Genomic DNA, 71,444 nt, shown 5'->3' with positions numbered 1-71,444 from the left:
CAGAAGGTACATCACTTCAGCCATGTGTGGTGGAACCGTAAGTCATTGTCTAGATGTTTCAACTGCCTTAAGGCCAATTCAGGCCCTGTAGTCTCGCTCTCCTACCAAACCCCACCAAGCAGGCTTTTATAGGAAATGCAGTTGGATTAATTACTATGGTTTGACAACTTGTAGGTCATCAACATGGATTGAGAGACAAACCACTACTAAAGGTACTAGCTTACTGCTAGTGGGGTGTCCCAAAGGTCAGAGAGTGATCAAAGAAGTCACTTTACTGGGAAGATTTGACCAGATGTAGCAAGGTTGTTGGAGATAAAGTGGCCTCTCTATTGACCTCGAGCATCTGGTCCGGTTGAAAGGATGAATAGAACTTTTTGAAGACCAGACTGAAAGCTTTACATGTTATACTTTTGTAATATCAGAGCCTTGACCAACAGGAATAATCGGCAGTCGCTGAGAGTATTATGGGTCATCGAGTGTCACTCCCTAGGACTATTGACTTGAAAGCTGCAGCCATGCATGTTATTTCTGGTAATCTACTGCAATGTTGCCGGACTTTATCTGAAGTCATTGCGGCCACTCAAACAGGTGTTGGATGCATGGAAAGAACCGACTAAGGAAGGCCTATTGTCCCTGGTCAGGAGGAGGCTCTGCGATGTTTAGGTCACAGGGGTTAACCTCCACAGGGGTTAACCTCCCCTTTGCAGCAAGTGCTCCGACACCCCAAGAGGCCAGGACCCGTGTTAGGTCGGAAAAGGTGTCCATGACAATGGGTAAAACCATAAGTTTACAAAAAGGCATAGAACGCTGTTTGCGTATTCGGAATAGGAAGCTGCCACTGCATCATGTACTGTGGTATACTGTGAAAGTTGACGATACCATAACTTCTTGCTTCATCAAAATGTAACTGACCCATGAACATCCATATAAATCTACCTGGTATAATGGAATTCCCCTTTCTGTGCTGCCTTCATGCTTGGTTAAACTCAATATGGCCTGAGTTTATGGGAACAAGGCTTATCCATCACTCCCAGTTGATTCATGTGTGGCTTGTTACATGGCTGTAGTCATGACCTCTATTACAGTCCATACTGATCCATGGGTCATATTACAATGTCATGGAACTCTTGCATTGTGTGAAGAGAGATCTTGGCATTACCAGATCAGATAAACATGGAATGGTCACGTTATAAAAGACCCTCGGTCCTGTATTGTGGAGCCTGGAGGATGGGGAATTTCCATTAGGAGGCATCGTGGATGCCCTACAGCAAATATTAGTTGGCTTATGCCACACAGGAACTAGCTAATGAGACTAGTAAAGATCTCTGCTTAGTGAAGGATGATCTCTACAGGACGTGGTGCTGGAAAATAGAAGGGTCTTAGACTTTCTGACCAAAAGGGAGTTGTATGTTCTCAATACTTTCTGCTACCTTCTATGCTCTAGATAATTACTAAAACATTGATAAATACATTGCACACTCTCGTGGAATTATTCCAAACCCTGCTCCAGAAGGACCTCATAAGATCTTCAACTGGGTTAGTAACAACTTTGGAGATTTGTTTTCTGGGATCTTGCAGCTATTGCTCCAATACATATTTATTTTTGCCTCATTTCTCTGGTGCTCATTGACTAAACTACACTGGCGTAGTCATTCCTTATGAATATAACAGTTCATTTCCTCAGTTTCCTGTACATGGACTAAAGGGAAAGAGGCCCATCTTTAGGACCTGCAGAAAGAGGGAAATGGTGGTCATATTGCTCTAAGAGGATAGGATAGATTAAGTGAAAACATACATTTTTATAATTTAGAACCATTTTTCCAACTGTTATTGGACCAATTCAACCCATCCGTGCAGTGAAACACCCACATGCATGCACACTTGGCCAGAGCGGTGGGCAGCCCTATCCACGGCACCTGGGGAGCAATTGAGGGTTAGGTGTCTCTCAAGGGCACTTCAGTCATGGACTGTCAGCCAAGGGGATTGAAGCGGCAACCTTCCGGTCACAGGTCTGGTTCCCTAACCTCCAGCCCAAGGAATCTATTGCTGTGTATTGTTTAGTGCTATGTGATGTTTTTTTCTTATTTATTTATCCCTACATAGTCATGTTGGTCACGCCCATCGTGTATGACCTGGGCCTGTCAGTCTGTTTAATGGGCTTGCTTTGTCTGGTAATGGAGCACAATTAATGACCTTCAATACTCCAGACATGTGACTGCTCCCTCTTTAGCTTGAAAATAGCCAACCAAAACAGACACAGCTCTAGCCACCAGAATCTTTAATGCCCTGATCATTTATTAGTCCAGCTTTCCATAGGAGTTTAAATATGAATATACTCTTGTTTTTAGTTTTTCTACCAGGTTATAAGAATATGATCTAGCACTTTCAAGAGCCTCATGGTAATTTGCTAGAGACTATGCTATTCCCACTGATGGTTGAGGGTGCAGAGGAGTGAACAGCTCTAATCGTACAGAAGCTCTGTATGAACTACAGCATGCAGAAATCACTGAGCTGCTGGAACCCTAAAGGTCATAGTTTCCACAGTGCTCTGCTCCTGTGTGGTGGACGCGTGGACATCTTCCGTCTTGTTCAACTCACTCGTAGGTGTGGTGACATTGAAAAACCTAGGTGGCTCAGTGCTCTGCTGCTGTGTAAGAGATGCCAGGACATCTTCCTCCATGCAAAATTTACCTTCAGGTGTTGTAACTCAAACACATGAATAGCACAGTAGCTGCTGATTTTAGCTTCTTTTTTCCTCATCTGATTATTCAGCAGAAGATTTTAACTAATACAGACAAATGTTTTACTATATAATAAAACACAAACCCAGAAACACTGTATGGACACAAGTACTGGGACACCTACTCATTACACCTACAGGAGATGAGAATGACCTCCCATTCTAAATCCATAGGTGGATGTTGGAGTTGGTCCACCTTAGAAGCTGTAACAGCTTCCACTCTTCTGGGGGGGCTTTCAACAAGATTGTGTCTCATCCAGGGGAGCATTTGTGAGGTCAGTCACTGACATTGGATGAGAGGGCCTGGCTCACAATCTCTGTTCTAGTTTATCCCAAAGGTGTTGGATGGGGTTGAGACCAGAGCTCTGTGAGGGCCAGTCAAGTTCTTCCACACCAAACTCACGCAGCCATGACTTTATGGAGCTGCATTGTGCACTGGGGCTCAGTCATGCTGGAACAGGAAAGATTCTTCCCCAAACTGTTTCCATGAAGATGGAGCACACAATTGTCCAGAATGTCTTGGTCTGCTGAAGCATTAAGATGTCTCTTCACTGGAACCAAGGGGTCTTGGCCCTGAAAAACAACCCCATATCATCCCTCCTCAGCCAAACTTTACAGTTGGCACAGTGAAGTATAGCAGGTAACGTTCTCCTAGACTCGTCCTTCAGACTGACAGATATGTGCGATTAATCACTCAACAGAATGTTTCCACTGCTCCAGAATCCAGTGGTGGCTGCTTTTACTCCACTTGATCTGACGCTTTGCATTGCTTCTGGTGATGTGAGACTTGTATGCAGCTGCTAAGCCATGGAAACCCATACCATGAAGCTCCTGGTGCATAGATTTTGTGCTGATAATGTTAGAGAAGGTTTGGAAGTCCAGTTACCAAGTCAACAGAGCACTGGTGAATATTATGCATTTAATAAATGCTTGTCAAGGCAATCTGCACTGAAGTCTGTCTTTTCTATTGCCAAGGAAGAGCGCAGGAAAGTCTGTTTGCAGAAAAAGGTTTATTGGAAGAGCACTGTGTACATCTTCTACAAACCCATTATAAAAAACAGCAGCTTTATTCTTTTATTTGTCATTCTTTTGTCCTCTCCTCTCCCAATGCTCTAGTTTCAATCATAAAAGGCCAAAGACAGTGTTCTTATAGAATCATATCCTGACCTAAAACAAGAAGAGCTGGCTTTCTTGGGTGTTTGGATCCTGTTGTAAACACTTTTTAGTGTTGTACTCTGTACTCTGCATGTTCTGTCCCATCCATCCAGTTGCGGGGGCAGCATCCTAAGCAATGAGGCCCAGACCTCCCTTTCCCCAGCCACTTCCACTAGCTCTCCAAGGGACATTCCGAGGCACTCCCAGGCCAGCTGGGCAATATAGTCACGCCAGCCTGTCCTGGGTCTTCCCTGGGGTCTCCTCCCAGGTGGACTTGCCTGTGACACCTCCCGAGGGAGGCGTCCAGGAGGCATCCTAACCAGATGCCCGAACCACCTCAGCTGGCTCCTCTCGACGTGAAGAAGCAGCGGCTCCACTCCGAGTCCCTCCCGGATGACCGAACTTCTCACCCTATCTCTAAGGGAGAGTCCAGACACCCTGCGGAGGAAACTCATTTCGGCCGCTTGTATTTGCGATCTTATTCTTTCGGTCATTACCCAAAGCTCATGACCATAGGTGAGGGTGGGAACGTAGATCGACCGGTAAATCGAGAGCCTTGCCTTATGGCTCAGCTCTTTCTTTCCCACAACAGACCGGTAAAGAGCCTGCATCACTGCTGACCCAGCACCAATCCGCCTGTCAATCTCCCGCTCCCTTGTACCATCACTCGTGAACAAGACCGAAGATACTTGAACTCCTCCACTTGAGGCAAGAGCCTATCCCCGACTCAGAGAGGGCTCTCCACCCTTTTCTGCCTGAGAACCATGGTCTCGGATTTAGAGGTACTGACTCTCATCCCGGCCGCTTCACACTCGGCTGCAAACCTGATGTCCCTAATAGGACCACATCATCTGCAAACAGCAGCGATGTGACCCTGAGGTCACCAAACCGGACACCCTCCGTCCCCTGACTACGTCTATCCATAAAAATTATTAATAGAATCGGTGACAAAGGGCAGCCCTGACGTCCAACTATCACTGGGAACAAGTCTGACTTACTGCTGGTTATGCAAACCAAACCTCATAGCAAAGGGCTATATACAAAGAGCAATGTTGAAAAGGCGTGTCAGCCAAGATGGCCCAACATCCAGAGCCTTGAGGAACTTCTTAACTACCTTAGCAACTTCAGCCTCAGTAATGGACAAGCCTATTCCCATGTCTCCAGACTCTGCCTCCTTACTGGAGAACATGTCGGTGGGATTGAGAAGGTCCTCAAAGTATTCCTTCCACTGCCCAATGATGTCTTCAATCAAAGTCAGCAGCACACCATCTCCACTATATACAGTGCTAGTGGCAGACTGCTTTCCCCTTCTGAGTCGCCTGACGGTTTGCCAGAATCTTTTCGGAGCCGACTTGGTCACTTTCCAAGGCCTCACCAAACTCCTCCCATACACAGGTTTTTGCCTTGGCGACGACTGAAGCCGCAGATTGCTTGGCCTGTCGATACTGGCCAGCTGCCTCTGGTGTCCCACAGGCCAACCATGCCCAGTAGGACTCCTTCAGCTTGACGGCATTTCTCACCTGGGGTGTCCACCACCGGGTTTGAGGATTGCCGCCCCGACAGGCACCAACTACCTTACGGCCACAGCTAGTCAGCTGCTTCAACAATGGAGGAACAGAACATGGCCCATTTTGAGTCAATGTCCCTCACCTCCCCCGATATCTGGTCAAAGTTCTGACGGAGGTGTGAGTTGAAGATCAATCTGACAGGTTCTTCTGCCAGACGTTCCCAGCAAACCCTCACTATATGTTTGGGCTTGCCTGGTCTGACCGGCATCTTCCCCCACCACCTGATCCAACTCACCACCAGGTGGTGTTCAGTTGACAGCTCAGCTCCTCTCTTTACCCGACTGTCCAAAACACATGGCCGCAAGTCCAATGACACGACTACAAAGTCAATCGTTGAAGTGTGGCCTAGGGTGTCCTGGTGCCATGTGCACTTATGGACATCCTTGTGTTCAAACATGGTGTTCGTAATGGACAAACTGTGGTTTGCACAGAAGTCCAAAAACTGAACACCACTCGGGTTCAGATCAGAGAGGCCATTCCTCCCAATCACACCCCTCCAGGTCTCACTGTCATTCCCCATGTGAGCGTTAGTCCCCCCGTAGGACAATAGTCTCCAGGAGGAGCACTTTCAAACACCCTTCCCAAGGCTGGGTACTCTGAACTGCTGTTCGGTGCATAAGCACAGACAACAGTCAGGACCCATTCCCCAACCTGAAGGCGTAGGGAAGCTACCCTCTCGTCCACCGGAGAAAACCCCAACATACAGGTACCGAGTCGAGGGGCTATGAGAGAGCCCACACCTGCCCGCTGCCTCTCACCATGGGCAACTCCAGAAAAGAATAAAGTCCAGCCCCTCTCAAGGAGATTGGGCCCAGAGCCCAAGCTGTGTGTTGAGGTGAGGCTTACTATATCTAGCCGGTATCTCTCAACCTCGCGCACCAACTCAGGCTCCTTCCCCGCCAGTGAGGTAACGTTCCAAGTTCCAAAAGCCAATTTCAGCAACCGAGGATCAGGTAACCCAGTTCCGGGCAGGGTACACAAGTCCTGCTTTTGTCTTTTCATAGGGGTTATTATGGATCAAACTTTGTCTGACCTGTCACCTAGGACCAGTTTGCCATGGGAGACCCTTGGAGCGACACAGTAACATATTTAAAATAAAAAATACAAGATAATACATGAATATTATGTCCCAGATCTTATGACTTGGTATATAATTTTATATTGATCAGAGCGGTTTTCCTGTTTTGTCTTGACTTTTTTTTTTTATCTGTTGTCTTTATTTGATTACTTCTTTTTAATACCATATAATGCAAGATTAATAGAAAGTAATCAGCTTATGTTGCTTCAGTACAGTGATCACTTGAGTACACGTCATATTCCAGATTAAGAGTTGGTCAGTAATCTGTACTGGTGTACGTGTTTTAAAGTAACCCTCCCAACCCTGAACACAGAGCTGTATTTAACCTGTTGCTGTACAGGGTTAGAACTGACCTCATTCTTCTTGGTCACTAGTCTCATCTACTAATATTCAGTTACAATTTAGATCTAATAAACAGACAGAGGTGTTTATCACAATAAAGCAGTAATTCATATACATCTTGTGATGAGGCAGATGCGTTGCCCATCACCAGAGATTGTGTGTGTGTGTGCAATACTTACCTGAACACCTACCTGTGATACTCACCTGTTGACAGTTACCTTGCAGAGGCAGCAAAAGGGAGGCTAAGCAGATAGAGCTCACTCATGAATGTGCCGAAGGGCCCACGGCTAGCTCATGAGAGGGGTGATGTTTGTAGCCTATGCCACAGAAAGTGGAGTAAGACAGCATAGCAGCTAGACACTTTTATCGGTAATGGGATCTTGAGGCCTTGTAATATCGGTTGTGCTTTTATTTATCCTTGTTTTTAATCCACACTTGTGGGACAGCAACACCCCTGCTGAGGAGAATGGAAGAGCTCAGGTAATGCAGGGGCAGGGCTAACCCTATAAGAAGTGAGGGAAAGTATCTGAGCTAGCCTTCCTCCCAGAATCTCACCTCAGATTGTGAGGAGATTGAGGAGTAGAGCAAAGCTAGACAATTTAGTCTTATGGCCTTGCGGCCTAAGACTACTTATACTTACCTGTGCTGCTATTGAGTCAGGTCAACATTTTAACCATCGTTTATTTTGTGTTTGTACAGTTTTCTTTTGTGTTTTCACTTTTGTAAATAAATCACGCCAGTGTTTGCAAAGAATCATTCCGAGTCGGTCCATCTTCAGCCTGCATCTGCATTCCTTATACCCATTCAGCTACAACCTACCCGGTGACTTCGTGTCTCCTCACGGAGTTCGGCGAAGCATCGTCACACATCTTTTTAAAGTTAGATACTCACATGTAGCCGAGCTCTCGCTAGAGAAAATGTGTTTTTACAATTTTTATGATGTATTCTTCTGTAATTTGAAGATATTTTAAAGTCGAAACAGCACTGATCAGGGCAAGGGCTAAAGGCTGCGGAAGAGAAGAGAATATGTTTAGTTCATGTTCATTACTGAAAAACCAACGCACCTTCATCGGCTCCACTACGGCCGCACCTGAACACAAAGCACATGATAAATACAGACTGTTCAGATGATGGTGCCCAAACATCAGCTACAACACATTTTACAAATTAGTACAAACTAACTACTAATAATGACAATAGTCATACTAGGCTATTAATAGATCAAAGGAAATATTAGCTATTATTAGTTAATACGAGTAATTGGATATTTTTATTTGTAGTATATTCTACAGACATATGCAGATTTTTGAACTCTCGTGTCAAAGAACATGTGTTGCTCATGTTCTAGTTTTTCTAAAGAAAATACACTTCAGCACGTTTTAATAAACAATTAGTATTTATATGAAAAAACAATTATACATATGATCACACACACATATAAGCATATTGCTGTAGTCAGAAGAACACCTCTTCTCTCAAATGATCATTTTAAAAGAAAAGTAGGTTTTTGCCTTCTCCTCTAATGTAAGTCAAAGGAACCAGACTTTTTTTCCAAGGTCATTTTGGGCCATTCTTTGTGAAACTCGCACACAACATAAAGAGCAACAGGCAACTTTAAAACCTGTCAAACTGAAAAATGACAAAGGACATACGAGGTTTCCTTCTGACAGCAGCGATATGTTATGATGCATGACGGCATGGTATCAATTTTTAAAAACAGAAAAATGTCCAACTCACTGCAAGCATCCGAGGAGACGGTCATCAGCAGGACCAGCCCCAGCACCAAATGCACACAGCTCATCTCCATCTTCTCTGCAGGCGTCTGAAGCTCTGAATGATTCTCTTATCTAGAGTCTCTGTTATATAAAAATTCATGTAATTTTCTGTCCTTTATTTAAGGCTCTGCCCCCCTACGGCCTCTTCCGTTCACCACATCTTCCTCTCAGAGCCCAGAGCAGAAGCTCTAGTATGAAGATCATTGATAGCAGCTCTGATGTATCTGATAAGCTCAGTGCACTAAACACCAGACAGTGGCTGAAAACCTGTGACGAGTTGACAGAAATGAGACACTTGTGGGTGTAAGGACAATGGCGGTTTAATAACTAACAGCAAACCAGAATCAAAAGGGCAGAGCAAAAGTCGTCATCGTTAAACAGGCCAAAGGATTCAAACACAGGTCAGTCAGGAGAGGCACAAGTACAAAAAGGATGAAGCAACAGGTCAGAAACGGGATAAACAAAGCAGGGGTCAAAAACACGGAACATGGGCAATCAGAATAACACCGCTCGGTAGGTTTCACTAAATTAAACTCACTGCTAAATAAGAATCTTTCAAATGAAATTAGATGCATATTTGAAAACATTTGTAGAAAATTACGCAAAATGCTTTTTAAACTAGTATTTGGATTGTGTTTCTGTAAAAACTGCAGTTCAAAAAATATGAGTCTACAGAGTCTACAGAGACAATGTGACTCCTAACAATCACCTGGAAAAGCTGGTCGACCCCGAAACTGCCCCCCGTCAGATATGCCGCACTTAAAGCTTTCCTCTTTAAGAGAGAGGAGAAAATCAAGCTGCTTTAGATCTGAAAACATCCACAGGTGTTTGTCCATCCGTCCACTGGGAGAAGACGACTCAGCCTCAGAAAGAAGATAAAAACTAAAGAATAAGAGCAAAAATCTACTGTGTTCAGCCTCAAACTGCAGCTAAAGTGCATCAGATTACACAGATGGGCTTTCATCACCATGAAAACACACGCGTCATCTAAACCGCTTATCCTCCTGGGTCGCCGTGTGGTGCTGGAGCCTATCCCAGCTGTCATTGGGCAGAAGACAGGATATACCCTGGATAGGTCTCCAGTCCATCACAGGGTAGACAGACCGACGTACACATTCACACCAAGGGGCAGTTTAGCAGGTCCAGTTGACCTGACTGCATGTCTTTGGACTGTGGGAGGAAACCAGAGAACCTGAAGGAAACATGGGGAGAACAAACTCCACACAGAAATGATGCCATGAAAACAGAATAACGGACACGCTTAATGTCTACGTTCATCATAAATCATGATTCTTGGTCAAAAGCATACTGAGATCCATGTGCAGAAATCCAAAGCGTTTATTTACTATTGTATGTACTGATCTGTCATTATGAACAATGAGTGTCTGTACAGAGTGAAATGTTAAGACAGGCAGATTATGTGGGCAGCACAGCTCTGATATGCACTAAGAAAAATGTGCTCTTATGTTCTCATTTGATTTGGACCACACAGGGTTCAATAGAAGTCAACTGAGAGCCACAATTTATGCCAGTCTGGTTTAGCTGTTTGGTGAATACAAGGACAGTGTTCACAAGTCAAAGCAGACTGAACTACAGAAAAAATTAGTTAGTGTATCACAGTCAAAGCATTTTGACTGGATTAGAGAGCTGCAGCTCCTCTCACTGGACATGTTTCATCATGACTAGACTTAAACTTCACTTCTGATTGATTAGATTAAGAGACCCTTATTAGTCCCACAACAGGGAAATTTTCACCTCCACGAAGTGAAACACCACATACACTCAAGTAAGCACACACGCACACTAGAGGGCAGTGAGCACACTTGCCCGGAGCGGTGGGCAGCTCAATCCGCAGCGCCCGGGAGGAGTTGGGGGTTAGGTGTCTTGCTCAAGGACACCTCAGTCATGTGCTGTTGGCTCTGGGGATCAAACCGGCAACCTTCCGGTCACAAGGCTGGTTCCTCACTCATGCTCCTGTAAGCTCCTGGTTAGCTATCTGACATCATATCTGCACTAGAGAGGTTCGTGGTCCTGGCATTGCGTAAAAAACTATTTGTAATTATGACATTTGGCAGACTTAGTTTGATCATTTTACACAGGTAGGCGAAGGTGGTGTTGGGAGTCTTGCCCAAGGACTCTTATTGGTACAGTGGCGGCTGCTGACCCAAGTGGGGATTAAACCCCAGTCTACAGTGTAGAAGGTAGGTGTTACCCACTACACTAACCAACCACTCACTAGTATTAGGTCCCATGTTGGCTCACTAATCGACTTCTTTTTCTGTAAGATCAAGAAGTCTATGGTCTATGGTCAAATTGAAATGAGCATATCAGATTTCGGTCAATGAGAGGCTTATTCAGCTTTCTAAAGAACTAGTACATAATCTTGATGCACTGAGGGGCTCTGATCGGAGTTATCAGTTGTCAAAGCATTTACTAAATCAGCAGTGTATCACCATAAAAACATTAATGAGATCAGAGACTTTCTGACTGAAGCTGGAGAGCTTGAGAAACTCACCCAGGCCTTTTTTTCTAGCAGGATTGATCACCGTAATGGTCTCCTAACTGGACTCCCAAAAAAGACAAACAGCTTCAGCTGATGCAGAAGTCTCCAGAGTCTCACTAGGAGTAAAAGAAGGAACACCCCTACCTCCCAGTCTTAAATCCTTAAACTAGCTACTGGTCTGTTACAGAATAGAGTGTAAAGATCCATTACAGGTCCATAAATGGATCTTTTAAAAGAGAGATAATAAGTGAACTTAAAGGATAATTCCACAAAAGTTTCAACTTTTCTGCATAATTCAGTGTCTGGCATGTAAACAGAGTGGTTTGGTGTGAAATAGTTTATTTGTAGAGACTCTTTACAGTGGTGGTGATGGGAACCAAGAGTTCCCTAAGAGCAAAGGGAGGCCCAGCTCAGTATTAGTTTAGTGTTCCTAATAAAGTGCTCCATGGTTGGCTGTAAATATGGCCCATATGTGGGCCAATACAGCTCATCCCTGCAACTACAGGTCCTCATCATGATCTTGCCATCTCATTCAAGAACTCTCTAATTGTTCCATCTGCAGAGGCAAGAAGTTTTATTGTGACTCAGGAGCGATAACTGGCCATCCAGACTCACATCGCGAACCTGACTCGGTCATGCAGGTTCCTCCTGTACAACATCCGTAGGATCCGACCCCTTTCTTACGCGAGAGGCCGCCCAGGTGCTGGTGCAGTCTCTGGTCATCTCAAGGCTTGACTACTGCAACTTGCTCTTGGGTGGTCTTCCCATGCCAGGCCATCAAGCCTCGTTTTGATTGCGGCAGATTGCGGCAGCATGGCTCGTGTTCAACCTCCCCAAGTTCAGCCACGTCACCCCACTGCTGCGCTCCCTTCACTGGCTTCCTGTAGCTGCATGAATCAGATTTAAAACCCTAATGCTGGCCTACACAGCCAAAAATAGACCAGTCCCTTCCTGCTTGATGGCAATGGTGAAATCTCGAACTGTACCACAAGCTTTGAGTACAGCTCGACTTGACCCGCCATCCTTCAAGGTGCATGGAAGACAAGCGTTGACAATGTTCTCTGTGCTGGAGCCCAGGTGGGGGAACGAACTCCCACTGGCTGTCCGGACAGCAGAGTCTCTCACTGTCTTCAAACGCAGACTGAAGACCGTCTCTTAATTCAGTGCTGATTTAAGTGCTGATTGTCATGTATTGTACCTTCTCTAGCTAGACAAATCACTTCTTGTAAGTGTCCCTGGATAAGAGCGTCTGCTAAATGCTGTAAAAGTGGTGGTTTTGGTGTTGGTGCTCGTATGTAAGCATTTTAGAAGCCTAGTCCTTAACCTTATGACCCCTAGGTTAGACACACACAGCTTTACACTCACCATTTGCACTCATGTTTCACTGAAACCTTTCTAAAACAGCTTCTTTCATGTGTTAGACGCTTATATGTAACTACATTTTACATACAAGCACATTGTCCACTCCACTCAGGTGACCAGTTTGCCCTCTTGTGGACAGTGGCTGCTACTGCACTCCTGTCCCAGCGCATGTCTGTTAGATGTTAATGATGAAGAGGATAATAATGTTCCTCTGATAACTAATGGAAATGGGCATCATCATCATCGATTTGTGTCTGCTGAGGTCAGAACAGGTTTGCTTTCAAACGCCACTGCTGTTTTTCATTCACACTCATTTGGTTATGGTTATGTCACTCATTCTTCCATGAGGGGATGCTGAAATAAAGAGCAGGGGCGGATGTGGCCACCTACGCCAGAAGTAGTCAAAAGGGTATTCCACAGATTTTTCTAACATTTTCTACATATGTAAATCACTGAGGTGTAAACAGTGTTTCCGACTGGTTTTGTTATAGAGGAACCTGCCAATTCAGGCTTTCTTTACAGTGGTAAATGAGTCAGTGGTGATAGGAACCAGGGGACTTTAAGGGGATTTAACACAAATATAGCCATTTTATTTACTATGTGAGTGTTTCACTTTAATGGGGTCATAGATAACATCTGAGATCCGCTCCATGTAACACGTTTCTGTACAGCTCCAGCTGGTCTGACTACACTGTAATAAACCCTTGCTGGATCATATGTATTCAGATAATATTGTCCCTATAATACAGTGTTAATAAGCCGGTGGCCTGAGTGTCAAAATGTACTCAATGATAAATGATGACTGATGTGGATGGTTGTGTTGACAGTAATGTAGATACTTATGTGACGGCTCAATTTGCCCTATTTCAGTTGCAGAACGCCACCAACCGAAAGGGCAGTTTTGTTTTTGGGTTTTTTTTTTTTCCTTTGTTTGTGGAGTGATGAAATTGATCTCCCCCTACTCCCCCATGACCCTCACTGCTGTGGGCAGGGCTTCTTCTCCAGGTTCTTCTCATGTGAAAGGTGCCAGTTATGACCTACAACCTACCTTGTACAGACATTGGCCGTTTTATCAGAAACACCATATTTTGTAAGTATCTGCACTAAAAAATGTGACTTCTTAAATTTACTTGATTCAAACATTTAAATCAAATAAATGCAGTGCAGCAGTTTTTCAGTGCAGTTACTGACAGTAGCCCATGTGTTGCTATACACACCCTACACGGCCGTAGTGTGGTACGAGTGTATCGAGCGCAGCAGTGTTACTGTTATCGATAAAAGCTGCATACAAGTTTGCAGAGGATCTGATCCTGGATCAGTCTGTGTGACTGCCTTTAAATCAGTATAAGGAGCTGAAGTCCATCCTGCTCTTTGAAAGCTCAATGTCCAAATACAGGAATGCTGCACTTTAGTAACTCGCCATGTCCTACATGTGGACAATTAAGCTCCTTTTGTTTCTATGAGGCTCACTAATAGGATCTAAGGCTAGACTATAACAGGCCAGAGAGAACACACTGAGCAACACATACAAAACCACTAACCTCAGCTCTTCACCTGCGTTTGAGAAAATAAATCATCAGCATGGTTTTCTACACATCTGTGACCTTCGTAAGTAAAAGTGACATACCTGAAAACACACACACTCGTCCGCGATGCGAGTTCAAACACTCGTTCTTCTGATTCTCCTGATGCTCACACAGTTTCTGCTCTGAACTCGTAAGCTGTGAAGAAGCTATCAGTAACACAGGACTCGAGTCAGCTTATCACTAATTCTTATCTAAACTTCTTCCTCTACCATTTCCAAACCTCTCCCTAAACATTCCCTAACCGTACTGTAGCATTTCCCTAACTCTTCTCTATTCCAGTGTTTCTCAACCTGGTCCTCAGACAGGCCACATTTTCCTTCATCCCTAAGTGTTGCAAGCTTGGTTGGAGCAAAAACCCTTCCCTGGTTGGGAAACACTGGTCTAACCAAAACTGTTTTTTAAACATTCCCAGACCCAAGACCTCTCCTTTCCCCAAACATTCCCAAACCTCTCTTTAGCCACTTCCAAACTTTCCCCTAACTATATCCAGAACTTTAACAATTCATGAACCTCTCACCTTCTTCGTAACACTACAGCCCAAAACCATTTCACTGTGTTGATTTTTCTTCGTTATTATTGTCTGTTCTGTCTACCTAACTGTACATTATTACTATTAAAGATGAAACGGTTATGCTACACACAACATTGTGCATCATCCTTATCTCAGATCTACACATGGCTTCTGTGGTTCTGCTGATGTGTGTGCTCACCGTAATCAGCGGCTGCAGCGCTGCTGTCTTACTCGTAATAATGAGACGATGGAAACGGTTCACTTGCATCATTTTATTCTGTTATTTGGATCCACAGCAGTAAAAAGCATCGATAGTATAATTCACAATATGGTGAATATAGGAGCAAATCAACTTTTCATGCACTTTAGATGTTGCATTTGGGTTACATAGAAGCTGCAGTGCTGGAATATAGTCTTCAAATGGTCAATTCCTTTATGTCATGCTTGCAGAACTTGTTCTTGACCGTAGTAACACTGAAAAACACAGATAACAGTCAGTCGCAGCTATAGTGATTTAGAACTGACCTCATTTAGTTTAAAGTCAAGACAATCTTATCTGCCGAACTTCTTCTGAAGGTAGGTACTCACATGTAGCCTGGCTTTGGGCAGTCAAAATATATTTTTTCCACTTTTATGATTCGTTTGGGGGGAATTTTAATATCGCTGAAGCTGAAACAGCACTCAACAGGATGGCCATCACCATGAGCTGAGAAGGAAGGTCAGAAAACTGAGTTTGTTTTTAGTTACTGAAATGAAACCTGCTTTCATCAACTCAGCAGAACCTGAAGGTCCTGTCAAATAGAAACTATTCAGGGTGAAATGACCCACATTGTCTGCACACTCTGATTACTAATAATACTTATTGAAGTGAATACAACTCAATCACGACTACAACCAAATAATAATACAGTGAGTCAAAAGTCACAGGACAGGTATTATTTATTATTTTTAATTTTATTATCCACTTTTATCTCTGGGGTCATCTCAAATTGTGTATGCTGAGAAAATCCACAACAAACGCCACCTTCAGCCCCGCACGGCGGAGGCTTGTGACAGCATAAAAAATAAAATAAAATAAATCTGCGTCCTGTGAGTCTGGACTCGGCCTGTAGATGATTTTGTACTTGTTACTATTGATAATGATCAGTAGAATAGTTACTGTTATTCCAATACATATCAGGTTCTGTTCCTGCGTCTGCCTGTAAGAAGAAGAAAGTGTCTTAATGTTGTAAACTCACGTTCACTGTCTGAGGAGACGGTCATCAGCAGGACCAGCCCCAGGACCAAGCACACACAGCGCATCTTCATCTCCATCTTCTCCGCAAGTTCCTCTCCTCTCTCTGGGGGTATCTCGAGTTTGATCTGGTGATGCTCACACACTTATTAAATTCGCTTTAAATCTAGATGTGTATTTAAGGGTAGGTGGCTCTGCTCTGCCCCCACCCCCCTGCCGCCACTGCCTGTCCATCCTCCGCCCCATTCACCCACTTCCTCTTAGAGCAGAGTTGAAACAGTAGTGTGAAGATGACCCATGACAAGTCATCTGATGTGTGAAATGCAGTGATCAGTTACTAGAAATCGGAGAACCAGTCTATTCTTCTAAAAAAAAATGAATTGATTAATGCATTGTTCTCTAAAGTCAGGAAATTAAACCATATTATTCAGCTAATGAACCCCATCAAAACTAATTCCAAGCATGGGCCTTAAGAGCTTTCTTTAAACCACTAACTTTACCCAGAGAGAGAAAGAAAAACTAACCATTCTAAAACTTTACAGTCGGCCTTCAGTAGCTTATAACATCGCTAAACAGGAAGACAACAGAAATGCTGAATCGATTCATTTGCAGTGTACTGTTGCTTTGGTTGCTACCTCAGTGACTGCTAAGCTCATATCTGCCAATACGTCATAGTGTGTTTCATCCTGCATTGCATGTATTCTTAGTTCTGTATTTGTATTTGTGGTAAGTCTATTTTATTGCAGTGCTTTGTACTTGTGTTTCTGTGAACACCTTCAGTGTTTTGTGCTTCTGATCATTTTAATAGACGTCAGCGTCACTAATTAATGACGTTCTATTAAAAGACTGGTTTACCAAGAGAGACGCTGGAGGACTTTCACCTGAAATGAGTTCATGAAGCCAGTCTGGTTATAAAAATGATAACAGGACATCAGAGCCAGAATTACTCTTTTAGTACTTTTACTTTATACTTAAGTACATTTGAAGGTAAATACTTTAGTACTTTTACTCAAGTGGAGGTCTAAAGGGAGGAACTTCTACTTTTACTGGAGGAAGATTTTACCTTGGGTGTCTTTACTTTAACACAAAGCACAAAACACTGAAGGTAAACAGTTTCCATCAGGGAGAACCGAGTGGCTCTGAAATCACTTTTTACACACAAGCAAAGTTTCAGTTTCAGATTTATTTACAACTTAGTTCCAAGTTTAAGTTGAATAAAAACTGGCTTTAAACTCAGGATCACAGATGAGCTCCTTTACTGTGTTGATCTGTAGGTGTCTGTTCATAAACAAAAACCAGCCCAAACTAATTTACTATAAAATGAAATGGTGTTTGACGCGGCTTTTTTCTGAATTTCTACAGTCCCGACCAGTGGCGCAAAAAAGGGGGTATGCGGTGCATATGGGCGCTGCACTACAGGGGCGCCAAAATGATGCCGGAAAATTATTTCTAGTCTGTATTTTCTGTAAGAGCTGTTTGTTCAAGTCTGATAATACACATCAAAAAACAGCACAGCACTAATCAGGCGCCCATCCACTCCGTCCCCACCCTCCTGTCATTTGCTCCCAAACACAGGCGCTTGAGAACGCGCCCCATTGGGAACGGAAGAGGGAGAGAGAAAAAGATGTTGTAGGGATGAAGAAAAGCTTCTCAAAGTGGTTGAAAGACAGCAGGTTGGTCAGTTTATACGCTTTATTCACCTACGTCACCTTTGTCTACCCAAACGAGACTGTAGGGTACGAAAGTAGCGCTGGACCACTGGGTTCTAGCAAAGCTGCCTCACTGCTGCGTTCCCAAATGCACTTATTCAAAAATAAACGAATCTAATAGAGGTCAAACCTTCCATAGTTTCCCCAAAGATCCCGAACTTCACCGGGAATAGATTCACACAATCAGAAGAGGTCGCCTGTTCAGTTTAAGATGTATGTTACTGTGCTAGCTAAGGCTAGCCATATTACCCAGCCAGCCAGATGAATGATAGCAGTGAGGCAGCAAGCTAACGTTAAAGCTAAACTTGGTTCTCCATCTACGACCTGATTAACCCTGAACTGGTTATTTTCTCGGTTTAACTTCAAAACGAGTGACATTAGTCAAGCCACAGCTCTTTATAGTAGCCTGTTTAGCTAGCTAACCTAGCTAGTCAACACTCTAGCTAATATGCTAACCGTGGCGGCCTGGTCTAAAGCTCAGCTCGCTGGTGGCACTAAATCATCTTAAACTCTTAGTTTCTAGCCACATTCAGACACATTCAGCCTGTAACTGCTTTAGTTGAGTTTTCCTTTACATTTTTATTTATTTTGTCCTTTCATTTATTAAATTTTCTGTTTTACCTTTTTATTTATTTTATTCCATACTTTCTGCCTTTTACCTTTTTATTTCATTTATTTCTTCCTTTTATTTATTCTGTCTTGTTTTACTGTTTATTTTATTTCCATAATTTACTTTTTTATATAAACTTGGCGTTTTAACCCTCTTTCTTTGTGCTTATATTTTATTATTCTAATTATTAATCTCTATTTTATTGCATTACATTTTAGCCTGTCCACTTATCAGTTTATTCTGAATTATTTTATTTCTTCTTAATTAAATCCTCATTGCTTGTTTTTTGCTCTTACCATTTAATTTTTATTCTGTTTATAAAGTTCCTTATTTTAGCTTGCCTGCTTAAATATTTGATTTTAATTTTAACTTTTTTCAGTCACTTTAAGTTAAGGGGCGGGGTTTTGGGGGGGGGGGGCGCCGATAATATGTTTGCATCCACCTCAGAAAGTATGTAGTTGCACCCCTGGTCACGACTGCATATGTGGACATATTTCTATATTGTGCTCTATTTACACAAAGTTAGGTTAGTTCATCATTTATGTTGAACAGACTCTCCCAAAGTTTTACGCTCCCAAAGTTTTAGGCCTTTCTGTCAACGTTGGTGCTTCTTGGTCATTAAATGATAAAATGAACTACCACTCAATAAATTGTGGTTCACCAAAGGATGAGAGTTTTGGTGTGGAATACTTTGCAGTCAGAGTCATGACTTGTATCAGTTCTGCTTTTTGGGGATAACAGGAAAGGCCTTTTTATTTATGTAAGCAATTCTAACTGTCAAAACATGGTTCGCTCTCTAAATGCTACTTCAGAGACTTCTGTTATCCAATCAGTTATTAGGACAGGCTTAGGACTGTACTGGGGTGTCATGGAGTATACAACCCCACTCCCACTGATCTGAGAGTGACATCACTGACACCAAGGAGTCTGTCCTGGGCTTGTGATCGAGACACTTTGAATAAAAATTCATTTGAGCAAAAGACGCTACTCTCTTATATAATATCCATGTAACGCTATGACCGTTTAAATGATTCGTTTAAAATGTTTGCAATGCTTTATTTTATTTGAATTCATACAGTAGCATAAAAATGAGCATTAATAATACAGAAAAAGAAGCAAGATCAGCATATTTTTGCTGTCGGAACAAAACCTTGTATCTCAATTTTTGTCGTTTTCTAGTTTTTTACATAATTTGAAAATGTATTTTGTCCTTTATGTTGTGTCAAACTTTCATGATGAATGGACCAAAAGAAACTGCCTAAAATTGCTTAGAAATATGTCTGGTTCCATTGACCAGCATTCAAAGTAAAGTAGGTTTTTTCCTTCTCCTGTAAAGTTCCCACTTTGGAGATACGAGGTTTTGTTCCAACAGTAGCGATATACTGTATAGTGTATATTGCATAGAGGATAGACTGAATACTGAAATAATAATACTGAAAAAGCAAAGTGCTGATCAATAAATCATGCGATGATTAGAGGTTTGTTAAAAGCTTTTAGCTGCTCTGTTTGCTGCGTCTGGGCTGTGTTGAAGCTGCAGATCTGGAGTCTAGATTTACTGCAGGATTATTTCCTCCTCGCAGAAACGGCCCCTCTGCGTTTTAATCTGGAAAAAATGCAAATCAACTTTAAAATGGAAACAAATGTGTTTATCTGACATAATCAAACATTTTTTATTTCTTTTTTAATTTTTCTCTCAGAACAAAATCTTTGTATCTTTGTTTATTTTAACATAATTTGAAAACAGCTGCAGTTGTTGTGACAAAATGACTTAAATTACTGAGAGATCCAGTTTAATACAGCGATAAATCTGATGAGGTCACAGATGATGTCGTATTCCAGATTATTAAGAGCTGCTCAGTAATCTGTGCTGGTGTACGTGTTTAAAGTATCCCTCCCAACCCTGAACACAGTGAGCTGCTGCTGCACAGGGTTAGAACTGACCTCATTCTTCTTACAGTCATTAGAGTCTCATCTGCTGATGTTCAATAACACAGTAAAACAGTAACCCGCATATATAAATATCCTCTAAAGTTAGATACTCACATATAGGCTGACTTTGGGCACTTTTGAACTTTTATGATATTTTTGGGTGAAATTTTAAAACAGACAAAGTCAAAACAACACAGAACAGGATGGCCAGTGGTTCGAGCTGATGAAGAGGAGAACCAAACATTCTTAGTTTTATAAGGGTTCAGCTGGCCTCGCCTGTGGCCAGCAGAGGGCGATGACGGCAGGGTGTCCAGCCTGCACCGCCAGCTGCCAGCAGAGGACGACGGCAACACGGGGTCATAACTTCAGGGAACTCCAATTCCCAGAAGCCCCCGGGCTGATTAGGCCCAACTTGACACACCTGCAGACTCCTCTACTTAAGGCTGTGGCAAACAGCGGCATTTGTCACACCTTTGTAGAGGGGTGACTGGTATGGTACTTAGTGTCAGAAAAGAAAAGAAAAGAGTGGGCTGAGAAAAGAAAGTGGCCCAAAAGAAAAGCAGGCTAGAGGCAGCTACTCAAAGTCCATCTTCCCTTCTTTTTAATAGGGGAGGTGTGTTTTGTTTTCAGTCTCTTACTTCATCTTTCTAGTTCAGCCTTTGTTTGAGAACGCTGGTTTCAGGATTTTATTTATTTATTTATTTATTTCTCCCCCGTTTGTCATTCCCTCCCTCTTCATTTTCATTTCTTTGGGGTGCCTTAGCCATTGGCACATGGGTAACTGCCGGTCAGTACGCGGTGGTTCGGCCTGGTTCCAGGTCACCTCAATCACAGCCTTCCAAACATGCGCTCCATTGCCGCAGTGAATTTATTTGGTTCTCTTCACTGGTTTTTCAGTTCTGCACTTGGGTCCGCCTCCCCGCCGTCCCGTAACAAGTTTGTTTTTAATAACTCTAAAAGCCAACATTCCTTCATCAGCTCCACTACAGCTACACCTGAACACAAAGCACATGTTAAACATGGCCTGTTCAGGGTTAAATAACTCTGTATATAAACAATCAAAATCCACTACAACTAAATTTACTAGATAGATGGATGATCCCGAAGGAAATTTAGGCATCCAGCAGCAACAATACAGCAAGAAACATATTCAACATCTATTAAACACAGAAGAATAGAAAATATATAAGGGTATAAAAACTTTCTGTACAAGGTAAAGAACTATCTAGATGGAGCAGTGCAGTAGATTTTGCTAACAGCCAATAAATTAACAGGGCAAGGTGCAAATGACATTGGTTATAAGAGTGACTGTGCCATAGAATTATTAATATGTGCATGTAAAAAATATAGTTCTGTAAAGTGAATATATGAATGCCCCACCATGAGTAAATGTACTTGAGTGTAAGAGAGGTTGGGGAAGTGTAATTGTGAGTAAATTATTAAGCGGTTGAGTAGTTGAATAAAGTCCATGTAGCGTGACTGGGTTAAACTCAGTCAGCAGCAGCATCCCGTCCCCGATGAGAGGAATTGAAGAGTCTGATGGCTCTCGGAATGAATGATCTTCTAAGTCTGTCTGTTGTGCAGCTCTGTGACAGCAGCCTGCCACTGAACACACTCCTCTGCTTCATGATGATGGTGTGAAGTGGGTGACTATCATTGTTCATGATAGAAAGCAGTTTATCCAAAGTCCTCCTATCTGCTATTGTAACCAGAGAGTCCAGCTCCACTCCCACCACTGCCCCGGCCCTCCTGACCAGCTTGTCCAGCCTTGATGCATCTCTTCTCTTCATGTTGCCTCCCCAGCAAACCACGGCATAGAAGAGAATGCTGGCCACGATTGAGTGGTAGAACATCTGCAGAAGCTTCTTACAGATGTTAGAGGACCGCAGTCTCCTCAGGAAATAGAGCCGACTCTCATTTCCTGTACAGGGTGTCCATGTTTGTTGACCAGTCCAGTTTGTTGTCCAGATGCAGACCAAGGTACTTGTAGGTCTTGAACGTCTCCACATCGACCGTCTCCACATCGACCACCTCAATGGAGACTGGCTGCAGGGGTAGTCCAGACCTACGGAAGTCCACCACCAACTCCTTGGTCTTGGATATGTTCAACTGCAGTTGGTTCAGTCGACACCAAGCAACAAATTCTTCCACCTGTCTCCTGTACTCCTCCTCCTGACCACCCTTGACACATCCAACAATGGCAGTGTCATCTGAGAATTTCTGCAGATGGCACATCTCAGAGTTGTACTGGAAGTCTGATGTGTAGAGAGTGAAGAGGAAGGGGGAGAGCACAGTCCCCTGTGGTGAGTCTCAGATATACCGTCAGTCAGCCTCACGTACTGTGGTCTGCAGGTGAGATCCAATGCACCAAGTGAGGATCCACCTGCATCTTCACCAGCTTGTCTCTGAGAAGTGAGGGCTGGATGGTATTAAAAACACTGGAGAAATCAAAAAACATGATTTCTCACAGCACTATTCCCCTTGTCCAGATGAGAGTAGGTTCGGTGGAGGAGGTAGGTGATGGCGTCCTTGACACCAATCCTCTCCCGATAGGCAAACTGGAGAGGGTCCAGTGCATGCTGTACCTGGGGTCTGAGAAGGGGGAGAAGCAGTCGCTCCATGGTCTTCATAATGTGGGATGTCAACGCAACTGGCCTGTAGTCGTTGAGCTCACTGGGGTCAGGTTTCTTGGGAACAGGTACCAGGCATGAGGTTTTCCACAGCATGGGAACCCTTCCCAGCTGCAGGCTCATGTTGAAGATGTTCGACAAGGGTAACCCAAGTTCAGAGGCGCAAGCCTTAAGAAGGCTCACCTTGTCAGGTCCAGCTTTCTTCCTAGAGCGGAGTCTCCTCAGCACCCCTGTGACCTGGTCTGCAGAGAAGTGAGGAGGAGGGGGGGGGGGGGGTGGACTGGGTGTGCTGACAGTCTGTGGGAGGGAGATCTGTGCAGCACTGAGAAGAGGGAGTGAGGTGTCTGGAGGGGCAGAGGCTGAGGTTGCTGTGATGGCAGGGCAGACAGAAGCAGATGAGGATGAAACAGGACAATCAAACCAGTTATAGAAGAGATTGAGTTCATTCGCTCTCTCCACACCTCCAGCTGTTACACTGTCACTCCTTGGCTTGCATCCTGTGATTGTCCTCATACTGTCCCAGACCTCCTTCATGTTGTTATCGTGTAACTTCTGCTCAACCTTCTTTCTGTAGGTCTCCTTGGCCTCCTTTAAGCAGGACTTGAGTTCCCGCTGAATGTTCCTCAGCTCCTCCTGGTTCTTGTCTTTAAAGGCCCTCTTCTTTTTGTTTAAGAGGTCCTTTGTCACTTGTAATCCAGGGCTTGTTATTAGGAAAGCAGCGAACAGTTCTTACAGGAACCACAGTGTCCATGCAGAAGTTGATAGTCAGTTGTGCAGTCTGTTACCCCCTCAATCAAATCAAATTTATTTGTATAGCGCTTTTTACAACGGATGTCACAAAGCAGCTTTACAGAATTTCAGAAAAGAAAGTTTCAAGAGAACTGTAAGAATGTACAGAAACTCCCCAGTGGGCAAGCCAGGGGCAACAGTGGCAAGGAAAAACTCCCTCAGAACTGAGGAAGAAACCTTGGGAGGAACCAGGCTCACCAGGGGGGACCATCCTCCTCTGGTCAAACTACCTACAAGTGATTATATTACTAATATTAACAGCAGTAATATTGGTATTAGGAATAACTAGGAGTCTATGAGAACATCAGCGTAGGGTGGGCAGCTCATCCAAGGTAGGTGGTTGGGGCGTGGGCAGCTGGTCTGAAGTGGGTAGCAGGAGGGCTCGGCAGTCAGTCGTCCTTCAGTGTCCAGCTGGACATATGGGTGATTGTATACTCGGAAAAAAAGCAGGTAAAGGGAATTAGTTTTGTTCTATCCGTTTGTACATAAACGGGGAATGTAAACATTTACAGAGTGTGGCTAATGACTCCGGCAGATCTGACTGACAGCTTAACTAAAAGGAGAGAACCAGAAGGACACACAGACACGGCAGCACTCTGAGACAGTTTGGCATCCCTCCGCTCCACCGTCCACAAACTTGAGTGACCGCGTGCGAGCAGCGGGACGACAGCACCAGCGTCTCAGTTTACTATAATTCCCTGTGTCCATGGACCCCTGGATCTGCTGCCTTTATCTAAGGGGGAACATTAGCTACCAAAAGCTAAACTGAACAAGTGAGTTTTCAGTCTAGTCTTAAAGATTGAGACTGTGTCTGTCTGAATCCCGAACAGTTTCTGGAAGATCATTCCAGAATTTGGGGGCGTTATAAGAAAAAGCTCTTCCCCCAGCTGAAACCTTCTGAATTCTGTGGACTATTAATAAGCCAGCGCTCTGGGATCTGAGTGGTCGTGATGGCTCATAATGAGAAATAAGGTCTTGCAGGTATTCAGGAGCAAGACCGTGTAGGGCTTTGTAAGTCAATAAAAGGATTTTATAATCAATACGGAATTTAATAGGTAGCCAATGTAGTGATGATGGCACTGGACTAATGCTCAAATTTTCTAGTTTTAGTGAGGACCCTGGCTGCGGCGTTTTGGACTAGTTGGAGTTTGTTTAAATTCCTGCTCGTGCATCCTGACAGTAGCATGTTACGGTAGTCTAGCCTGGAAGTAATAAAGGCTGTACTAGTGTTTGTGCATCACGCAGGGACAGGGCATTTCTGATCTTGGCAATGTTGCGAAGATGTAGAAAAGCTGTCCTAGTGATGCTGCCTATGTGTTGATCGAATGATAAATCTGAATCTATTATAACGCCAAGATTTTTTGCTGCTGAGCCAGGTGTGGCTGGAAATTCGGCGAGATTTAAGATTAAATCTGGTGATTTACTTCTTGCTAATTTTGGACCGAGAAGGAGAACCTCTGTTTTGTTACTGTTTAATAGGAGGAAGTTGCGTGACATCCAGCCTTTCACGTCTTTTACACAGTCGTCCATTTTCTTTAACCTGTATTGGTCATCAGGTTTGGCTGATGTGTACAGTTGAGTATCGTCTGCATAACAATGAAAGTCAACCAACCAACCTTTTGACTCAGAAGTACATTGAGGGCAACCCCCATTTTCAATGTAGCCGAGCATTTACAAAAACAGGGATTGACATGACATAGAAAATAGTAACTACATTTAATCATTTTAAATTAAAAGAATTTTAAATAACAGTGGATAAAAGTAGATAAAAATAGAACTTGAGATTTTAAATGGTAAGAAATTAATAAATAAATAGAGATAAAAAACTAAGGAGAACTAATACAAAAATAAGTTACGAATAAATATAATTAAGTAAAACAGGTACAGGCTGTCTGTAGGTGGTTTGATATTAAAAGTTTAAAATGACTGAGCGACACCAGTGAGCTGAGTTTTAATGTTTCCTGTAGTGAATTCCAGCTCACTGGTGCACTGTGACTAAAAGCAGATTTTCCCAGTTCTGTAAAAACTCTTGGTACCTGGCAGCTGATCCAATTACTAGAGCGAGTCTGATAATTACTGTTATTTGTATTCATCAGTGAAGTGATGTACTCTGGCAAATGACCGGAAAGTGTCTTATAAATAAAAATCAACCAATGTGTTTCCCTTCGTACTGTTAAAGAGGGCCACCCAACTTTTGCATACAGCTCACAGTGGTGAGTTCTGTATGGATCTCCAGTGATGAACCTCAGGGAAGAGTGATACACTGGGTCCAGTAATTTTGAGAGAGCTGGAGGGAGCATATTTATAAATAACGTCACCATAATCCAGCACTGATAGTAAAGTTGCTTCAACTAGTCTTTTTCTGGCGTGCATGGGGAAACAGGACTTATGTCTATAAAAATAACTCAGCTTCTGTCGGCATTTACTGACTAATTTATTTATGTGTGGTTTAAAACTGAGTTTATCATCCAGCCATATGCCAAGGTATTTATATTCTGTGACTCTCTCAATGGTGGATCCTGCCAGGGTAGTAATATTTACAGTACTAAAATCAGTATTAAAAGATCTGGAAAACAGCATGAACTTAGTTTTCGTGGCATTTAAAACTAGTTTGTGCTTATATAATGCCACCTGCAGAGCATTAAATGAGCTCTGTAATTTTCGTGTTGCAGCATGAATAGAATCAGCTGAGCAATATAAAATTGTATCATCTGCATAAAGGTGAATCTTGCAGTCTGAGGTTGAAGCAGAGGTAGCAATATCATTTATGTAGATATTAAATAAGACTGGACCCAAAATTGAACCTTGTGGTACACCTTTAGATACAGATACCAACTCTGATTTATAATTATTCAATGCCATACATTGATTTCTGTCAGTGAGAGAGTTTTGGGTCCAGTCCAGCGCAGTTGCATCAAAGCCAATCTTTTCTAAGTTCCGTAAAAGAAGAGTGTGATCAACTGTGTCGAATGCTTTTGTTAAGTCAATAAAAATAGCTGCACAATGTTTCCTCTTGTCTGTCTGAATAAAGATTGTTTAAAACCAGTGTCGTAGCAGAGATAGTGCTGTGACCTTCTCTGAAACCAGACTGATATTTAGATAAAACAGAATTTTCATGAAGAAATGATTTCAATTGCTGGTTTACTAGAGATTCTAACATTTTTTGCTAAACACGACAGTTTTGAGATTGGCCTATAATTATTCAGATCTGTTGTCTCACCACCTTTATGCAGAGGAATTACATGAGCTGTTTTCCAGACCCTGGGAATTCTGCAAGATAAAACTGAAAGATTAAAGATGTTTAAAATGTATTCTAAAATAATCGGGGCTGCGAGATGCAATAAAAAGGGGTCCAGCCCGTCTTCTCCAGTGGCTTTTCGTGGATTAATTTTAGCCAGGGCATTAGCAACTAAATATGGAGAAAATGGCTGGAGTGAGAAAAGACCATGCGTTCTAGAAACAGTAGAGCTGAGATCAGTTTTATTCAATGGGTTTGTGTTATTCTTATCAAAGATGTGGCCGGCTGCAGCAAAATGAGAGTTAAAGGCTTGACATATTTCCTTCTGGACAGAAATCAGCTGATCGTCAACTAAAACGCTTGTTGGAAAAAGGGGGGAATTATTTTTTAGAGAATTTACTATTTTCCAGAAGTTCTGAGGGTTTCTAGTGCTGGTGATTTAAGCTAAAGTAATATTCTGATTTAGTTTTTCTAACAGCAGAGGTACATTTTATTTCTCAGCTGTCTAAAGGTAAGCCAATGGTCTCTCTCCCCTGAGCGTCTAGCAGTTGACCAAGCTTTATTTCTGGCCTTAAACAATGAGAATCTCACCCGTAAACCAGGGACTTGATCTGTCTCTGATTCTTGACTTTTTGAATGGGGCATGTTTGTTTACCACTGTTAGGAAAGTTTTACTGAAGTGGTTTAGTGCCCCATCAACATTTGAGATTTCTAGTGTAAGGTGGATTTCACTCATTGCTAAGTCAGAAAGGAAAGCTTGCTCATTAAAATGATTAAAATTTCTTCTAACCACCAACCGAGAGCCTGTTTTGTTTGTGCAACTGTTTCTAATGCATCCGATGGGACAATGATCACTTATGCCAAGTTCAAAAACTCCTGAGGCAGTAATTTTGTCAGCTTTATTGGAGAGTATTAGATCTATCAGGGTTGACTTGGTGGGTTCTTTCAGATTTGGGCGAGTCGGTTCACTGATTAACTGTGTTAGGTTAAGATTGCAACATATTTCCTTTAACTGATCGTATGCATTAGAAACCCAGTTGAGGTTAAAATCACCAAGGACCAGCAATTCAGAAGCACTAAATTTCACTAAAAGATCCGCTAATTCCTCGACTGCAGAGTGTGGGGCAGAGGGAGGCCTGTATATCCCAATTAAAACACGAGTTATTTTTTCCGAGTAAAACCTGGAGGGCTATTTTTTCTTTGGATACTGCACATAAAACATTAGCTTGTAAATTTACTCTGGTATAAATAGCAACTCCCCCTCCCCTTGAAACTCTGTCTTTTCTATGGAGGATAAAATCATTTAAAGCTATATCTTCATCAGTGGTACAGTGTCTAAGCCAGGTCTCTGTTAAAACGATTATATCAGGATCAGACTGTGCAGCCAGGATTTTAAGATGATCCATTCTATCTTTTTGTAGTAGGCTTCTAATATTCAGATGGATTATACCTAAACCTTTTTCTTTTCTTAAAACTCTCAAGACTACTCATTGGGTTATCAGTACAGTTTTCTTGGGGGTTTATGGAAATTAGAGAAGGCTTAATGCTGATTAAGATTATCGCGATTAATAAAAACATTAAAATTATGTGGATTCTTGGTATTTCTTGTAAAAATGCTGGTCCTAGGTCTCCTACTATTAGTGACTACTGGTATGATTGAACTTGCATTGTAGGTCTTGAGTTGTCATTTCAAATTAAAAACAGAGTAAAACATATGTCCTAAAATCTGAGCACCCAGCCTATTAGGATGAATCCCATCAGATCTATAGAAGGAGGGGCGGTTCCAGAAGAGGTTAAAATTGTCTATAAAAGTCAAACCTTTGGAAAGGCAGGTATTCTGAAGCCAGGTATGAAGGTTTAAAAGTCTACTAAAATGACCTGAGCCTCTTCCTAGTGAAGGAATTGGTCCAGAAATAAAAACAGATTTACCACAGTCTTGTATGGAGGACAGCAGGCATGTGAAGTCCTTTTTTTAACAGTTCTGTGCTCTGGTTTCTGATGTCGTTACATCCCACGTGGATTATTATCCTCTCCGCTGAATGGTGTTTTCTTAAAAGACTGGGAAGCTGCAGCGTAATGTCAGAGACCTTTGCACCAGAGACTGAGTGGACAGCAGCTGAGCGATGCTGAATGTTCCTGACGATTGAGTCGCCAACTATGAGGGTGGTTTGTTGAGGCCTGCGGGTCTGTCGCGGGGGTAAACGATGAGGTCGCGGCTCGGTGATCAGTGGTGTTTGATCGGCAGTTTCTTGTGGGGGTTCAGGCTGATCGCTCAGGGTGTGGGTCTGGGAGGGAGCTTGGCCGGATGGTCTTCTGGAGGTGGGGATGTCCCTCGGAGCTAAACCACAGTTCTGCAGGTCAGGTGCAGCCTGATGGCTGGAGAGCTCACTGATGGGTGTTGTTGGAGTGGCATCATCCAGCTCTTCCAGTACGGAGAATCTGTTGTTTATACAGATCTTCCTAGTTGTCGGGTGGCGGGCGGAGTGCCTACCATCCCGCGAGCGTCCACCTGCAACAGACCATGGCTCGGCCTGGCTCGGCGTGGAGCAGTACACCTTAGGCTTAGCTCCGAGTCGAGGCCAATGCTCCTCATCCCCCGCAGCCGAAGCAGCCGCTTGAAGTAGACTGCCGTCTAATCCAGCGCTGATCGGCTGAGATGTTGCCATCATGGAGTCAAGGAGATCCTCATCGTCTTTAATCTGGTGGAGCACCGAGATTCTTCCCTCGAGTTCCACGACCTTCTGGCTCAGCCACAGACAGCTACTACAACCAGCTGGAGAGCTGAGTGGGGCCATGTCTTTAGACAGTCCGGTAGGTTAAAAATAAATAAATAAATAAATAACAAGTTAAAGATAAATAACTAAAATTAAAATAAATAAAATGTGTTTAAAAGTTAACAGGCTAGTCAGCCTCGTACTCTCTCGGTCGCTCGCTCGTTTACGCCATGGTTACTTGGTTACAATAACTGTGCCTAACGGTAACATGTATAGTGTAAATAGTAATGGTCCTAATATAGACCCCTGCAGAATTCCAAATCTCACTTTTGAATAATTGGAAGATAAATTGTTTACCCTAACAAACTGATAACGTTCTGATGGGTAAGATCTGAACCATGATGGGGCCGTCCCTGTGACTCCAACCATGTTTTCTAAGCTTTCTAGGAGAATATTGTGGTCTATTGTATCAAAAGCCGCGCTAAGGTCAAGTAGCACTAAGAGAGATATGTAGCCTTGATCAGAGGCAAGAAGATCATTTAGTTATCTTAACTAGAGCCGTTTCAGTGCTGTGGTGTGGCCTGAATCCAGACTGAAATTTTTCATATATGTGGTTCTTGTGTAGATATGAACTAAGTTGTTGGGCCACAGCTTTTTCTAAGATCTTAGATATAAACGGTAAGTTAGAAACAGGCCTGTAATTAGACAAAACGGTGACATCAAGATTTGGTTTCTTGATCAGAGGTTTGATAACTGCTAGTTTAAAAGCTTTGGGAACATGGCCCAGACTAAGGGACGAGTTTACAATAGTTGAGAGAGGGTTTATAATAACTGGCAGTACTTTGAGTAATTTTGATGGAATTGCATCGTGTGTGCAGGTTGTGCAATTTGCAGAAGAGAGAATCTTCTCTAGCTCTAGCTGTGGGGGGGGGGGGTAAAAGGTTTCCAGACTCTTTTCTACAGCTGTGTTTCGTTCTATATCAGCCAAGTCAGATGACAGCCAAGCTGGATTTGAATTTGATCCTGTGGGTTGAATTTGTTGTCTAATATTATCAATTTTATTATTAAAGAAGTCCATAAAAACTTCACTGGTGAGTTGCTGGGATTTCTGGTTCATTACCTGCCTGATTTTGTGTGATTTGGGAAATCACATTAAACAGAATTCTAGGATTATACTTATTATTCTCGATCAGCGAGGCCAGATATGCTGAGCGAGCTTCTGTGAGAGCATTTCTATATTCTATAAGGCTGTCCTTCCAGGCAGTGTGGAACACTTCTAGTTTGGTATGACGCCATTTCCGCTCTAATTTCCGAGCCGTTTGTTTTAAGGTCCGGGTTTTATCGTTGTACCACGGGGTGAGCTTTTTCTGCCTTATTCTTTTTATTTTAAGTGGGGCCACATTTTTCTAAAGTGGATCGTAAGGTATTTTCTAAATAATCGGTTAGTAAATCTAGTTCCATTGGATCTGATGGAGTGGAGACTGGGGTTGATAGCTCTGGGAGATTTTCTATAAATTGTAGGGCGGTAGAAGGTTTTATAGTGTACGCTTTGTTGAATAACGAGGGGACGTATATATGTTATGGCTAAATTGTAGCTCATATGAAATTAAGTAATGGTCGGAGAGCGCTGTGGTTTGAGGTAGGATATTAAGCTTGTCTATGTTAAGACCTAGTGTCAAAACTAAATCTAACGTATGACTACAGTAGTGTGTCGGCCCTATTACATTTTGGGAAATACCAACAGAGTCTAGGATTGAAGTAAATGCCTTTTTTAGTGGGTCATCTGCCTTCCCAAAGTGAATATTAAAATCTCCTACAATTATTACTTTATCGTTGCACACAGCCAGGTTTGCAGCGAAGTCACTAAATTCTTTTATAAATTCAGAGTCGGGCCCTGGTGGTCTGTAAATGTTAAATAATGAGAACGCCTTCTTTTTTGTGACGTGAATAGAGAGGACCTCAAAGGAAGTAAGTGTCGCTTTGTTTCTGACTAATATCGAGAGTATTTTGGTATATTACACAGACTCCACCTCCCTTGCCTGATAGTCTTGGCCTATGTGCATAATTATAGCCTACAGGCGTGGCTTCATTTAAAGCTAAATATTCATCTGGTCGAACCCGTTTCAGTAAGAGTCAAATTTATGATCGCTTATAATTTCATTTACGACGACTGCTTTAGAATTTAATGATCTTATATTAAGTAGTCCAAGTTTTAGATCTAAGGTGTTAGTGCTATCATCAGAACATGGATATATGTTGACAAGGTTATTTAAGCAGACTGATTTGAGTTTTTCTGTGATTAAATTTAGTTTTAATTTGGGGCAAAGACAGTCTCAAGGTTAATCTTGGGTGACGCCTCAAGGCGGATCACAGATGGTCGGTTTAGCCTGTCTGTCTGCGGCCTGGTCCCGGCTCTGGACTGTCAGCAGCAGTTTACGCTACTCTACCGACTAACTAAAAGACTATGTGCTATGCTGCACGAAAGTAAGGCAGCACCCTCCTGCGTGGGGTGGACGTCATCCCTACCTATAAGACCAGGCTTGCCCTCAAATCGTAACCAATTATCTATAAAGCCCACTTGATTTTCGGAACACCACTTGGACATCCAGCAGTTTAACGCCGTAAGCCTGCTGTAGGCCTCAGCGCTGCGCCGCATTGGGATGGGGCCAGAGCAGATTACGGCATCGGACATTTGTCTGGGCCTGTTTAATCACCTCTCTAATATTAGCCTTAGTTACCTCTGACTGCCGCAGACGGATATCATTGGCCCCTACATGAATGACTATCCTCGAATATCTCATCAGCTAATCTAAGGTTGCCACTAATGTCCGGCGCTCTGGCTCCCGATAAACATTTAACTGTGACCGCTGGCGCCCCTAACGGAGTAGCTAATTTCACGTGTCGAACAATCGAGTCTCCTATGACCAGAGTACTTTTAACAGGCTTCAAAGTGGGTGCTTCACTGAGCGGCGCAAACCTGTTTGACACGCGAATGGGAGGAGCGTGGTGTTCCGGTGGGCTAGCTTTGGCCTCAGCATTAGCATTAGCCTTAGCTTTCCGGCTAGACCGCCGAGTCGTCGCCCCGCTGTGAGGGCTCTGACGCCGGAGTCGAGGGGGTGCTAACTCTCCCTAGGGTACCGGGGGCTGCTAACGCTGCCTCTGGCTGCCTATCCCTTAATAATCCCTGGATACGCACTTCTAACTGGTCGACCTTCTCCACCAAACAGCTAACTAGCTGGCACTTAGTACAAACGCTATCGCTATCACTAGAGGCGGAAAAGGGCATTGAGCTAAACATGCCACACTCTGCGCAGACGAAGCAACCAGATGTCCTTGCTGGGAGAGTCATGCAGCACACTCCAGTCTGTGGATGCAAAGCAGTCCCTCAGGGTCTCCTCTGCTTCCTTAGACCACTTCCTGAAGGAGCGTGTTGTTGATGGTTGCCTCATCACACAGGGTTTGTACCAAGGCTGCAGGAAAACCAGATTGTGGTCAGATTTTCCAAGTGGGGGCAGAGGGATGGCCGTGTATGCATCACTGATGTTGGCATACAGGAGGTCAATTGTCCTGTTTTTTTTCCTGGTGGGACAGTCCACAAACTGGGTGAATGAGGTCAGTGTGGAGTCCAGCGTGACGTGGTTGAAGTCACCAGACAGCGCGACGAAGGCATCCGGGTGTTGTGTCTGAAGCCTAGCGATGGTCGCGTGTATGACATCACACGCCGCGTCCGCTCGGGGGGGCATGTACACACAAACAACAATGGCGTGTGAAAACTCCTGCAGGATGTAATATGGTCTTAAACTCACCACGAGTAGTTCAACATCCCGACAGCAGACAGTCTCTTTAACAGTCACATGTCCAGGATTACACTATCTGTTGTTAATGAAGATAGCGAGCCCATCGCCCTTAGCTTTGCCACTGCGCACGCAGTCTCTGTCCGCCCTCACCGTGACGAATCCGGGGATGTTTACATTAGCGTCGGGGATGTTAGCGGTTAGCCAAGTCTCTGTAAAGCAGAAGAGACTGCATTCCCAGTAGATCCTCTGGTTCCTCACTAATGCAGCAAGCTCGTCCGTCTTGTTGACCAGCGAGTTCACGTTGCCCATCACCACTGCAGGAATACCAGCCTTGTATCTCCAGTGATTCTCCCGTTGTTTTAGCCTTTAGCTTAGCCCCGGCTCTGCAGCCCCTGAAGCTGCGCCTCAGCTCCGTTGGAATGGGGTGCATCACGCCGGCACGGCTCTTTGTTCTCAGCGCGAGAAGTTCTTCCCTCGAGTAAACTTCTGCAGCCCTTATGCAGATTCTGGCGATCCGTATCCATGGGATACATAAAAACACAAACTACAGCGTAGTAAGAGACGAACAAGGAAAGTAAAGAATGAAAAAAGTTCACTTTAGGTGAACCGCTACACGGAGCTGCTGGAAGGCTGCCGCTCGTGTCGGCGCCGGAAGTAGTAGAAGCTTGGTTGGAGCAAAAATGTGGACCCTTCCCTGGTTGGGAAACAGTGGTCTAACCAATCCAAAACTGTTATTTCAACATTCCCAGACCCAAGATCTCCTTTCCCCAAACATTCCCAAACCTCTACCTAACTGTACATTATTACTATTAAAGATGAAATGGTTATGCTAAACACAACATTGTGCATCATCCTTATCTCAGATCTACACATGGCTTCTGTGGTTCTGCTGGGGGGGGGGTGTGTGTGGGTGTGTGTGTGTGTGTGTGTGTGTGTGTGTGTGTGTGCTCACCGTAATCAGCGGCTGCAGTGCTGCTGTCTTACTCGTAATAATGAGACGATGGAAACGGTTCACTTGCATCATTTTATTCTGTGATTTGGATCCACAGCAGTAAAAAGCATTGATAGTATAATTCACAATGTGGTGAATATAGGAGCAAATCAACTTTTCATGCACTTTAGATGTTGCATTTGGGTTACATAGAAGCTGCAGTGTTGGAATATAGTCTTCAAAGGGTCAATCCATTTATGTCATGCTTGCAGAACTTGTTCTTGGCCGTAGTAACACTGAAAGACACAGATAAGTCAGTCGCAGCTATAGTGATTTAGAACTGACCTAATTTAGCTTAAAGTCAAGACAGTCTTATCTGCTGAACTTCTTCTGAAGGTAGGTACTCACATGTAGCCTGGCTGTGGGCAGTCAGAACGTGTTTTTTCCACTTTTATGATTCGTTTGGGGGGAATTTTAATATCGCTGAAGCTGAAACAGCACTCATCAGGATGGCCAGGACCATGACCTGAGAAGGAAGGTCAGAAAAAAGTTTGTTTTAGTTACTGAAATGAAACATGCTTTCATCAACTCAGCAGAACCTGAAGGTCCTGTCAAATAGAAACTATTCAGGGTGAAATGACCCACATTGTCTGCACACTCTGATTACTAATAATCCTTATTGAAGTGAATACAACTCAATCACAACTACAACCAAATAATAATACAGTGAGTCAAAAGTCACAGGACAGGTTTTATTTATTATTTTTAATTTTATTATCCACTTTTATCTCTGGGGTCATCTCAAATTGTGTATGCTGAGAAAATCCACAACAAACGCCACCTTCAGCCCCGCACCACGGAGGCTTGTGACAGCATAAAAAATTAAAATAAAGGTTTCACCTGCAACAACAGAGTTTTGAACCATCTAGAACTCCCTCGGGAAATCTCAGCAGTACCGTGGGCAACGCAGCCTGCTCCCCCAACGGAGCGCAGCCGGCGCCGGCGCGCAGAACGCAAACAAAAGCGGGGTAAGCGAGGGGGGCTACGTGCTAAGCTAAGGCTAAGCCCCCACCGATCGGCGGTTCCCAGCTTGTTTCTTGCCAACGTCCGGGCTCTAGCGGGCAAAATGGACGAGCTGCGACTATGGACCACTACACAGAGATGGATCAGGGAGTGTAACGTCATGATTGTGACGGAATCGTGGCTGAACAGCGACATTCCCGACATCGCGGTGGAGATGGACGGACGCAGCATGTTCAGAGCGGACAGAGTGGCTGAGGACTCCGGCAAGAGCAGAGGGGGGGGGGTCTGTGCATCTATGTAAACAAACTGTGGTGCACTGACTCCACAGAAACTGAACGTCGGTGTTCTTCTAACTTAGAATACCTGATGATAAAGTGTCGCCCCTTTCATATGGCTAGAGAGCATTCAGCCGCTATTATTACTGCTGCCTACGTCCCTCCTGATGCCAATGCTAAACTAGCTATGGAGGAGCTGAGCTTGGCAATCAGTAAACAACAAACTGCGCATCCAGACGGACTTTTTATTGTTGCGGGGGACTTCAATCATTCCAACCTGAAATCTGTACTGCCAAAATTTCATCAGAATGTCTCCTGCCCAACAAGAGGAGACAAAACCCTGGATCATGTCTACACAAATATCGCAGAGGCATACAAGGCTGTACCCCTCCCCCACCTGGGGCAGTCTGATCACCTCTCATTGTTCCTGCTCCCGAAGTATGTGCCACTCATCAAACGTGTGAAAACATCAACAAAGACTGTTAAGGTATGGCCAGAGGGGGCCATCTCTACACTACAGCGTCAGTTTGAAAACACTGACTGGAGTGTGTTCTCCTCTCAAGCCACCACAGAATCTCACACAGATTTGGACACGTACACTTCAGCAGTCATGAGTTACATCAACTCATGCATAGACAACGTCACTTCTGTTAAACAACTGAAAATCTTTCCTAATCAGAAACCCTGGATGAATGCAGAGGTTCGCCTACTGCTGAAAGCACGTGATGCTGCTTTCAGATCTGGCGATGCCGAGGCTTACAGCTCAGCCAGGGCAAACCTGAAAAAAGGGATTAAGAAAGCCAAGTACATCTACAAACTGTCTGTTGAGGAGAACTTCCACAACTCTGACCCCCGCCGCATGTGGAAGGGCATTCAGGCAATCACTGGCTACAGGCCTCCATCCCTGACCCCCTCAGCCAGCAGTGCCTCTCTCCCAGATGAGCTTAATCAGTTCTACGCTCGTTTCGACCAGAGGAATGACCAACACAGCACGTGGAGTGGTCTTCCCCACAATGAAAGCCCCCTCACACTTTCCACAGATAATGTACAGTCTGTACTGAGCAAGGTGCATGCACGCAAAGCTGCTGGTCCAGATGGCGTCCCTGGACGTGTCCTCAGAGCGTGCGCTGGACAGTTAGCCAAGGTCTTCACCGATATCTTCAACCTATCACTGGCCCAGGCTGCTGTTCCGGCATGCTGGAAGACATCCACCATCATACCGGTGCCAAAGTGCTCATCTGCTGCATGTCCTAATGACTTCCGCCCAGTCGCACTCACCCCCATTGTGATGAAGTGCTTTGAGAAACTGGTCCTCAACCACCTAAAGACAGTGCTCCCACCATCCCTGGACTCCCACCAGTTTGCATACCGTGCAAACAGGTCGACTGAGGATGCAATTTCCACTGCTCTTCACTCTGCCCTCACCCATCTGGATGAAAGGAACACCTACATCCGCATGCTGTTCATCGACCTCAGCTCTGCTTTTAACACGGTCATCCCAACTAGGCTGGTCACCAAGCTCAGCGACCTGGGAATCAGCACCCCCATGTGTAACTGGGTTTTGGAATTCCTGACAGACCGACCCCAATCTGTGAGATTGGGCAGTCATATGTCTACCACCATCACCCTGAACACTGGTGTGCCGCAAGGCTGTGTGCTGAGCCCTCTGCTCTTCTCCCTGTTCACCCACGATTGTGTTCCTCTGCACACATCTAACATCCTCAAGTTTGCAGACGACACCACAGTGGTTGGCCACATCAGGAACAACAATGAATCGGCCTACAGGGAGGAGATCCAGCACCTGACTTCCTGGTGCACCACCAACAACCTCATCCTGAACACAGGCAAAACCAAAGAACTCATCGTGGACTATCGGAAAACCAAGGGCTGCACACACTCTCCTGTCTACATCAACGGAGCAGAGGTAGAACGTGTGTCCAGCTTTAGGTTCCTGGGAATCCACATCTCGGCAGACCTTTCATGGTCCTTCAACACCTCCCATCTCATCAAGAAGGCACAGCAGCGTCTTTACTTCCTGAGGAGACTAAAACAAGACCGGCTGTCTCCTCAGATCCTCACAAATTTTTACAGATGCACCATCGAGAGCATACTGACCAACTGTGTGACCGTGTGGTACAGTAGCTCCACTGTGGCGGAAAGGAAATCCCTGCAGAGGGTAGTAAGGACTGCTCAGCGCATCACAGGCATGCAGCTCCCTGCCATCAAAGACATTCACCACCAGCGCTGTGTGCGCAGAGCACACAGCATCATTAAGGACCCCTCCCACCCCAACCACAAACTGTTCAACCTACTTCCATCCGGGAGGAGATACAAGAGCATCCGGGCCAGAACCAGTCGGCTCAGGTCCAGCTTCTTTCCCTCCACAATCACTCTGCTGAACTCCACACCTCGCTGATATCACTACCACTAATACTGCACACAGCGGACTATGAACACTGCCTTTCATACTACACTCACCAATCAGAGCCGTTGTTTTATTCATCATTATTACCACTGCACAAATGTAACATTCTACTGCCATGTAAATAACACATCGCAACAGTTATTCTATACAGTGTACATCTCCAACATGTTCATGTATATATCTACACATCTATAATCTATTTTTTTGCATATCTATAAGTAATTTATTCTATATACTGTAATGTTGCACTATGCCTATTTATTGCACACTTGCACACTCTCTTTTTGCACTATTTGCTACTATTTGCACTTCTGGTAGATGCTAACTGCATTTCGTTGCCATGTACTTATACTGAGTAATGACAAAGTTGAATCTATCTATCTATCTATCTATCTAAATCTGCGTCCTGTGAGTTGGGACTCGGCCTGTAGATGATTTTGTACTTGTTACTATTGATAATGATCAGTAGAATAGTTACTGTTATTCCAATACAAATCAGGTTCTGTTCCTGCGTCTGCCTGTAAGAAGAAGAAAGTGTCTTAATGTTGTAAACTCACGCTGAGCGTCTGAGGAGACGGTCGTCAGCAGGACCAGCCCCAGGACCAAGCACACGCAGCGCATCTTCATCTCCATCTTCTCCGCAAGTCCTTCTCCTCTCTCTGGGGGTATCGAGTTTGATCTGTTGATGCTCACACATTTTTAAATTCGCTTTAAATCTAGATGTGTATTTAAGGGTAGGTGGCTCTGCTCTGCCCCCACCCCCCTGCCGCCACTGCCTGTCCATCCTCCGCCCCATTCACCCACTTCCTCTTAGAGCAGAGTTGAAACAGTAGTGTGAAGATGACCCATGACAAGTCATCTGATGTGTGAATGCAGTGATCAGTTACTAGAAATCGGAGAACCAGTCTATTCTTCTAAAAAAAAACATGAATTGATTAATGCATTGTTCTCTAAAGTCAGGAAATTAAACCAGATTATTCAGCTAATGAACCCCATCAAAACTAATTCCAAGCATGGGCCTTAAGAGCTTTCTTTAAACCACTAACTTTACCCAGAGAGAGAGAGAGAGAAAAACTAACCATTCTAAAACTTTACAGTCGGCCTTCAGTAGCTTATAACATCGCTAAACAGGAAGACAACAGAAATGCTGAATCGATTCATTTGCAGTGTACTGTTGCTTTGGTTGCTACCTCAGTGACTGCTAAGCTCATATCTGCCAATACGTCAGTGTGTTTCATCCTGCATTGTAAATATTCTTAGTTCTGTATTTGTGGTAAGTCTATTTTATTGCAGTGCTTTGCACTTGTGTTTCTGTGAACACCTTCAGTGTTTTGTGCTTCTGATCATTTTAATAGACGTCAGCGTCACTAATTAATGACGTTCTATTAAAAGACTGGTTTACCAAGAGAGACGCTGGAGGACTTTCACCTGAAATGAGTTCATGAAGCCAGTCTGGTTATAAAAATGATAACAGGACATCAGAGCCAGAATTACTCTTTTAGTACTTTTACTTTATTTACCTTCAAATGTACTTAAGTATACTTTATACTTTTTATACAAAGTACTTTAGACCTCCACTTGAGTAAAGGGAGGAACTTCTACTTTGACTGGAGTAATATTTTACCTTGGGTGTCTTTACTTTAACACAAAGCACAAAACACTGAAGGTAAACAGTTTCCATCAGGGAGAACCGAGTGGCTCTGAAATCACTTTTTACACACAAGCAAAGTTTCAGTTTCAGATTTATTTACAACTTAGTTCCAAGTTTAAGTTGAATAAAAACTGGCTTTAAACTCAGGATCACAGATGAGCTCCTTTACTATGTTGATCTGTAGGCGTCTGTTCATAAACATAAACCAGTCCAAACTCATTTACTATAAAATGAAATGGTGTTTGTAGAAATTCAGAAAAAAGCCGTCAGTCACGACCAGTGGCGCAAAAAGGGGGTATGCAGCGTATGCGGCGCATATGGGCGCTGCACTACAGGGGCGCCAAAACGATGCCGGAAAATTATTTCTAGTCTGCATTTTCTGTAAGAACTGTTTGTTCAAGTCTGATAATACACATCAAAAAACAGCACAGCACTAATCAGGCGTACATCCACTCCGTCCCCACCCTCCTGTGATTTGCTCCCAAACACAGGCGCTTGAGAACGCGCCCCATATGGAACGCGCAACCCCCCCGTCGTGGCGCAAGCACCTGCAGGGTGTTCAGGATGGAGGGGCAGAAAACGGAAGAGGGAGAGAGAAAAAGATGTTGTAGGGATGAAGAAAAGCTTCTCAAAGTGGTTGAAAGACAGCAGGTTGGTCAGTTTATACGCTTTATTCACCTACATCACCTTTGTCTACCAAAACGAGACTGTAGGGTACGAAAGTAGCGCTGGACCACTGGGTTCTAGCAAAGCCGCCTCACTGCTGCATTCCCAAATGCACTTATTCAAAAATAAAGGAATCTAATAGAGGTCAAACCTTCCATAGTTTCCCCAAAGATCCCACACTTCACCGTGAATAGATTCACACAATCAGAAGAGATCGCCTTTTCAGTTTAAGATGTATGTTACTGTGCTAGCTAAGGCTAGCCATATTAATATTACCCAGCCAGCCAGATGAATGATAGCAGTGAGGCAGCAAGCTAACGTTAAAGCTAAACTGGGTTCTCCAGCTACGACCTGATTAACCCTGAACTGGTTATTTTCTCAGTTTAACTTCAAAACGAGTGACATTAGTCAAGCCACAGCTCTTTATAGTAGCCTGTTTAGCTAGCTAACCTAGCTAGTCAACACTCTAGCTAATATCCTAACCGTGGTAGCCTGGTCTAAAGCTCAGCTCGCTGGTGGCACTAAATCATCTTAAACTCTTAGTTTCTAGCCACATTCAGACACATTCAGCCTGTAACTGTTTTAGTTGAGTTTTCCTTTACATTTTTATTTATTTTGTCCTTTCATTTATTAAATTTTCTGTTTTACCTTTTTATTTATTTTATTCCATACTTTCTGCCTTTTACCTTTTTATTTCATTTATTTCTTCCTTTTATTTATTCTGTCTTGTTTTACTGTTTATTTTATTTCCATAATTTACTTTTTTATATAAACTTGGCGTTTTAACCCTCTTTCTTTGTGCTTATATTTTATTATTCTAATTATTAATCTCTATTTTATTGAGTTACATTTTAGCCTGTCCACTTATCAGTTTATTCTGAACTTTTTTATTTCTTCTTAATTAAATCCTTATTGCTTGTTTTTTGCTCTTACCATTTAATTTGTATTCTGTTTATAAAGTTCCTTATTTTAGCTTGCCTGCTTAAATATTTGATTTTAATTTTAATTTTTTTCAGTCACTTTAAGTTAAGGGGTGGGGTTTTGGGGGGGCGCCGATAATGTTTGCATCCACCTCAGAAAGTATGTAGTTGCACCCCTGGTCACGACTGCATATGTGGACATATTTCTATATTGTGCTCTATTTACACAAAGTTAGGTTAGTTCATCATTTATGTTGAACAGACTCTCCCAAAGTTTTACGCTGCTGCGCTGACCTTGAACCGTGTGCTGCACTGGGTCGGTATGACCAACAGGTCAAAACCAGCTCTAAACAAAGTGACCGCTGGGCCCTGATTGGTGCTCTGGCTTTGCGCTTCTTTCGTTTTGACATGTTACGTTTTTATACGCACAGAAACCAAAAGGAACGACAGATTTCTCAAAATGTAGGAGGAAAAAGTCGGATATTAGACTCTGAAATGTAGTGGAGTGAAAGGAAAAAGTCGCCCAGAACGGAGAAACTTCAGTACAGATACACCAAAAATACTAAAGTACAGAAACTAATTACGTTTACTCAGTTACTGTCCACCACTGTTTGTTGGTGAGTCTAATGGGCCTTTCTGTCAACGTTGGTGCTTCCTGGTCATATTAAATGATAAAATGAACTACCACTCAATAAATTGTGGTTCTGCAAAGGATGAGAGTTTTGGTGTGGAATACTTTGCAGTCAGAGTCATGACTTGTATCAGTTCTGCTTTTTGGGGATAACAGGAAAGGCCTTTTTATTTATGTAAGCAATTCTAACTGTCAAAACATGGTTCGCTCTCTAAATGCTACTTCAGAGACTTCTGTTATCCAATCAGTTATTAGGACAGGCTTAGGACTGTACTGGGGTGTCATGGAGTATACAACCCCACTCCCACTGATCTGAGTGAGACATCACTGAAACCAAGGAGTCTGTCCTGGGCTTGTGATCGAGACACTTTGAATAAAAATTCATTTGAGCAAAAGACGCCACTCTCTTATATAATATCCATGTAACGCTATGACCGTTTAAATGATTCGTTTAAAATGTTTGCACTGCTTTATTTTATTTGAATTCATACAGTAGCATAAAAATGAGCATTAATAATACAGAAAAAGAAGCAAGATCAGCATATTTTTGCTGTCGGAACAAAACCTTGTATCTCAATTTTTGTCGTTTTCTAGTTTTTTACATAATTTGAAAATGTATTTTGTCCTTTATGTTGTGTCAAACTTTCATGATGAATGGACCAAAAGAAACTGCCTAAAATTGCTTAGAAATATGTCTGGTTCCATTGACCTGCATTCAAAGTAAAGTAGGTTTTTTCCTTCTCCTGTAAAGTTCCCACTTTGGAGATACGAGGTTTTGTTCAAACAGTAGCGATATACTGTATAGTGTATATTGCATAGAGGATAGACTGAATACTGAAATAATAATGCTGAAAAAGCAAAGTGCTGATCGATAAATCATGCGATGATTAGAGGTTTGTTAAAAGCTTTTAGCTGCTCTGTTTGCTGCGTCTGGGCTGTGTTGAAGCTGCAGATCTGGAGTCTAGATTTACTGCAGGATTATTTCCTCCTCGCAGAAACGGCCCCTCTGCGTTTTAATCTGGAAAAAATGCAAATCAACTTTAAAATGGAAACAAATGTGTTTGACATAATCAAACATTTTTAATTTATTTTAAAATTTTTCTCTCAGAACAAAATCTTTGTATCTTTGTTTATTTTAACATAATTTGAAAACAGCGGCAGTTGTTGTGACAAAATGACTTAAATTACTGAGAGATCCAGTTTAATACAGCGATAAATCTGATGAGGTCACAGATGATGTCGTATTCCAGATTATTAAGAGCTGGTCAGTAATCTGTGCTGGTGTACGTGTTTAAAGTATCCCTCCCAACCCTGAACACAGTGAGCTGCTGCTGCACAGGGTTAGAACTGACCTCATTCTTCTTACAGTCATTAGAGTCTCATCTGCTGATGTTCAGAAACACAATAAAACAGTAACCCGCATATATAAATATCCTCTAAAGTTAGATACTCACATATAGGCTGACTTTGGGCACTTTTGAACTTTTAGGATATTTTTTGGTGAATTTTTAAAACAGACAAAGTCAAAACAGCCCAGAACAGGATGGCTAGTGGTTCGAACTGATGATGAGGAGAACCAAACATTCTTAGTTTTATAAGGGTTCAGCTGGCCTCGCCTGTGGCCAGCAGAGGGCGATGACGGCAGGGTGTCCAGCCTGCACCGCCAGCTGCTAGCAGAGGACGACGGCAACACGGGGTCATAACTTCAGGGAACTCCAATTCCCAGAAGCCCCCGGGCTGATTAGGCCCAACTTGACACACCTGCAGACTCCTCTACTTAAGGCTGTGGCAAACAGAGGCATTTGTCACACCTTTGTAGAGGGGTGACTGGTATGGTACTTAGTGTCAGAAAAGAAAAGAAAAGAAAAGAAAAGAAAAGAAAAGAGTGGGCTGAGAAAAGAAAGTGGCCCAAAACTAAAGAAAAGCAGGCTAGAGGCAGCTACTGGGAAGTCCACCTTCCCTTCTTTTTAATGGGGGAGGTGTGTTTTTGTTTTCAGTCTCTTACTTCATCTTTCTAGTTCAGCCTTTGTTTGAGAACGCTGGTTTCAGGATTTTATTTATTTATTTCTCCCCCATTTGTCATTCCCTCCATCTCCATTTTCATTTCTTTGGGGTGCCTTAGCCATTGGCACATGGGTAACTGCCAGTCAGTACGCGGTGGTTCGGCTTGGCTCCAGGTCACCTCAATCACAGCCTTCCAAACATGCACTCCATTGCTGTAGTGAATTTATTTGGTTCTCTTCACTGGTTTTTCAGTTCTGCAGTCGGGTCCACCTCCCCGCTGTCCCGTAACAAGTTTTTAATAACTCTAAAAGCCAATATTCCTTCATCAGCTCCACTACAGCTACACCTGAACACAAAGCACATGTTAAACATGGCCTGTTCAGGGTTAAATGACTCTCTGTATATAAACAATCAAAATCCAATACAACTAACTTTACTACTGCTATTAATTGCTAGATCCTAATGTCGGTGCATACTGATCAATGCACAATCCTGGGTTCATGACTAGGCCTTAGGGCCAGTGTCACACAGAGGCCTCAGCTCATTTTAACTCTGACGTTATCCAATCAGCAATGTCCTAACACATCTGTTTAGGCTCTGTGTATCTGGATGTCAAATGTCCTTGGGGGTTCTTGTCCACCTATAACTATTTCATCCAATCCCCTCTCTGTTGTCTTGTCGCATGATCATGCAAGGCTTGTGTGTGTGTGTGTGTGTGTGTGTGTGTGTGTGTGTGTGTCTGTGTGTGTGTGTGTAATCTCTGCTATTCTGATTAATAAATGGGGAAAGCCTTCTGAGTACAGACCTAGTCTCTGGTCATTTGAGTTTCCCCAGCTGGCTGGACTCTCAGAAGGACGAAGGGGGCTTCTGGCTAAGTTCACAGCTTTGGTATTAAGGTCAAACCATGGAACCTAAAACAAACAGGTCTTACATTAATTATAATAATAGTATTGATCACAACAATAATAATCTGGAGATAATGATCTGGTTACTAGCAGGACTGGTAGAAGTAATTTTTTTGATAGAATTATTGGTAGTTAATTTATTTATTTATTTTTACATATAACATACAGAAGCTTTTAAGACCCCCAGCCAAATATTCATGTCCTAAGTGAAAAGTTCTCATCCTCTGCAGAGAACAAACCTCTTTATTTACGTTTATTAAATGTCCTGTCACAGCAGTTCACTTTTTACTAGCACGTCATTTGACCAGAGTACGCAAACTTTTCCTCAAGACTGTAACACAGTATCTGTTTTAAAAGCTACAAAACATGTTAATGTTTACTCACACTGAGCATCTGAGGAGACGGTCATCAGCAAGACCAGCACCAAACACCCACAGCACATCTCCATCGCTCTGTCTATTAAGGAGGTGATGTGTCAAGGGGGGTCTTTAAGGAAAACACAAGCTTTAGAAGGCAGTATTAAGGTTTTTGTATATTCAGTTCCAAAAGTTCTGCTCAAAATACTTGGTGTGAGACTTTCTGTCTACAAGGCCAACTTGCTGCGTTTGATCCAGAGGTTCTGAGGCAGATTTTGGATGTAGACAAAATCCAAACGAAGCTCTGCATCAAGGCTGTATTTTCAGAGAATCATGTGAATGAAGACAAATGAGGCCTCGGTTGCTGCCCCAACACGTGGCTGCCTCAGTTTGTGTATGGAGGGTCTGGAAACCCCACCACCCTGTTCCATAGGGAGGTGGAACCACGGGCTGTATTTAAGAGTCTGTGGGTGGAGCAGACTTGCTGGTTGGAGCGCTCGAGTGCTGGAGCTGCGAAAGTTTGCTGAACAATGGATCCTGCTGGAAAGAGGAAGTCTTCTCCTGTTTCGGGGCATTTTTTGTGTGTGTGTGTGTGTGTGTGTGGGTGTGTGTGTGATCAGCTGCATATAAATATATACATTTTCGGGGGGGGGTATATGCTATAGACAAAAGTATTGGGACAAGCCTCCTAATTGAGTTCCAGTGTTTTAGCTACACCTATTGCTAACATAGGAGCAGGGGGCTGGGGTTGTTTTTCAGGGGTTGGTGTAGAAATCTTAATGCTTCAGCAGACCAAGACATTCTGAACAATTGTTCACTTCCATCTTTGTGGGAACAGTTGGGGAAGAACATTTACTGTTCCAGCACAAATGAGCCATTGCCCAAAGAGGCTCCGTAAAGGCTCAGCAGGGTGAGAACTTGACTGGCCCTCACCTCAGCCCTGACCTCAACCCTATACAGCACCTTTGGGATGGAAATTCTGAGCCAGGCCCTCTTGCCCAACATCCATATCTTCTGGATGAATGGACAAATTCCTACAGACTCTCTCCGAAATCTTGTAGAAAGCTTCCCAGAAGAGTGGAAGCTGTTACAGCTGCAAAGGGGGACCAACTCCATATTAATGAATGGGATGTCAAAGCTCCTGTAGGTGTACTGTATGTACATATAGTGTACATAAGTCTTGAAGTGCACACATGCTTCAACAGTTTTTATAGCTGTTTGTTTTAGAGGACTGGACCAATACAATATTCAATCTCTTCCAAAGACCATAAATGTTTGAGCTTTGATTTTCCAAAAGACCAAATAATAAATTTTCATAGTAAACAATACTTTTCAACAATGTTATGAACAAAGGCACTGAAGTTTGGGCAGAATTTTCTCACGTACTGACAATGCAGTAAATAACTGTCTCTGGGCAGTTGCTACAAAAAACCCAGCTGTTTCAGTATTTAAATTTTATTAAATCTTTAGCTGGATAGATTTTGACTTCACATCACACTTAAGTATTGATTAGTTAGCCAGATCTTCTGTTGCAATGTCTCCAAGAAAATGATTTCAATATAAAATAACAGGAGGTAGTGTTTTGTACCGGAGGTTTTAAGATGCATTATTTTTACAAAACTGAAAGTAAAGGCAGTTTTACTTATAGAAGAATCTCTTGTGCTTGCTGTTCCAGAAGGAGCTTGAGTCCAACAATAACTCCAATTTATTTTTATAAGCCTTTACTTTCTTTCTCAGTAATTTTAATGCTTACGTTATCATACTCAGAATAAATGCATGTCATTAAATCACAATACAATGATTTGACAAAGTTAACCAAGGAAGCAGCTAGTTGAAGTTCATCAGAGACTCCCATCCATAGTCGGCTGTGGAGGATGAGGGGTTATGAGCTCATTTGTGTGCTGGATCATGCCTACATATTCCTAACCGGACCCATGAGGATATGTCTATTAAAGTCTTGCAACATTTAGAAAACATCTTATGCAACCTTTATTTTATCCAGCAGGTTCTTTCACAGCTAAGCACTGTTGTTCTTTGTATTAGGTTTTAAAGGCAATAGTGGTCTCCAAGCATGAGGGAGCCATAGACAAAGCAAAGGGCCAAGATAAAGGTGGTGACAACTGCCTTAAGGCCAATTCAGGCCCTGCAGTCTCGCTCCCCTACCAAACCCCACCAAGCAGGCTTTTATAGGAAATGCAGTTGGATTAATTACTATGGTTTGACAACTTGTAAGTCATCAACATGGATTCAGAGACAAACCACTACTAAAGGTACTAGCTTACTGCTAAAAGCTTGGTGAGGGATTTTATCCTAAGGTGTGGTGTCCCAAAGGTCATCGAGAGTGATCAAAGAAGTCACTTTACTGGGAAGATTTGACCAGATGTAGCAAGGTTGTTGGAGATAAAGTGGCATCTCTATTGACCTCGAGCATCTGGTCAGGTTGAAAGGATGAATAGAACTTTTTGAAGACCAGACTGAAAGCTTTACATGTTATACTTTGTAATATCAGAGCTTTGACCAACAGGAATAATCAGCAGTCACTGAGAGTATTATGGGTCATCGAGTGTCACTCCCTGGGACTATTGACTTGAAAGCTGCAGCCATGCATGTTATTTCTGGTAATCTACTGCAATGTTGCCGGACTTTATCTGAAGTCATTGCGGCCGCTCAAACAGGTGTTGGATGCATGGAAAGAACCGCCTAAGGAAGGCCTATTGTCCCTGGCCAGGAGGAGGCTCTGCAATGTTTAGGTCACAGGGGTTAACCTCCACAGGGGTTATCCTCCCCTTTGCGGCAAGTGCTCCGACACCCCAAGAGGACAGGACCCATGTTAGGTCGGAAAAGGTGTCCATGACAATGGGTAAAACCATAAGTTTACAAAAAGGCATAGAACACTGTTTGCGTATTTGGAATATGAAGCTGCCACTGCATCATATCCTGTGAAAGTTGATGATACCATACGATTACAACTTCTTGCTTCATCAAAATGTAACTGACCCATGAACATCCAGATAAATCTACCTGGTATAATGGAATTCCCCTTTCTGTGCTGCCTTCTTCATGCTTGGTTAAACTCAATATGGCCTGAGTTTATGGGAACAAGGCTTATCCATCACTCCCAGTTGATTCATTGCGTGGTTTGTTACATGGCTGTAGTCATGACCTCTACTACAGTCCATACTGATCCATGGGTCACATTACAATGTCGTGGAACTTTTGCATTGTGTGAAGAGAGATCTTGGCATTACCAGATCAGATAAACATGGAATGGTTACTTTATAAAAGACCCTCAGTCCTGTATAGTGGAGCCTGGAGGATGGAATATTTCCATTAGGTGACGTCGTGGATGCCGTACAGCAAATATTAGTTGGCTTATGCCACACAGGAACTAGCTAATGAGACTAGTAAAGATCTCTGCTTAGTGAAGGATGATCTCTACAGGACGTGGTGCTGGAAAATAGAAGGGTCTTAGACTTTCTGACCAAAAGGGAGTTGTATGTCAAATTCTCAATACTTTCTGCTACCTTCTATGCTCCAGATAATTACTGAAACATTGATAAATACAGTGCATGTGTAACGACCACTGTTCGGTCATCAACCAGTCGGACACAAGGGCTCGCTTTCCACTCTGTTTATTCTGAAACGGATTTTACAGTGTATTAATCCTCTCTTGCCTTAGACGGCTGCAGACATCGCAAGCGTCCATCTCAGAGCTCTCACTCGTCTGATGGAGCTCATAGCATTTCCTCCCAAAAGAGCACTCTTCACATTACAATAGCATACATGTGATCGTATAGTTTGTTCATATCATACAAATCCCAAAATGACAGAGAAAAGCGTTTTCTTTTTCCTCTTATGGCAAAACAAAGTGAGCTTACTGCAGAACAAATACAAAACTAACGCTGCTTAGCTAGCATCAGCGAATTGCACTGCACATTTCAGGAGGGAACAGACTGGGGAGCACATACCTGAAACGGATTTTACAGTGTATTAATCCTCTCTTGCCTTAGACGGCTGCAGACATCGCAAGCTGAACATATGAATATAAAGTAAGAAGGAATTAGAAGTTTTTATAATGGAACTTTGCTTCTGAGGGCGAATTTTAGCTGGCCATATAGCTAGCTACCGAGGCTCAGCTAGCTGAAGCACATGTCTGAGCAATAATTCAACAAAATAGCATTTCTAATCAAAACTACACTCTAAGATTGCCACATGCTCATATAATGTGTTAGAACAAAGTTTCAAAGTTTTTTTTCTCTATATGAACTGAATTAAACTATATATCAATGAGGAACCACAGCAGTTACACACCGTCCATCTCAGAGCTCTCACTCGTCTGATGGAGGTACGGCAGCAGCAGAGGGACATGGTCTGCAGTGATGTCACAGCAAGAAAAGAATAGCTCCCTAAAAATATTTGTAAGGTTTTTTTCCTTTTTATATAAAAATATAAATAACTTTTTACAATTGTTCTTAACCCTTTTTACAAAGATGGAGTCATTTTGGTGAAACTCAATATTTTATCAACTGTTTAATTTCAACTCCGTTACACCTGCTCTTGTGGAATTATTCCAAACCCTGCTCCAGAAGGACCTCAGATCTTCAACTGGGTTAGTAACAACTTTGGAGATTTGTTTTCTGGGATCTTGCAGCTATTGCTCCAATACATATTTATTTTTGCCTCATTTCTCTGGTGCTCATTGACTAAACTACACTGGCGTAGTCATTCCTTATGAATATAACAGTTAATTTCCTCAGTTTCCTGTACATGGACTAAAGGGAAAGAGGCCCATCTTTAGGACATGCAGAAAGAGGGAAATGGTGGTCATATTGCTCTAAGAGGATAGGATAGATTAAGGTTGTGGAACACAACCCATCTGTGCAGTGAAACACCCACATGCATGCACACTTGGCCAGAGCGGTGGGCAGCCCTATCCACGGCACCTGGGGAGTAATTGGGGGTTAGGTGTCTCTCAAGGGCACTTCAGTCATGGACTGTCAGCCAAGGGGATCGAAGCGGCAACCTTCCGGTCACAGGTCTGGTTCCCTAACCTCCAGCCCAAGGAATCTATTGCTGTGTATTGTTTACTGCTATATGATGTTTACATACCCTTATACAATTGTGTGCCTGTGCTGTGAATGTTTAGAACATTTTTTTTATTTATCCCTACATAGTCATGTTGGTCACGCCCATCGTGTATGACCTGGGCCTGTCAGTCTGTTTTATGGGCTTGCTTTGTCTGGTAATGGAGCACAATTAATGAACTTCACTACTCCAGACATGTGACTGCTCCCTCTTTACCTTGAAAATAGCCAACCAGAACAGACACAGCTCTAGCCACCAGAATCTTTAATGCCCTGATCATTTATTAGTCCAGCTTTCCATAGGAGTTTAAATATGAATATACTCTTGTTTTTAGTTTTTCTACCAGGTTATAAGAATATGATCTAGCGCTATCAAGAGCCTCATGGTAATTTGCTAGAGACTATGCTATTCACACTGAGGGTTGAGGGTGCAGAGCTGTTCACTCCTCTAATCATACAGAAGCTCTGTATGAACTACAGCATGCAGAAATCACTGAGCTGCTGGAACCCTAAAGGTCATAGTTTCCACAGTGCTCTGCTCCTGTGGGGTGGACGTCTTCCGTCTTCTTCAACTCGCTTGTAGGTGTGGTGACATTGAAAAACCCAGGTGGCTCAGTGCTCTGTTGCTGTGTAAGAGATGCCAGGACATCTTCCTCCATGCAGAATTTGCCTTCAGATGTTGTAACTTTGAAAGACATGAATAGCACAGTAGCTGCTGATTTTAGCTTTTTTCCTCATCTGCTGATTATTCAGCAGAAAATCTGATTTAATACAGACAAATGTTTTACTATATAATAAAACGCAAACCCACAAACACTGTATGGACGAAAGTACTGGGACACCTACTCATTACACCTACAGGAGATGAGCATGACCTCCCATTCTAAATCCATAGGTGGATGTTGGAGTTGGTCCGCCTTAGAAGCTGTAACAGCTTCCACTCTTCTGGGGGGCTTTCAACAAGATTGTGTCTCATCCAGGGGAGCATTTGTGAGGTCAGACACTGACATTGGATGAGAGGGCCTGGCTCACAATCTCTGTTCTAGTTTATCCCAAAGGTGTTGGATGGGGTTGAGACCAGAGCTCTGTGAGGGCCAGTCAAGTTCTTCCACACCAAACTCACCCAGCCATGACTTTATGGAGCTGCTTTGTGCACTGGGGCTCAGTCATGCTGGAACAGGAAAGGTTCTTCCCCAAACTGTCTCCATGAAGATGGAGCACACAATTGTCCAGAATGTCTTGGTCTGCTGAAGCATTAAGATTTCCCTTCACTGGAACCAAGGGGTCTTGGCCCTGAAAAACAACCCCATATCATTCCTCCTACGCCAAACTTTACAGTTGGCACAGTGAAGTATAGCAGGTAACATTCTCCTAGACTCGTCCTTCAGACTGACAGTGCGAATCATCACTCAACAGAATGTTTCCACTGCTCCAGAATCCAGTGGTGGCTGCTTTTACTCCACTTGATCTGACTCTTTGCATTGCTTCTGGTGATGTAAGACTTGTATGCAGCTGCTAAGCCATGGAAACCCATACCATGAAGCTCCTGGTGCATAGATTTTGTGCTGATAATGTTAGAGAAGGTTTGGAAGTCCAGTTACCAAGTCAACAGAGCACTGGTGAATATTATGCATTATGCATTTAAGAAATGCTTGTCAAGGCAATCTGCACTGAAGTTGGTCTTTTCTATTGCCAAGGAAGAGCGCAGGAGAGCCGGTTTGCAGAAAAAGGTTTATTGGAAGAGCACTGTGTACATCTTCTACAAACCCATTATAAAAAAGAGCAGCTTTATTCTTTTATTTGTCATTCTTTTGTCCTCTCCTCTCCCAGTGCCCTAGTTTCAGTCATAAAAGGCCAAGACAGTGTTCTTGTAGAATCATATCCTGACCTAAAACGAGTAGAGCTGGGTTTCTTGGGTGTTTGGATCCTGTTGTAAACACTTTTTAGTGTTGTACTCTGTATTCTGCATGTTCTGTCCCATCCATCCATCCATTATCTTCCGCTTCTCTGGGATTCAGGTCACGGGGGCAGGATCCTAAGCAATGAGGCCCAGACCTCCCTTTCCCCAGCCACTTCCACTAGCTCTCCAAGGGGGATTCCGAGGCACTCCCAGGCCAGCTGGGCAATATAGTCACGCCAGCCTGTCCTGGGTCTTCCCCGGGGTCTCCTCCCAGGTGGACTTGCCTGTGACACCTCCCAAGGGAGGCGTCCAGGAGGCATCCTAACCAGATGCCCGAACCACCTCAGCTGGCTCCTCTCGACGTGAAGAAGCAGCAGCTCTACTCCGAGTCCCTCCCGGATGACCGAACTTCTCACCCTATCTCTAAGGGAGAGTCCAGACACCCTGCGGAGGAAACTCATTTCGGCCGCATATATTCGCGATCTTATCCTTTCGGCCGTTACCCAAAGCTCATGACCATAGGTGAGGGTGGGAATGTAGATCAACCGGTAAATCGAGAGCCTTGCCTTATGGCTCAGCTCTTTCTTTACCACAACAGATGGGTAAAGAGCCCGCATCACTGCTGACCCAGCACCAATCCGCCTGTCAATCTCCTGCTCCCTTGTACCATCACTCGTGAACAAGACCCCGAGATACTTGAACTCCTCCACTTGAGGCAAGAGCCTATCCCCGACCCAGAGAGGGCTCTCCACCCTTTTCCGCCTGAGAACCATGGTCTCAGATTTAGAGGTACTGATTCTCATCCTGGCCGCTTCACACTCGGCTGCAAACCGATCCAGCGAAAGCTGAAGTTCACGACCTGATGTCCCCAATAGGACCACATCATCTGCAAACAGCAGCAATGTGACCCTGAGGTCACCAAACCGGACACCCTCCATCCCCTGACTGCGTCTAGAAATTCTATCCATAAAATTTATGAATAGAATCGGTGACGGGGCAGCCCTGACGGAGTCCAACTCTCACTGGGAACGAGTCTGACTTACTGCGAACCAAACTCCAGCTTTGTTTGTACAGGCCCTGAATGGCTCGGACCAAAGAGCCATGTACCCCGTACTCCCGAAGCACCTCCCACAGAATACCCTGGGGAACACAGTCGAATGCCTTCTCCAGATCCACAAAGCACATGTGGACTGGTTGGGCAAACTCCCATGAACTCTCCAGAATCCTGGAGAGGGTGAAGAGTTGGTCCAGTGTTCCACGATCAGGGCGGAACCCCCACTGCTCTTCCCCCCTGCATACACCTTACCAGGGAGGCTGAGGAGTGTGATTCCCCTGTAGTTGGAACACTCCCTCCGGTCCCCTTTTTTTTAAAAAGAGGCACCACCACCCCAGTCTGCCAATCCAGTGACACCGCCCCTGCTGTCCACGCACTAACTACCTTAGTGACTTCAGCCTCAGTAATGGACAGGCCTGTTCCCATGTCCCCAGACTCTGCCTCCTCACTGGAGAACGTGTCGGTGGGATTGAGAAGGTCCTCAAAGTATTTCTTCCACTGCCCAATGACGTCTTCAGTCATAGTCAGCAGCACACAATCACTATATACAGTGCTAGTGGAACACTGCTTTCCCCTTCTGAGTCGCCTGACGGTTTGCCAGAATTTTTTTGGAGCCGACTTGGTCACTTTCCAAGGCCTCACCAAACTCCTTCCATACACAGGTTTTTGCCTTGGCAATGACTGAAGCCGCAGAATGCTTGGCCTGTCGATACCTGCCAGCTGCCTCTGGTGTCCCACAGGCCAACCATGCCCGGTAGGACTCCTTCAGCTTGACGGCATCTCTCACCTGGGGTGTCCACCACCGGGATTGAGGATTACCGCCCCGACAGGCACCACCTACCTTACGGCCACAGCTACATTCAGCTGCTTCAACTATGGAGGAACGGAACATGGCCCATTCTCAGTCAATGTCCCTCACCTCCCCCGATATCTGGTCAAAGTTCTGACGGAGGTGTGAGTTGAAGATCAAGACAGGTTCTTCTGCCAGACTTTCCCAGCAAACCCTCACTATACGTTTGGGCTTGCCTGGTCTGACCGGCATCTTCCCCCACCACCTGATCCAACTCACCACTGGGTGGTGATCAGTTGACCGCTCCGCTCCTCTCTTTACCCGAGTGTCCAAAACACATGGCCGCAAGTCCGATGACACGACTACAAAGTCAATCGTTGAACTGCAGCCTAGGGTGTCCTGGTGCCATGTGCACTTATGGACATCCTTGTGTTCAAACATGGTGTTCGTAATGGACAAACTGTGGTTTGCACAGAAGTCCAAAAACTGAACACCACTCGGGTTCAGATCAGAGAGGCCATTTCTCCCAATCACACCCCTCCAGGTCTCACTGTCATTGCACACGTGAGCGTTAGTCCCCCAGTACGACAACTCTCCAGGAGAAGCACTTCCAAGCACCCTTCCCAAGGACTCTAGGAAGGCTGGGTACTCTGAACTGCTGTTCGGTGCATAAGCACAGACAGCAGTCAGGACCCGTTCCCCAACCCGAAGGCGTAGGGAAGCTACCCTCTCGTCCACCGGAGAAAACCCCAACATACAGGCACCGAGTCGAGGGGGCTATGAGAGAGCCCACACCTGCCCACTGCCTCTCACCATGGGCAACTCCAGAAAAGAATAAAGTCCAGCCCCTCTCAAGCTGTGTGTTGAGGTGAGCCTGACTATATAAGAGACCCTTATTAGTCCCACAATGGGGAAATTTCAACTCTGCATTTAACCCATCCATGAAGTGAAACACCACATACACATTAGTGAGCACACACACTAGGGGGCAGTGAGCACACCCGGAGCAGTGGGCAGCCCAATCCGCAGCGCCCGGGGAGCAGTTGGGGGTTAGGCATCTTGCTCAAGGACACCTCAGTCATGTGCTGTCGGCTCTGGGGATCGAACCGGCGACCTTCCGGTCATGAGGCTGGATCCCTAACCTCCAGCCCACGACTGCCCCCTATATCTAGCCGGTATCTCTCAACCTCGTGCACCAACTCAGGCTCCTTCCCCCACCAGTGAGGTAACGTTCCAAGTTCCAAAAGCCAGTTTCAGCAACCAAGGATCAGAATGCCAAGGCCCACGCCTTTGGACACTGCCCCATCCACAAATCACCGAACCTCTACTACTGCCCCTCCCATTGGTGGTGGGTCGATGGGAGGGGGGACTCATGTAACCCAGCCGGGCACCATGAGTAAATGCCTGACCACCAGACGCTCGCTGGTGAGCCCCTCCCCCAGGCCTGGCTCCATGGTGGGGCCCCAGTAACCCAGTTCTGGGCAGGGTACACAAGTCCTGTTTTTGTCTTTTCATAGGGGTTATTATGGATCACACTTTGTCTGACCTGTCACCTAGGACCAGTTTACCATGGGAGACCCTACCAGGAGCGACACAATAACATTTTATAACATATTTAAAATTTAAAATTGGTCAATAGTCTCATCTACTGATATTCAGTTACAATTTATTTCTAATAATCATATAGATATAATAATCAATTCATATACATCTTTTTAAAGTTAGATACTCACATGTAGCCGGGCTCTCGCTAGAGAGGATGTGTTTTTAAAATTTTTATGATGTATTCTTCTGTAATTTGAAGATATTTAAAGTCGAAACAGCACTGATCAGGGCAAGGGCTAAAGGCTGCGGAAGAGAAGAGAATATGTTTAGTTCATGTTCATTACTGAAAAACCAACGCACCTTCATCGGCTCCACTACGGCCGCACCTGAACACAAAGCACATGATAAATACAGACTGTTCAGATGATGGTGCCCAAACATCAGCTACAACACATTTTACAACCTACTACAAACTAACGGCTAATAATGATGACAATAGTCATAATAGGCTATTAATAGATCAAAATAAATAATTAGTTATTCTTAGTTAATACGAGTAATTGGATATTTTTATTATTTGTAGTATATTCTACAGATATATGCAGATTTTTGAACTCTCGTGTCGAACATGTGTTGCTCATGTTCTAGTTTTTCTAAAGAAAATACACTTCAGCACGTTTTAATAAACAATTAGTATTTATATGAAAAAACAATTATACATATGATCACACACACATATAAACATATTGCTGTAGTCAGAAGAAAACCTCTTCTCTCAAATGATCATTTTAAAAGAAAAGTAGGTTTTTGCCTTCTCCTCTAATGTAAGTCAAAGGAACCAGACTTTTTTTCCAAGGTCATTTTGGGCCATTCTTTGTGAAACTCACACTCAACATAAAGAGCAACAGGCAACTTTAAAACCTGTCAAACTGAAAAATGACAAAAATGGACATACGAGGTTTCCTTCTGACAGCAGCGATATGTTATGACGCATGATGGCATGGTATCAATTTTTAAAAACAGAAAAATGTCCAACTCACTGCAAGCATCCAATGATACGGTCATCAGCAGGACCAGCACCAAACACACACAGCTCATCTCCATCTTCTCTGCAGGCGTCTGAAGCTCTGAATTATGCCCTTATCTCGAGTCTCTGTTATAAAAATTCATGTAATTTTCTGTCCTTTATTTAAGGCTCTGCCCCCCTACGGCCTCTTCCGTTCACCACGTCTTCCTTTCAGAGCGCAGAGCAGAAGCTCTAGTATGAAGATCATTGATAGCAGCTCTGATGTATCTGATAAGCTCAGTGCACTAAACACCAGACAGTGGCTGAAAACCTGTGACGAGTTGACAGAAATGAGACACTTGTGGGTGTAAGGACAATGGCGGTTTAATAACTAACAGCAAACCAGAATCAAAAGGGCAGAGCAAAAGTCGTCATCGTTAAACAGGCCAAAGGATTCAAACACAGGTCAGTCAGGAGAGGCACAAGTACAAAAAGGATGAAGCAACAGGTCAGAAACGGGATAAACAAAGCAGGGGTCAAAAACACGGAACATGGGCAATCAGAATAACACCGCTCGGTAGGTTTCACTAAATTAAACTCACTGCTAAATAAGAATCTTTCAAATGAAATTAGATGCATATTTGAAAACATTTGTAGAAAATTACGCAAAATGCTTTTTAAACTAGTATTTGGATTGTGTTTCTGTAAAAACTGCAGTTCAAAAAATATGAGTCTACAGAGTCTACAGAGACAATGTGACTCCTAACAATCACCTGGAAAAGCTGGTCGACCCCGAAACTGCCCCCCGTCAGATATGCCGCACTTAAAGCTTTCCTCTTTAAGAGAGAGGAGAAAATCAAGCTGCTTTAGATCTGAAAACATCCACAGGTGTTTGTCCATCCGTCCACTGGGAGAAGATGACTCGGCCTCAGAAAGAAGATAAAAACTAAAGAATAAGAGCAAAAATCTACTGTGTTCAGCCTCAAACTGCAGCTAAAGTGCATCAGATTACACAGATGGGCTTTCATCACCATGAAAACACACGCGTCATCTAAACCGCTTATCCTCCTGGGTCGCCGTGTGGTGCTGGAGCCTATCCCAGCTGTCATTGGGCAGAAGGCAGGATATACCCTGGATAGGTCTCCAGTCCATCACAGGGTAGACAGACTGACGTACACATTCACACCAAGGGGCAGTTTAGCAGGTCCAGTTGACCTGACTGCATGTCTTTGGACTGTGGGAGGAAACCAGAGAACCTGAAGGAAACATGGGGAGAACACACAGAACTCCCCACAGAAATGACACCATGAAAACAGAATAACAGACACGCTTAATGTCTACGTTCATCATAAATCATGATTCTTGGTCAAAAGCATACTGAGATCCATGTGCAGAAATCCAAAGCGTTTATTTACTATTGTATGTACTGATCTGTCATTATGAACAATGAGTGTCTGTACAGAGTGAAATGTTAAAACAGGCAGATTATGTGGTCAGCACAGCTCTGATATGCACTAAGAAAAATGTGCTCTTATGTTCTCATTTGATTTGGACCACACAGGGTTCAATAGAAGTCAACTGAGAGCCACAATTTATGCCAGTCTGGTTTAGCTGTTTGGTGAATACAAGGACAGTGTTCACAAGTCAAAGCAGACTGAACTACAGAAAAAATTAGTTAGTGTATCACAGTCAAAGCATTTTGACTGGATTAGAGAGCTGCAGCTCCTCTCACTGGACACGTTTCATCATGACTAGACTTAAACTTCACTTCTGATTGATTAGATTAAGAGACCCTTATTAGTCCCACAACAGGGAAATTTTCACCTCCACGTTTAACCCATCCATGAAGTGAAACACCACATACACTCAAGTAAGCACACACACACACTAGAGGGCAGTGAGCACACTTGCCCGGAGTGGTGGGCAGCTCAATCCGCAGAGCCCGGGAGGAGTTGGGGGTCTTGCTCAAGGACACCTCAGTCATGTGCTGTTGGCTCTGGGGATCAAACCGGCAACCTTCCGGTCACAAGGCTGGTTCCTCACTCATGCTCCTGTAAGCTCCTGGTTAGCTATCTGACATCATATCTGCACTAGAGAGGTTCGTGGTCCTGGCATTGCGTAAAAAACTATTTGTAATTATGACATTTGGCAGACTTAGTTTGATCATTTTACACAGGTAGGCGAAGGTGGTGTTGGGAGTCTTGCCCAAGGACTCTTATTGGTACAGTGGCGGCTGCTGACCCAAGTGGGGATTAAACCCCAGTCTACAGTGTAGAAGGTAGGTGTTACCCACTACACTAACCAACCACTCACTAGTATTAGGTCCCATGTTGGCTCACTAATCGACTTCTTTTTCTGTAAGATCAAGAAGTCTATGGTCTATGGTCAAATTGAAATGAGCATATCAGATTTCGGTCAATGAGAGGCTTATTCAGCTTTCTAAAGAACTAGTACATAATCTTGATGCACTGAGGGGCTCTGATCGGAGTTATCAGTTGTCAAAGCATTTACTAAATCAGCAGTGTATCACCATAAAAACATTAATGAGATCAGAGACTTTCTGACTGAAGCTGGAGAGCTTGAGAAACTCACCCAGGCCTTTTTTTCTAGCAGGATTGATCACCGTAATGGTTTCCTAACTGGACTCCCAAAAAAGACAAACAGCTTCAGCTGATGCAGAAGTCTCCAGAGTCTCACTAGGAGTAAAAGAAGGAACACCCCTACCTCCCAGTCTTAAATCCTTAAACTAGCTACTGGTCTGTTACAGAATAGAGTGTAAAGATCCATTACAGGTCCATAAATGGATCTTTTAAAAGAGAGATAATAAGTGAACCTAAAGGATAATTCCACAAAAGTTTCAACTTTTCTGCATAATTCAGTGTCTGGCATGTAAACAGAGTGGTTTGGTGTGAAATAGTTTATTTGTAGAGACTCTTTACAGTGGTGGTGATGGGAACCAAGAGTTCCCTAAGAGCAAAAGGAGGCCCAGCTCAGTATTAGTTTAGTGTTCCTAATAAAGTGCTCCATGGTTGGCTGTAAATATGGCCCATATGTGGGCCAATACAGCTCATCCCTGCAACTACAGGTCCTCATCATGATCTTGCCATCTCATTCAAGAACTCTCTAATTGTTCCATCTGCAGAGGCAAGAAGTTTTATTGTGACTCAGGAGCGATAACTGGCCATCCAGACTCACATCGCGAACCTGACTCGGTCATGCAGGTTCCTCCTGTACAACATCCGTAGGATCCGACCCCTTTCTTACGCGAGAGGCCGCCCAGGTGCTACTGCAGTCTCTGGTCATCTCAAGGCTTGACTACTGCAACTTGCTCTTGGGTGGTCTTCCCATGCCAGGCCATCAAGCCTCTGCAACTCATCCAGATTGCGGCAGCACGGCTCGTGTTCAACCTCCCCAAGTTCAGCCACGTCACCCCACTGCTGCGCTCCCTTCACTGGCTTCCTGTAGCTGCATGAATCAGATTTAAAACCCTAATGCTGGCCTACACAGCCAAAAATAGACCAGTCCCTTCCTGCTTGATGGCAATGGTGAAATCTCGAACTGTACCACAAGCTTTGAGTACAGCTCGACTTGACCCGCCATCCTTCAAGGTGCATGGAAGACAAGCGTTGACAATGTTCTCTGTGCTGGAGCCCAGGTGGGGGAACGAACTCCCACTGGCTGTCCGGACAGCAGAGTCTCTCACTGTCTTCAAACGCAGACTGAAGACCGTCTCTTAATTCAGTGCTGATTTAAGTGCTGATTGTCATGTATTGTACCTTCTCTAGCTAGACAAATCACTTCTTGTAAGTGTCCCTGGATAAGAGCGTCTGCTAAATGCTGTAAAAGTGGTGGTTTTGGTGTTGGTGCTCATATGTAAGCATTTTAGAAGCCTAGTCCTTAACCTTATGACCCCTAGGTTAGACACACACAGCTTTACACTCACCATTTGCACTCATGTTTCACTGAAACCTTTCTAAAACAGCTTCTTTCATGTGTTAGACGCTTATATGTAACTACATTTTACATACAAGCACATTGTCCACTCCACTCAGGTGACCAGTTTGCCCTCTTGTGGACAGTGGCTGCTACTGCACTCCTGTCCCAGCGCATGTCTGTTAGATGTTAATGATGAAGAGGATAATAATGTTCCTCTGATAACTAATGGAAATGGGCATCATCATCATCGATTTGTGTCTGCTGAGGTCAGAACAGGTTTGCTTTCAAACGCCACTGCTGTTTTTCATTCACACTCATTTGGTTATGGTTATGTCACTCATTCTTCCATGAGGGGATGCTGAAATAAAGAGCAGGGGCGGATGTGGCCACCTACGCCAAAAGTAGTCAAAAGGGTATTCCACAGATTTTTCTAACATTTTCTACATATGTAAATCACTGAGGTGTAAACAGTGTTTCCGACTGGTTTTGTTATAGAGGAACCTGCCAATTCAGGCTTTCTTTACAGTGGTAAATGAGTCAGTGGTGATAGGAACCAGGGGACTTTAAGGGGATTTAACACAAATATAGCCATTTTATTTACTATGTGAGTGTTTCACTTTAATGGGGTCATAGATAACATCTGAGATCCGCTCCATGTAACACGTTTCTGTACAGCTCCAGCTGGTCTGACTACACTGTAATAAACCCTTGCTGGATCATATGTATTCAGATAATATTGTCCCTATAATACAGTGTTAATAAGCCGGTGGCCTGAGTGTCAAAATGTACTCAATGATAAATGATGACTGATGTGGATGGTTGTGTTGACAGTAATGTAGATACTTATGTGACGGCTCAATTTGCCCTATTTCAGTTGCAGAACGCCACCAACCGAAAGGGCAGTTTTGTTTTTGGGTTTTTTTTTTTTTCCTTTGTTTGTGGAGTGATGAAATTGATCTCCCCCTACTCCCCCATGACCCTCACTGCTGTGGGCAGGGCTTCTTCTCCAGGTTCTTCTCATGTGAAAGGTGCCAGTTATGACCTACAACCTACCTTGTACAGACATTGGCCGTTTTATCAGAAACACCATATTTTGTAAGTATCTGCACTAAAAAATGTGACTTCTTAAATTTACTTGATTCAAACATTTAAATCAAATAAATGCAGTGCAGCAGTTTTTCAGTGCAGTTACTGACAGTAGCCCATGTGTTGCTATACACACCCTACACGGCCGTAGTGTGGTACGAGTGTATCGAGCGCAGCAGTGTTACTGTTATCGATAAAAGCTGCATACAAGTTTGCAGAGGATCTGATCCTGGATCAGTCTGTGTGACTGCCTTTAAATCAGTATAAGGAGCTGAAGTCCATCCTGCTCTTTGAAAGCTCAATGTCCAAATACAGGAATGCTGCACTTTAGTAACTCGCCATGTCCTACATGTGGACAATTAAGCTCCTTTTGTTTCTATGAGGCTCACTAATAGGATCTAAGGCTAGACTATAACAGGCCAGAGAGAACACACTGAGCAACACATACAAAACCACTAACCTCAGCTCTTCACCTGCGTTTGAGAAAATAAATCATCAGCATGGTTTTCTACACATCTGTGACCTTCGTAAGTAAAAGTGTCATACCTGAAAACACACACACTCGTCCGCGATGCGAGTTCAAACACTCGTTCTTCTGATTCTCCTGATGCTCACACAGTTTCTGCTCTGAACTCGTAAGCTGTGAAGAAGCTATCAGTAACACAGGACTCGAGTCAGCTTATCACTAATTCTTATCTAAACTTCTTCCTCTACCATTTCCAAACCTCTCCCTAAACATTCCCTAACCGTACTGTAGCATTTCCCTAACTCTTCTCTATTCCAGTGTTTCTCAACCTGGTCCTCAGACAGGCCACATTTTCCTTCATCCCTAAGTGTTGCAAGCTTGGTTGGAGCAAAAACCCTTCCCTGGTTGGGAAACACTGGTCTAACCAAAACTGTTTTTTAAACATTCCCAGACCCAAGACCTCTCCTTTCCCCAAACATTCCCAAACCTCTCTTTAGCCACTTCCAAACTTTCCCCTAACTATATCCAGAACTTTAACAATTCATGAACCTCTCACCTTCTTCGTAACACTACAGCCCAAAACCATTTCACTGTGTTGATTTTTCTTCGTTATTATTGTCTGTTCTGTCTACCTAACTGTACATTATTACTATTAAAGATGAAACGGTTATGCTACACACAACATTGTGCATCATCCTTATCTCAGATCTACACATGGCTTCTGTGGTTCTGCTGATGTGTGTGCTCACCGTAATCAGCGGCTGCAGCGCTGCTGTCTTACTCGTAATAATGAGACGATGGAAACGGTTCACTTGCATCATTTTATTCTGTTATTTGGATCCACAGCAGTAAAAAGCATCGATAGTATAATTCACAATATGGTGAATATAGGAGCAAATCAACTTTTCATGCACTTTAGATGTTGCATTTGGGTTACATAGAAGCTGCAGTGCTGGAATATAGTCTTCAAATGGTCAATTCCTTTATGTCATGCTTGCAGAACTTGTTCTTGACCGTAGTAACACTGAAAAACACAGATAACAGTCAGTCGCAGCTATAGTGATTTAGAACTGACCTCATTTAGTTTAAAGTCAAGACAATCTTATCTGCCGAACTTCTTCTGAAGGTAGGTACTCACATGTAGCCTGGCTGTGGGCAGTCAGAACTTGTTTTTTCCACTTTTATGATTCGTTTGGGGGGAATTTTAATATCGCTGAAGGTGAAACAGCACTCATCAGGATGGCCATCACCATGAGCTGAGAAGGAAGGTCAGAAAACTGAGTTTGTTTTTAGTTACTGAAATGAAACCTGCTTTCATCAACTCAGCAGAACCTGAAGGTCCTGTCAAATAGAAACTATTCAGGGTGAAATGACCCACATTGTCTGCACACTCTGATTACTAATAATACTTATTGAAGTGAATACAACTCAATCACGACTACAACCAAATAATAATACAGTGAGTCAAAAGTCACAGGACAGGTATTATTTATTATTTTTAATTTTATTATCCACTTTTATCTCTGGGGTCATCTCAAATTGTGTATGCTGAGAAAATCCACAACAAACGCCACCTTCAGCCCCGCACGGCGGAGGCTTGTGACAGCATAAAAAATAAAATAAAATAAAATAAATCTGCGTCCTGTGAGTCTGGACTCGGCCTGTAGATGATTTTGTACTTGTTACTATTGATAATGATCAGTAGAATAGTTACTGTTATTCCAATACATATCAGGTTCTGTTCCTGCGTCTGCCTGTAAGAAGAAGAAAGTGTCTTAATGTTGTAAACTCACGTTCACTGTCTGAGGAGACGGTCATCAGCAGGACCAGCCCCAGGACCAAGCACACACAGCGCATCTTCATCTCCATCTTCTCCGCAAGTTCCTCTCCTCTCTCTGGGGGTATCTCGAGTTTGATCTGGTGATGCTCACACACTTATTAAATTCGCTTTAAATCTAGATGTGTATTTAAGGGTAGGTGGCTCTGCTCTGCCCCCACCCCCCTGCCGCCACTGCCTGTCCATCCTCCGCCCCATTCACCCACTTCCTCTTAGAGCAGAGTTGAAACAGTAGTGTGAAGATGACCCATGACAAGTCATCTGATGTGTGAAATGCAGTGATCAGTTACTAGAAATCGGAGAACCAGTCTATTCTTCTAAAAAAAAATGAATTGATTAATGCATTGTTCTCTAAAGTCAGGAAATTAAACCATATTATTCAGCTAATGAACCCCATCAAAACTAATTCCAAGCATGGGCCTTAAGAGCTTTCTTTAAACCACTAACTTTACCCAGAGAGAGAAAGAAAAACTAACCATTCTAAAACTTTACAGTCGGCCTTCAGTAGCTTATAACATCGCTAAACAGGAAGACAACAGAAATGCTGAATCGATTCATTTGCAGTGTACTGTTGCTTTGGTTGCTACCTCAGTGACTGCTAAGCTCATATCTGCCAATACGTCATAGTGTGTTTCATCCTGCATTGCATGTATTCTTAGTTCTGTATTTGTATTTGTGGTAAGTCTATTTTATTGCAGTGCTTTGTACTTGTGTTTCTGTGAACACCTTCAGTGTTTTGTGCTTCTGATCATTTTAATAGACGTCAGCGTCACTAATTAATGACGTTCTATTAAAAGACTGGTTTACCAAGAGAGACGCTGGAGGACTTTCACCTGAAATGAGTTCATGAAGCCAGTCTGGTTATAAAAATGATAACAGGACATCAGAGCCAGAATTACTCTTTTAGTACTTTTACTTTATACTTAAGTACATTTGAAGGTAAATACTTTAGTACTTTTACTCAAGTGGAGGTCTAAAGGGAGGAACTTCTACTTTTACTGGAGGAAGATTTTACCTTGGGTGTCTTTACTTTAACACAAAGCACAAAACACTGAAGGTAAACAGTTTCCATCAGGGAGAACCGAGTGGCTCTGAAATCACTTTTTACACACAAGCAAAGTTTCAGTTTCAGATTTATTTACAACTTAGTTCCAAGTTTAAGTTGAATAAAAACTGGCTTTAAACTCAGGATCACAGATGAGCTCCTTTACTGTGTTGATCTGTAGGCGTCTGTTCATAAACAAAAACCAGCCCAAACTAATTTACTATAAAATGAAATGGTGTTTGACGCGGCTTTTTTCTGAATTTCTACAGTCCCGACCAGTGGCGCAAAAAAGGGGGTATGCGGTGCATATGGGCGCTGCACTACAGGGGCGCCAAAATGATGCCGGAAAATTATTTCTAGTCTGTATTTTCTGTAAGAGCTGTTTGTTCAAGTCTGATAATACACATCAAAAAACAGCACAGCACTAATCAGGCGCCCATCCACTCCGTCCCCACCCTCCTGTCATTTGCTCCCAAACACAGGCGCTTGAGAACGCGCCCCATTGGGAACGGAAGAGGGAGAGAGAAAAAGATGTTGTAGGGATGAAGAAAAGCTTCTCAAAGTGGTTGAAAGACAGCAGGTTGGTCAGTTTATACGCTTTATTCACCTACGTCACCTTTGTCTACCCAAACGAGACTGTAGGGTACGAAAGTAGCGCTGGACCACTGGGTTCTAGCAAAGCTGCCTCACTGCTGCGTTCCCAAATGCACTTATTCAAAAATAAACGAATCTAATAGAGGTCAAACCTTCCATAGTTTCCCCAAAGATCCCGAACTTCACCGGGAATAGATTCACACAATCAGAAGAGGTCGCCTGTTCAGTTTAAGATGTATGTTACTGTGCTAGCTAAGGCTAGCCATATTACCCAGCCAGCCAGATGAATGATAGCAGTGAGGCAGCAAGCTAACGTTAAAGCTAAACTTGGTTCTCCATCTACGACCTGATTAACCCTGAACTGGTTATTTTCTCGGTTTAACTTCAAAACGAGTGACATTAGTCAAGCCACAGCTCTTTATAGTAGCCTGTTTAGCTAGCTAACCTAGCTAGTCAACACTCTAGCTAATATGCTAACCGTGGCGGCCTGGTCTAAAGCTCAGCTCGCTGGTGGCACTAAATCATCTTAAACTCTTAGTTTCTAGCCACATTCAGACACATTCAGCCTGTAACTGCTTTAGTTGAGTTTTCCTTTACATTTTTATTTATTTTGTCCTTTCATTTATTAAATTTTCTGTTTTACCTTTTTATTTATTTTATTTCATTTATTTCTTCCTTTTATTTATTCTGTCTTGTTTTACTGTTTATTTTATTTCCATAATTTACTTTTTTATATAAACTTGGTGTTTTAACCCTCTTTCTTTGTGCTTATATTTTATTATTCTAATTATTAATCTCTATTTTATTGCATTACATTTTAGCCTGTCCACTTATCAGTTTATTCTGAATTATTTTATTTCTTCTTAATTAAATCCTCATTGCTTGTTTTTTGCTCTTACCATTTAATTTGTATTCTGTTTATAAAGTTCCTTATTTTAGCTTGCCTGCTTAAATATTTGATTTTAATTTTAACTTTTTTCAGTCACTTTAAGTTAAGGGGCGGGGTTTTGGGGGGGGGGGGCGCCGATAATATGTTTGCATCCACCTCAGAAAGTATGTAGTTGCACCCCTGGTCACGACTGCATATGTGGACATATTTCTATATTGTGCTCTATTTACACAAAGTTAGGTTAGTTCATCATTTATGTTGAACAGACTCTCCCAAAGTTTTACGCTCCCAAAGTTTTAGGCCTTTCTGTCAACGTTGGTGCTTCTTGGTCATTAAATGATAAAATGAACTACCACTCAATAAATTGTGGTTCACCAAAGGATGAGAGTTTTGGTGTGGAATACTTTGCAGTCAGAGTCATGACTTGTATCAGTTCTGCTTTTTGGGGATAACAGGAAAGGCCTTTTTATTTATGTAAGCAATTCTAACTGTCAAAACATGGTTCGCTCTCTAAATGCTACTTCAGAGACTTCTGTTATCCAATCAGTTATTAGGACAGGCTTAGGACTGTACTGGGGTGTCATGGAGTATACAACCCCACTCCCACTGATCTGAGAGTGACATCACTGACACCAAGGAGTCTGTCCTGGGCTTGTGATCGAGACACTTTGAATAAAAATTCATTTGAGCAAAAGACGCTACTCTCTTATATAATATCCATGTAACGCTATGACCGTTTAAATGATTCGTTTAAAATGTTTGCAATGCTTTATTTTATTTGAATTCATACAGTAGCATAAAAATGAGCATTAATAATACAGAAAAAGAAGCAAGATCAGCATATTTTTGCTGTCGGAACAAAACCTTGTATCTCAATTTTTGTCGTTTTCTAGTTTTTTACATAATTTGAAAATGTATTTTGTCCTTTATGTTGTGTCAAACTTTCATGATGAATGGACCAAAAGAAACTGCCTAAAATTGCTTAGAAATATGTCTGGTTCCATTGACCAGCATTCAAAGTAAAGTAGGTTTTTTCCTTCTCCTGTAAAGTTCCCACTTTGGAGATACGAGGTTTTGTTCCAACAGTAGCGATATACTGTATAGTGTATATTGCATAGAGGATAGACTGAATACTGAAATAATAATACTGAAAAAGCAAAGTGCTGATCAATAAATCATGCGATGATTAGAGGTTTGTTAAAAGCTTTTAGCTGCTCTGTTTGCTGCGTCTGGGCTGTGTTGAAGCTGCAGATCTGGAGTCTAGATTTACTGCAGGATTATTTCCTCCTCGCAGAAACGGCCCCTCTGCGTTTTAATCTGGAAAAAATGCAAATCAACTTTAAAATGGAAACAAATGTGTTTATCTGACATAATCAAACATTTTTTATTTCTTTTTTAATTTTTCTCTCAGAACAAAATCTTTGTATCTTTGTTTATTTTAACATAATTTGAAAACAGCGGCAGTTGTTGTGACAAAATGACTTAAATTACTGAGAGATCCAGTTTAATACAGCGATCCATCTGATGAGGTCACAGATGATGTCGTATTCCAGATTATTAAGAGCTGGTCAGTAATCTGTGCTGGTGTACGTGTTTAAAGTATCCCTCCCAACCCTGAACACAGTGAGCTGCTGCTGCACAGGGTTAGAACTGACCTCATTCTTCTTACAGTCATTAGAGTCTCATCTGCTGATGTTCAATAACACAGTAAAACAGTAACCCGCATATATAAATATCCTCTAAAGTTAGATACTCACATATAGGCTGACTTTGGGCACTTTTGAACTTTTATGATATTTTTTGGTGAAATTTTAAAACAGACAAAGTCAAAACAGCACAGAACAGGATGGCTAGTGGTTCGAACTGATGATGAGGAGAACCAAACATTCTTAGTTTTATAAGGGTTCAGCTGGCCTCGCCTGTGGCCAGCAGAGGGCGATGACGGCAGGGTGTCCAGCCTGCACCGCCAGCTGCCAGCAGAGGACGACGGCAACACGGGGTCATAACTTCAGGGAACTCCAATTCCCAGAAGCCCCCGGGCTGATTAGGCCCAACTTGACACACCTGCAGACTCCTCTACTTAAGGCTGTGGCAAACAGAGGCATTTGTCACACCTTTGTAGAGGGGTGACTGGTATGGTACTTAGTGTAAGAAAAGAAAAGAAAAGAAAAGAAAAGAAAAGAAAAGAAAAGAAAAGAAAAGAGTGGGCTGAGAAAAGAAAGTGGCCCAAAACTAAAGAAAAGCAGGCTAGAGGCAGCTACTGGGAAGTCCACCTTCCCTTCTTTTTAATGGGGGAGGTGTGTTTTTGTTTTCAGTCTCTTACTTCATCTTTCTAGTTCAGCCTTTGTTTGAGAACGCTGGTTTCAGGATTTTATTTATTTATTTCTCCCCCATTTGTCATTCCCTCCATCTCCATTTTCATTTCTTTGGGGTGCCTTAGCCATTGGCACATGGGTAACTGCCAGTCAGTACGCGGTGGTTCGGCTTGGCTCCAGGTCACCTCAATCACAGCCTTCCAAACATGCACTCCATTGCTGTAGTGAATTTATTTGGTTCTCTTCACTGGTTTTTCAGTTCTGCAGTCGGGTCCACCTCCCCGCTGTCCCGTAACAAGTTTTTAATAACTCTAAAAGCCAATATTCCTTCATCAGCTCCACTACAGCTACACCTGAACACAAAGCACATGTTAAACATGGCCTGTTCAGGGTTAAATGACTCTGTATATAAACAATCAAAATCCAATACAACTAACTTTACTACTGCTATTAATTGCTAGATCCTAATGTCGGTGCATACTGATCAATGCACAATCCTGGGTTCATGACTAGGCCTTAGGGCCAGTGTCACACAGAGGCCTCAGCTCATTTTAACTCTGACGTTATCCAATCAGCAATTTCCTAACACTTATCTGTTTAGGCTCTGTGTATCTGGATGTCAAATGTCCTTGGGGGTTCTTGTCCACCTATAACTATTTCATCCAATCCCCTCTCTGTTGTCTTGTCGCATGATCATGCAAGGCTTGTGTGTGTGTGTGTGTGTGTGTGTGTGTGTGTGTGTAATCTCTGCTATTCTGATTAATAAATGGGGAAAGCCTTCTGAGTACAGACCTAGTCTCTGGTCATTTGAGTTTCCCCAGCTGGCTGGACTCTCAGAAGGACGAAGGGGGCTTCTGGCTAAGTTCACAGCTTTGGTATTAAGGTCAAACCATGGAACCTAAAACAAACAGGTCTTACATTAATTATAATAATAGTATTGATCACAACAATAATAATCTGGAGATAATGATCTGGTTACTAGCAGGACTGGTAGAAGTAATTTTTTTGATAGAATTATTGGTAGTTTATTTATTTATTTATTTTTACATATAACATACAGAAGCTTTTAAGACCCCCAGCCAAATATTCATGTCCTAAGTGAAAAGTTCTCATCCTCTGCAGAGAACAAACCTCTTTATTTACGTTTATTAAATGTCCTGTCACAGCAGTTCACTTTTTACTAGCACGTCATTTGACCAGAGTACGCAAACTTTTCCTCAAGACTGTAACACAGTATCTGTTTTAAAAGCTACAAAACATGTTAATGTTTACTCACACTGAGCATCTGAGGAGACGGTCATCAGCAAGACCAGCACCAAACACCCACAGCACATCTCCATCGCTCTGTCTATTAAGGAGGTGATGTGTCAAGGGGGGTCTTTAAGGAAAACACAAGCTTTAGAAGGCAGTATTAAGGTTTTTGTATATTCAGTTCCAAAAGTTCTGCTCAAAATACTTGGTGTGAGACTTTCTGTCTACAAGGCCAACTTGCTGCGTTTGATCCAGAGGTTCTGAGGCAGATTTTGGATGTAGACAAAATCCAAACGAAGCTCTGCATCAAGGCTGTATTTTCAGAGAATCATGTGAATGAAGACAAATGAGGCCTCGGTTGCTGCCCCAACACGTGGCTGCCTCAGTTTGTGTATGGAGGGTCTGGAAACCCCACCACCCTGTTCCATAGGGAGGTGGAACCACGGGCTGTATTTAAGAGTCTGTGGGTGGAGCAGACTTGCTGGTTGGAGCGCTCGAGTGCTGGAGCTGCGAAAGTTTGCTGAACAATGGATCCTGCTGGAAAGAGGAAGTCTTCTCCTGTTTCGGGGCATTTTTTGTGTGTGTGTGTGTGTGTGTGTGTGTGTGTGTGTGTGTGTGTGTGTGTGTGTGTGTGTGTGTGTGTGATCAGCTGCATATAAATATATACATTTTCGGGGGGGGGGGGGGGGGGGTATATGCTATAGACAAAAGTATTGGGACAAGCCTCCTAATTGAGTTCCAGTGTTTTAGCTACACCTATTGCTAACATAGGAGCAGGGGGCTGGGGTTTGTTTTTCAGGGGTTGGTGTAGAAATCTTAATGCTTCAGCAGACCAAGACATTCTGAACAATTGTTCACTTCCATCTTTGTGGGAACAGTTGGGGAAGAACATTTACTGTTCCAGCACAAATGAGCCATTGCCCAAAGAGGCTCCGTAAAGGCTCAGCAGGGTGAGAACTTGACTGGCCCTCACCTCAGCCCTGACCTCAACCCTATACAGCACCTTTGGGATGGAAATTCTGAGCCAGGCCCTCTTGCCCAACATCCATATCTTCTGGATGAATGGACAAATTCCTACAGACTCTCTCCGAAATCTTGTAGAAAGCTTCCCAGAAGAGTGGAAGCTGTTACAGCTGCAAAGGGGGACCAACTCCATATTAATGAATGGGATGTCAAAGCTCCTGTAGGTGTACTGTATGTACATATAGTGTACATAAGTCTTGAAGTGCACACATGCTTCAACAGTTTTTATAGCTGTTTGTTTTAGAGGACTGGACCAATACAATATTCAATCTCTTCCAAAGACCATAAATGTTTGAGCTTTGATTTTCCAAAAGACCAAATAATAATTTTCATAGTAAACAATACTTTTCAACAATGTTATGAACAAAGGCACTGAAGTTTGGGCAGAATTTTCTCACGTACTGACAATGCAGTAAATAACTGTCTCTGGGCAGTTGCTACAAAAAACCCAGCTGTTTCAGTATTTAAATTTTATTAAATCTTTAGCTGGATAGATTTTGACTTCACATCACACTTAAGTATTGATTAGTTAGCCAGATCTTCTGTTGCAATGTCTCCAAGAAAAT

General features: G+C 43.2%; 3 protein-coding genes and 2 long non-coding RNA genes across 5 annotated transcripts; all 5 read right to left on the bottom strand.

The window, feature by feature from the left end:
- Positions 1-14,872: 14,872 nt before the first annotated feature.
- Positions 14,873-16,025, bottom strand: LOC108415308 (C-C motif chemokine 14-like). The gene is made up of 3 exons (XM_017688332.2): positions 15,859-16,025; positions 15,209-15,326; positions 14,873-15,094 (listed from the first exon to the last, which is right to left on the bottom strand). Exons 1-3 carry the CDS (start codon positions 15,932-15,934, stop codon positions 15,037-15,039), a joined length of 252 nt encoding a protein of 83 aa, XP_017543821.1. The 5' UTR covers positions 15,935-16,025; the 3' UTR covers positions 14,873-15,036.
- Positions 16,026-34,280: 18,255 nt separating this feature from the next.
- LOC108415309 (C-C motif chemokine 14-like) lies at positions 34,281-38,652 on the bottom strand. Its single transcript, XM_017688333.2, has 3 exons — positions 38,482-38,652; positions 34,610-34,727; positions 34,281-34,497 (listed from the first exon to the last, which is right to left on the bottom strand). Exons 1-3 carry the CDS (start codon positions 38,555-38,557, stop codon positions 34,440-34,442), a joined length of 252 nt encoding a protein of 83 aa, XP_017543822.1. The 5' UTR covers positions 38,558-38,652; the 3' UTR covers positions 34,281-34,439.
- Positions 38,653-42,667: 4,015 nt separating this feature from the next.
- On the bottom strand, positions 42,668-45,403 carry LOC119263808. Its single transcript, XR_005130537.1, has 3 exons — positions 45,086-45,403; positions 44,602-44,707; positions 42,668-42,810 (listed from the first exon to the last, which is right to left on the bottom strand). It is a non-coding gene; the product is annotated as an uncharacterized LOC119263808 (long non-coding RNA).
- A 17,323-nt stretch (positions 45,404-62,726) lies between these two features.
- Positions 62,727-63,882, bottom strand: LOC119263803 (C-C motif chemokine 14-like). Its single transcript, XM_037540298.1, has 3 exons — positions 63,718-63,882; positions 63,063-63,180; positions 62,727-62,948 (listed from the first exon to the last, which is right to left on the bottom strand). Exons 1-3 carry the CDS (start codon positions 63,791-63,793, stop codon positions 62,891-62,893), a joined length of 252 nt encoding a protein of 83 aa, XP_037396195.1. The 5' UTR covers positions 63,794-63,882; the 3' UTR covers positions 62,727-62,890.
- A 3,539-nt stretch (positions 63,883-67,421) lies between these two features.
- Positions 67,422-70,198, bottom strand: LOC119263806. Its single transcript, XR_005130535.1, has 3 exons — positions 69,881-70,198; positions 69,397-69,502; positions 67,422-67,606 (listed from the first exon to the last, which is right to left on the bottom strand). It is a non-coding gene; the product is annotated as an uncharacterized LOC119263806 (long non-coding RNA).
- Positions 70,199-71,444: the final 1,246 nt, after the last annotated feature.

This window comes from Pygocentrus nattereri, chromosome 8 (assembly GCF_015220715.1).
Source record: "Pygocentrus nattereri isolate fPygNat1 chromosome 8, fPygNat1.pri, whole genome shotgun sequence".
Lineage (NCBI taxonomy): Eukaryota > Metazoa > Chordata > Actinopteri > Characiformes > Serrasalmidae > Pygocentrus > Pygocentrus nattereri.
Note: the sequence above shows the minus strand (reverse complement) of the source record. Positions and strands in the feature narration are given on the sequence as shown.

Bases quoted from the DNA above. Each gene is read 5' to 3' on its own strand.
- LOC108415309 (XM_017688333.2), bottom strand. From the start codon at position 38,557: ATGGAGATGAAGATGCGCTGCGTGTGCTTGGTCCTGGGGCTGGTCCTG. The intron at 34,728-38,481 runs GTGAGTTTACAA...CTTCCTTCTCAG, and splicing joins CGTCTCCTCAGACGCTCAGC to GTCATGGTCCTGGCCATCCT. The intron at 34,498-34,609 runs GTGAGTACCTAC...TGTGTCTTTCAG, and splicing joins TGCCCACAGCCAGGCTACAT to TGTTACTACGGCCAAGAACA.
- LOC119263803 (XM_037540298.1), bottom strand. From the start codon at position 63,793: ATGGAGATGAAGATGCGCTGTGTGTGCTTGGTCCTGGGGCTGGTCCTG. The intron at 63,181-63,717 runs GTGAGTTTACAA...CTTCCTTCTCAG, and splicing joins CGTCTCCTCAGACAGTGAAC to CTCATGGTGATGGCCATCCT. The intron at 62,949-63,062 runs GTGAGTACCTAC...TGTGTTTTTCAG, and splicing joins TGCCCACAGCCAGGCTACAT to TGTTACTACGGTCAAGAACA.
- LOC108415308 (XM_017688332.2), bottom strand. From the start codon at position 15,934: ATGGAGATGAAGATGCGCTGTGTGTGCTTGGTCCTGGGGCTGGTCCTG. The intron at 15,327-15,858 runs GTGAGTTTACAA...CTTCCTTCTCAG, and splicing joins CGTCTCCTCAGACAGTGAAC to CTCATGGTGATGGCCATCCT. The intron at 15,095-15,208 runs GTGAGTACCTAC...TGTGTTTTTCAG, and splicing joins TGCCCAAAGCCAGGCTACAT to TGTTACTACGGTCAAGAACA.